Source organism: Schistocerca piceifrons, chromosome 3 (assembly GCF_021461385.2).
Source record: "Schistocerca piceifrons isolate TAMUIC-IGC-003096 chromosome 3, iqSchPice1.1, whole genome shotgun sequence".
Classification (NCBI taxonomy): domain Eukaryota; kingdom Metazoa; phylum Arthropoda; class Insecta; order Orthoptera; family Acrididae; genus Schistocerca; species Schistocerca piceifrons.
The window spans coordinates 682,734,916-682,807,004 of record NC_060140.1 but is presented as its reverse complement, the minus strand read 5'-3'; the positions used below and the strand labels follow the sequence as shown (position 1 = coordinate 682,807,004).

Here is a 72,089-nt window from a genome sequence, read left to right as displayed (position 1 = left end):
CACCCAGAAGTATTGGCATTGGAATGGCCACACCCTTTGAATACTCAGTAATGTGTTTTTAATTTTTTGTTATTTTTTATCATTGTTTTACAATGACAGGTCATTATATTAAATACTTTTTTCAATGGCATGTTTTACAATGCTATTTCAATATAGTTTAATTCAACAATAAAGGAAATAATGCTCACCTGGACATTCAGTTTTCCTTTATAACAACACATTTCATCTTCATATTGCTCCATCCAGGAATCTCCATTATTGTTATACATATCATATTCATATAACCATGCTCACAGTTGGCAGTTTTATTCAAACAAACAGCACAGTTCAAGGTTATCAGATATGTAAAATAGGCGAACACATGCAGACTTCTTAAATATAAATTGACAAGATGGAAAACGAGAAATTCTGTTTGTTGATTATTATTTTGACTCTACATCTACGTCTACATACTCCGCAAGTCACTGTATGATGCATGGCAGAGGATACCCTGTAGCACTAGCAGTTATTTCCTTTCCTTTCCTGCTCCATTCAGAAATAGAGCAAGGGAAAAACTACTGCCTTTATGCTTTCACATGACCTCTCAATTTCTCTTAGATTATCTTCATGGTCCTTACACAAAATGTATATCTGCAGCAGTAGAATTGTTCTGCAGTCAGCTTTACATGCGATTTCTCTAAATTTTTTCAATAGTGTTCCTCAAGAAAAACATTGGCTTCCCTCCAGGGATACCCATTTGAGTTCCCAAAGCATCTCTGTAACACTTGCGAGCTCTTCGAACTTACCGGTAATAAATCCACCAGCCCACCTTTGATGTCTTCTTTCAATCCGATCTGGTATGGATCTCAAACACGAGCAGTGCTCTAGACAGGTTGCACTAGTGTCCTATATGCGGTTTCTTGTAGAGATGAACTACACTTTCCCAAATTTCTCCCAATAAACTGAAGTCGACCACTGACCTTCCCTACCACAATCCTCACATGCTTGTTCCAATTGATATCACTTTGCAGTATTACACCCAGATATTTATATGATGTGACTATGTTAAGCAGGACACTATTGAACTGTATCTGAACATCATGGTTTTGTTTTTCCTACTAATCCATATTAACACTTACCATGCTAAGCCCTTAACTGCATGCCACTCCCTGTGTGCAGGCTGATTTTTTCTATTTTCAACAGACTTTAAATAGATGTAAAGGATGTTTAGTTAGAGATACATAAAAACTACAGGTGTGATTTAAAACTTTAAGGTTTCAACTTTACATGGGTTAACAGTCATGTGTATGGGGCATATACTGTTTCCAAGAAGTGATGTAGATTTCTCCTCGATTTTGCGAAAATAAATTTTTGTCAAAAATTTATTTTTACTACTGTATTCAATTTAAAGAAGAAATAAATTTTGGAAAGTGATCATTTGACACTGAAAGGACATTTGTTATACCATTTGCACATAACGCATAGCTACATACACATAAGCTATTTTGCATAGTGAACAACAGTGTGATAAAGCTTGAAGCACGAGGTGACACACAAACCTACATTACACTCACTGCACTCATAAGAAGTATCTCTCCTCCCAGCTTTCCCAGTAATGTTCTTTTGTTTTCCACTACACACTACACAACGTCTTTGTGCTTTCTTCTTCCTTTCTGCCATTTCCACACGGTTTGGAAAATGTTCCTGCAACAATCGAGCAATCGTTGCAGATCCATGAGAATCCTCAATTCTCTCTCCTCTCTGTAACACTAACACAGTGCAGACCTCCTGTATAAACTTAGGGAGTGCTCAGTTTCTTCTCATTGATGTAATTGTGCAAAATACAACCATTGGAAACTGCCATAATTATACAGTGGAAGGCAAGCTTTCTTCACCACTTCACTGTTTTGTGATCAAGTGCTCCATATGAAAGACCCTGATCAAAAAGGTCTACACCAGCTTTATGTTTGTTGTAATCCAGCACTGCCACTGGTTTCAACTTCTCATTACCTTCTCTTGTAGCAACAGGCAACATTGAGGATGTGTGCCTGGTACTTATCATCCACACATCCCTCTTGTCTTTCCATCGCAATGCTAGCACATCGTACTTGCGGCGAAATATTTGTTCACCCTTTTTGAGTTTACCCTCTTTGAGAGCCTAGGGCAATCCTTTTCTGTTTGGCATTGCAGTCCCTACAAGACCAGTGTTGGCTCTAGCCAGTTCTTCGGCTAGCTGAACACTGGTGTAAAATCTGTCAACATATACAGTGTGGCCCTTACCTTGGAGTGAGCCGAGCAATCGCTTTACCACTGCAGAAGCACTGTTGTTCAGTTTATCGTCCCTTCCGTGATAAACTTCAAAGTTGTATATGTACCCAGTTTTGGATTCTGCAAGAATGTATAGCTTCATGCCATATTTGTTTGGCATATAAACTTTGAAACCTACACGCCCTCTGAAAGGACACATACCTTCATCAATGGTTAGTGCTTCACCTGGCTGATAGCTTTCTTTGAAATTCCTTACCAAATACTCCAGAAGAGGCCTGACCTTATGAAGGGCATCAAAGTCTACTTCACCTTTCTTTTTTTGCTTTGAATTGTCATTTATGTGGAACATAGACAAAATATTCAGAAATCTGTCCCTTGGCATAATACTGAGGCAAAAATTGCAGCTAACCACTGGATCAGTACACCAGTGACTGGCCATACTTGGCCTCTCACTGATTGACATGTGGAGGATAATAGCCAGAAACGTCTTTGTTTCAGCAATTGTTAGCGTCCTCCACTGCTTGAATCTAGAATTGGGCCCTAATTTGTGTTGTGCTCTCAGTGTGGCCAGCTTCTGTCTAGCATATAGATTTGTTTGTTCCTTCATAATTGAAATAACCCTGTCATTTATGAAATGAGAAAACAAATCTAAATATTCACTAGACTGACCGAGTCCTACATTATTTGGCACACAGCACACCATGAGACCCTGTAAATAACAAAATGTTTGGTGTTTGATCCACTATAGTCCAGTCATCCTGTGAAACGTCACTCAATCTTGGCCTCTTTCGATGATGAGTGGGGGGGGGGGGGGGGGAACACAGACGGGGACTCACCTTCATCTGACGACAAATCCCTGTCTGAAATAATACAGAACGTAACAGAACAAATCTCAACATGAACTGTCTTGTTCTGCATCGATTTAGTAAGATGTTAGACTTACCTGGACTATCGTTATTTTCCGGCATTTCGTAATCACTGTCACTATCGAAATCCGAAAAATCATCATCAGGAGGTTCAGCAAGTACTTCTTCAATCATTTTTCGAAGTTTTGCATCCTCATCACTCGCCATTGTGAGTAAAACGATGATAAACAAGCTAAAACCAAAATACTAGCGCCAAAATCAACGGTAAACAAGCGACAGGACACAACAGAACACGTAACATACGCGTGAGAAACACACGTGAATTCGTTCCGAAATATATACGGATATATTCCATTACCTCACTAGGTGCTGCTATCTAGCGCTAATATGATGAACTACAAGCGTTACAGGACCTACAGGTTGTAGCGGGAACGCCAACAATGCGTTTGAAAAACTAAAACAATGTGGAATGCGGCGGGACGTAATATTACGGCGGCCGCATTTTCTTCGTTTCCGCCCGCGACGTAATATTACAGCAGCCGCACGCTAAGTGTTAACTTACGTTTTTCAACATACAGAGCTAGCTGCCATTCAACACACCAACTGCAATTTATGTCAAAGTCATCTTGTATCCTCCTACAGTCATCTAACTTCAACACCTTCCTGTGCACCACAGTATCGTCGGCAAACAACTGTAGATTGCTGTCCACCCTGTCTGCCACATTATTTGTGTATGCTGAAAAAACCGCAATAGTGGCCTTATTACATTTCCAGGGGCACCACTGAATAGACTTATCTCTCATGAACACTTGCCATTGAGGATAACATACTAAATTCTATTACTTGAGTTTTCAAACCACTTATATATCTGGGAACTTACTTGATAAGTTTATATCTTTGTTAACTGTCTGCAGTGGGGTACCATGTCAAATGCTTTCCAGAAATCTAGAAATATGAAATCTGCTAGTTGCCCTCTATCCATAGTTCATAGTATATCATGTTAGAAAAGGGCAAGCTGAGCTTCACACGAGTGATGCTCTCCAAAATTCTGCTGTTTTGTGGACATAAGCTTCTCGGTTTCAAGATAATGTATTGTATTTGAACTGAGAATATGTTCAAGGAATCTGCAGCAAACCAATGTTAGGGATATTAGTCTGTAAACGTGCAAATCTGCTCTTTTAGCATTCTTATATACAGGAGTCACCAGCACTTTTCTCCAGTTGCTTGGGACTTTGCACTAGGTGAGAGATTTGCTAAGTAAGGGGTCAATGCTGTAGAGTACTCTTGGTAAAACCGAACTGGATTCCATCCAGATCTGGTAACTTATCTGTTTTCAGTTGTTTCTCTCTATCAGGGATATCTATTACGATGGCATTCATATAGGAATCTGTTCATGGTCAAATGATGTGTGTGTGTGTGTGTGTGTGTGTGTGTGTGTGTGTGTGTGTGTGTGTGTGTGTGAGTGAGTGAGTGAGAGAGAGAGAGAGAGAGAGAGAGAGAGAGAGAGAGAGAATGATTCTCCTGTGTGAACAATTTATTAAATGTGAAATTTAAAACTTCAGCTTTCATTTTGCTATCTTCAACTGCCACACCAGATTGTTCAATCTGTGACCCAGTGGATGAAAGCCTTAGACCCACTTAGCAATTTTAAAGACAACCATAATTTTCTCAGGTCCTCAGCAAGATCTTTCGCTAAGGCTTGACAGTGGCAGCTGTTGTATGATTCATCCATAGATCTTTTCACAGACGCACAGATCCTAACCAACCTTCAGCTGTCATCTTTTGTGTGTTCTCTTTTGAACCAAGAGCACAATAGCTTTCGCTTCCTCAGCACTTACCAAATTTTATTGGTAAATCATAGTGGGTCTTTTCCGTCTTCAGTCCTTTTACTAGGCACAATGTTCTCCAGACCATGATTTAAAATCTGTTGAAACTTTGCTCCAACTCCTCTATTTCCATCTTACTGGAACTAAGTGACATCACTTCACTGTCTAAGTGAGATGCTAACATCTGCTTATCTGCTCTTTCTAGCAGAAACACTCTCCTAGACTTCTTGACTGATTTACTAATTTTCATGACCGTAGCTGCTATAACGACAATACAGTCACTAATCACGCTGTTGCTAAGGTCCGCCCTGTTTATAACCACAAGGGCTAAGATATTTCTGTTGTGCGTGTGGGCTGCTGAACTAGCTCCCCTGCAGAATCACAGTGTGCGGTCTTCAAATAGATATGTGTAAAGTCTGGGTCCCCTAACAAAATGTTTTGTTGCTCCTTGTGACTTGTCCCATTTCCATATGTATCATCATATGAGGGTCAATTCAGAAAGTAAAGAACATTTTTTACAGAAAATTTTATTTGATAGGGACTGCGAATGATGCTATCCCATTCATTTTGTTTCTGGTATGAAATGTGATACCCAAGTCTCATCACCAGTGACAATGTGATTCGAAAATTCATCACAATATGTGATTCGAAAATTCATCACAATTCTTTTCCTAGAGACTGAGAAATGTCAATGCAGCTGCCATTCGTTTGGTTTTGTGCTCATCTGACGAAATTCAAGTAATCCACCTGCCACACATTTTTTATATTCTAGAACTGCACTAACAGTCTCATAGAACACAATTCTTGAAATTTCTGGACAGAATGAGTGTAGTCCACTAATTGTGAAACACCCATCTTCTTCAATTTTTGTTTCAATCCTTGCTTTGAGCCCATCAACCACCGCTGAGGCCAGTCCCAGCAATCTTCATTGTGAACGTTCTTCGTCCACTATTAAAAATGATACACCAGTTCCAAACTGATGCTTCGTTCATCACAGTACTGTAAACCTGAACTACCTGTCTATAAATTTTGATGGGTTGGACTTTCTATGTATTTGAAAATATGATAACACTGCACAGCTTACTCTTGATGGGATCATCAATTTTGTCACACAGCTAAGCACTAAGCAACCATATTGGATCATAGTTATTGCCAAACTGAAGCAGATGAGTACTAAGGTCAGTGGTCGGTCATCAGTGGTGGTGATGGTGGGTGGATGCTGTCACATGTTAAAATAAAACATTCTTTACTCTCTGAATGACCCTTGTACAACTGGATTTCTGGGATCAGTAAAAATCAAACCAAATTGATAAAAATAACAGAAAGCCCCATTTGTTCAGAAACATTTTTTCCCATTTAAAGCGACTTTTGATACGGAAGGACAGATGTGTCTAAGTGTCATACACACAGTGATTTAGTGAAATAAAAATAAACAAAATTATCAATATAATGGAAGTAGGACAACTTTGTAGAGTTGAGCAACCATGTCTGTGCACTTGTACACAATTTTTTTTTTTTCTGTTTTGGCACTCCGTCACTCTCTGATCTACCGTAAAACAAAAAGTATGAACATCTGATGCACATTTTTTCACATATTACAAGAAAGATTTGTAATAAAAGAAAAAGGGATAAGTATGGGACACCCTTTACTTCGTACGCGGCTCATGGTCTTGCGGTAGCGTTCTCGCTTCCTGCGCACGGGGTCCCGGGTTTGATTCCCGGCGGGGTAAGGGATTTTCTCTACCTCAAGATGATGGGTGTTGTGTGTCTTCCATCATCGTTTCATCCTCATTCACTTGCAAGTCGCCGTAGTGGCGTTAAAGAACTTGTGGAGCGGCGGCCAAACCGCCCCGCGAAGGGTCTCCCGGCCACCAATGCCATACGCTCATTATTATTATTATTACCCTTTTCTTCAAAATGTAACAAGAAATAAGATATGCTCACAAACTGATGGAAGACTTTATATACGGGGCTATTAGAAATGATTGAAGCGATTTCATAAATTCACTGTAGCTCCATTCATTGACATATGGTCACGACACACTACAGATACGCAGAAAAACTCATCAAGTTTTGTTCAGCTGAAGCCGCACTTCAGGTTTCTGCCGCCAGAGCGCTCAAGAGCGCAGTGAGACAAAATGGCGACAGGAGCCGAGAAAGCGTATGTCGTGCTTGAAATGCACTCATCAGTCAGTCATAACAGTGCAACGACACTTCAGGACAAAGTTCAACAAAGATCCACCAACTGCTAACTCCATTCGGCGATGGCATGCACAGTTTAAAGCTTCTGGATGCCTCTGTAAGGGGAAATCAATGGGTCGGCCTGCAGTGAGCGAAGAAACGGTTGAACGCGTGCGGGCAAGTTTCACGCGTAGCCGCGGAAGTCGATGAATAAAGCAAGCAGGGAGCTAAACGTACCACAGCCGACGGTTTGGAAAATCTTACGGAAAAGGCTAAAGCAGAAGCATTTATTAAACAGGAGATTGGAAAACCGATGGATCGGTCGTGGTGGAGATCATGATCAACAATTCATGTCATGGCCTCCACGCTCTGCCGACTTAACCCCATGCGATTTCTTTCTGTGGGGTTATGTGAAAGATTCAGTGTTTAAACCTCCTCTACCAAGAAACGTGCCAGAACTGCGAGCTCGCATCAACGATGCTTTCGAACTCGTTGATGGGGACATGCTGCGCCGAGTGTGGGAGGAACTTGATTATCGGCTTGATGTCTGCCGAGTCACTAAAGGGGCACATATCGAACATTTGTGAATGCCTAAAAAAACTTTTTGAGTTTTTGTATGTGTGTGCAAAGCATTGTGAAAATATCTCAAATAATAAAGTTATTGTAGAGCTGTGAAATCGCTTCAATCATTTGTAATAACCCTGTATATATGGGGTGCAATATAAAGATATAGCCAAACTGTCATGAAACATTCCTCATATGTTCAGGAAGAAAATATGTTATATGGAGATGGGGAGGTAAGAAGGAAATGACAAGTATTTTGGACAGGTCAGGAAAACTGCTGGTGAATCCTGTGGATGCCTTGGGCAGATGGAGGGAATATTTTGAAGAGTTGCTCAATGTAGGTGAAAATACGATCAGTAATGTTTCAGATTTCGAGGTAGAATGGGATAGGAATGATGATGGAAATAGGATCACATTTGAGGAAGTGGAATAAATGGTCAATAGATTGCAGTGCAATAAAGCAGCTGGGGTGGATGAAATTAAGTCGGAACTCATCAAATACAGTGGAACGTCAGGTCTTAAATGGCTACACAGGATAATTGAAATGGCCTGGGAGTCGGGACAGGTTCCATCAGACTGGACAAAAGCAGTAATCACACCAATCTTTAAACATGGAAACAGAAAAGATTGTAACAACTACAGAGGTATCTCTTTAATCAGCGTTGTGGGTAAAATCTTCTCAAGTATTGTTGAAAGGAAAGTGCGAGTATTAGTTGAGGACCAATTGGATGAAAATCAGTGTGGGTTTAGGCCTCTTAGAGGTTGTCAGGACCAGATCTTTAGCTTACGGCAAATAATGGAGAAGTGTTATGAGTGGAACAGGGAATTGTATCTATGCTTTATAGATCTAGAAAAGGCATATGATCGGGTTCCTAGGTGGAAGTTATTGTCTGTTATACAAGATTATGGAATAGGAGGCAAACTTTTGCAAGCAATTAAAGGTCTTTACATGGATAGGCAGGCAGCAGTTAGAGTTGACGGTAAATTGAGTTCATGGTTCAGAGTAGTTTCAGGGTTAAGACAAGGCTGCAACCTGTCTCCACTGTTTTTCATATTATTTATGGATCATATGTTGAAAACAATAGACTGGCTGGGTGAGATTAAGATATGTGAACACAAAATAAGCAGTCTTGCATATGCGGATGACTTAGTTGTGATGTAAGATTCGATTGAGAGTTTGCAAAGTAATATTTCAGAGCGAGATCAGAAAAGTAAGGATTATGGTATGAAGATTAGCATCTCCAAAACGAAAGTAATGTCAGTGGGAAAGAAATATAAACGGATTGAGTGCCAAATAGGAGGAACAAAGTTAGAACAGGTGGACGGTTTCAAGTACTTAGGATCCATATTCTCACAGGATGGCAACATAGTGAAAGAACTGGAAGCGAGGTGTAGCAAAGCTAATGCAGTGAGCACTCAGCTACGATCTACTCTCTTCTGCAAGAAGGAAGTCAGTACCAAGTCTAAGTTATCTGTGCACCTTTCAATCTTTCGACCAACTTTGTTGTATGGGAGTGAAGGCTGGGTGGATTCAGGTTACCTTATCAACAAGGTTGAGGTTACGGATATGAAAGTAGCTAGGATGATTGCAGGTACTAGTAGATGGGAACAATGGCAGGAGGGTGTCCACAATGAGGAAATCAAAGAAAAACTGGGAATGAACTCTACAGATGTAGCAGTCAGGGCGAACAGGCTCAAATGGTGGGGTCATGTTACACGCATGGGAGAAGCAAGGTTACCCAAGAGACTCATGGGTTCAGCAGTAGAGGGTAGGAGGAGTCGGGGCAGACCAAGGAGAAGGTACCTGGATTCGGTTAAGAATGATTTTGAAGTAATAGGCTTAACATCAGAAGAGGCACCAATGTTAGCACTGAATAGGGGATCATGGAGGAATTTTATAAGGGGGGCTATGCTCCAGACTGAATGCTGAAAGGCATAATCAGTCTTAAATGATGATGATGATGATGATGATGATGATGGAGATGGGTCTGGAAACAGTTTATTTCCATGTTAGAGCTCAATTTCTACAACTCTTCAACATGTTAATCATGGGAAACATACAGGAAAAGAATGTTATCAGCACAGTATGAAACACTTTCCTAAATGAAATGTTCCAAATGCCCTCTGTTAACCATGATACATGTATCAACCAGCATTGCCTTGAAACCTTGATATGCCAATTCATTCCTTGGAAAATTGCTTATTGTATCACAGCCCTTCACAATGTAGATACTCTACATCTTGTACCACAATTCTAAACATGAGCTTTCAAATGCTCCCACAAATAAAAGTCTTTTGGGTTTTCAAGGGAACATCGACAACTGAGCATTGCAATAGACATGGAGATCACTACTTCCGTTGTAAGGCTTTTATTTTCATACTCTCGGCCAGTTTTGGGCTAAGAAATGACTATTATCAGGTGCAATTAGCTTTTTTATTTAAGTCATTTTTTTAATATAAACATCTCATTTCCTTATTAATAACAGTTTTCATAAGCTAGTGAATATAACATGGTGAGCTATCACCAATTCTATTGAAAAGTCTCTTGATACAAGTGGGAACTACATTATATGTTAGACATATTTTGCTGAAATTGATGGCTGCTGATTTTAGTAAACGTCTCTTGTGTAAATTCAGAAATTGATAACATTTTCCAGTTTCCCTGTGCAGTAAAACTGGAATACCTTATCAACGTAAAATTTTAGTTTTTGATGTGTAACATGCACAAAAATATCAAAGTTACTGAATGTTTGTAATGACACTACTCTTTCATTTTAACAGTTAAAAAAACTAGCAGCCAGTTTCAAGTAGGGTCATATTTTTCATGAGAATTAGATGAAACATATCTGGACCGCACAAGAAAAGTCATATTTAATGAGAGTAATACACCTGCTCATGAAAGTACTTTGGCAATAATGACAAATTTGAGGGATAAGAAGTAAAAATTATTTGAACATCCACTCTATTCATCAAGTTGCTACCTTATGATTTCAACCTATCCTCACATCACAAAATATATTTATGACTGCAAACTTTGAGTGTTCAGTAAAGATACTGACTCATATTTATACTTCAGTGGTGGGCTCTAATCACAAGAAACTTTTTTTCAACAAAGTGGTTGTCCTAAAAGGAGGAACATGAAAAATATGTGAAATTTTTTTAACTGGAACAAAAAGTCTCAATGCCAGGTTTACATTTTTCACTTTTTCCTCATAAGCAAAGCAACACAGAAATACTGACTATATATTTGAGGATCAGTGCTCTCTTCAAGAGTAAAGCATTGTGACGATAAAATTATTACACAGATAAGAATTGCTTCAACTTCCTTGTATCTCTCCTTGCATTACTGATATTCACTCAGACACATTACAAGACTATAACCTAACACTCTTTACTCCTCTGTGTCATATTTGCTGCACTGGACCTCCAACCTACTCAAGCTATTGTTTGCTAAAACACTTCCTGATGGCATCTTTTTCCTTCAGCTATTCTCCATTACTTATCTGCAAATGTTAGCTGTGACCACTTTATTACTATTCTCTGCTGCCTTTAATATGGTTGAAAATTTTGAATACATCTGCTTGCCTCCTTCCTCTTTTACATTTACATTAAAAGTGTCTCCCAGAAACTGCACTGTAAAAAATTCCTACCAACATGTTTGTTTGTGGTCAACCAGCATTGTTAACAGCTGTTCTGTAGATGTCAATCATCCAATTTTATGCACCACAGTTATCTGTATATGTTGTACTGAAAATTACTATACTTTGCACTGGTACTCTGCAATGACTTTCCTGTCTGTTAATGTATAATGTAACTTGTTTCGCATTTCTGAAGGCTGTCCTTCATAATGAGATTCACAAATGGATGAATGACTGTAAAAGGGATCAAAGCTGTCTATACATTAACTGGTTATAGACTAGAATTGATTCACTGGTGGGGCATTATGAATTCTCATTTAACTGGGACTGGATTCAAGCCTTATTTTCTACATATCTTTTAGAGAGAATTTTGTGATAAGTTGACTAAAATACGAGTGTGCAGAATATGTAAAAGCAGCTTCTTTAATGCTTCTCGTCTTTCTTCAATGAAAGAAAAAAAGTGTATTATTTGTTGGCAGGTCGTTGGTGGGGACCAAAAAACCAAACACCGCTCCTTGCTCTGCATGGGTGGCAAGATAATGCTGGATCGTGGGATACTCTAATTCCTTTACTGGACCCAACAATAAGTGTGCTTGCAATCGATACTCCTGGCCATGGATTATCTTCTCATCTGCCTCCTGGCATTCCGTATTATGGAAATGAATCAGTTTTATTTTTACGAAGAATAATGAAATACTTTGGGTGGGAAACTGTATCACTGCTTGGACATTCTTTTGGAGCAGCTGAAGGATTCATCTTTGCATCTGCATTTCCTGACAAGGTCGACTCTCATATAGCCTTAGATGCTTTGAAGCCATGGTCACTTGACATGAGCACTGAACCTAAAAAATTTGCCAAGAATTTGGACAAATTCTTAGACACAGTTTCTCTTAATGATGCGGAGACTCCTTCCTACACATATGAAGAAATGATTGAAAGGCTGCATGAAGGAATGATTGCAAAATCTGTGACAAAAGAATCATGTGAAGTGTTACTGAAGCGAGGAATAATTCCCGCTTCTGAAGGAAAATACTATTTCAGAAGAGATAAAAGACTTAAGATAGGTAGATTTCTAGGATGGACACATCATCAGTTAATGGAGATGACTGCATCAATTAAGTGTCGTGTCCTTTTTATCAAAGCCATGCCTGGATTAAAACTAGAACCAGAAAATATCATTGAGGAAACTCTAAACATGTTGAAGAAATCGTCAAAAGAATTTGTTTATAAAACTGTAGAAGGAACCCATCATGTTCATCTGAATAATCCAGAAAGGGTAGCGCCAATTATAAATGAGTTTTTGGCACCAAAATGATATCGGAATGTAGGAGTATAAAACTAAATAACTTATTCTTTGACTCAGTATGAACGAACAACTTTTTTATAATATGTATCGTGTACAGTAAAAATAAAACAATCTGTTTCAGTACTGCAAGCCATTTTCTCTGTTCCAAAGATTGTAGTAGATGAACTGATCTCTGTGTCTATTTACTGAAAAGATTGTAATCTGTTGTTGGGTGTATGGTGATTTTTACTTGTTACTTAACTTCACCAGGGACCACAACAATCAGAGTACTGCAACCAACAATATCCCTCACTAACCTAGTCCGCTGACAGATTTTCCCATATCTCGTCACCTATAAATCCATAACATTGGCATTTATCATCCAAGGGGCTTTATTGTAATATTAAATATTTGTACTTCTGATGGAGGCTTTAGTAATTGTAATGAAGTAGTGCCTTATGCATTTGGAAAGTAATATGAACATTTTGAACACTGTCCTTTAAAAAGTTATGTCAGATCTAACACTGGGGGTAAACTATGATCATTATTAGGTAGTGCTCAACCCTGCACCAAGAGAAAAAGAACTGCAGTATGTCAAAAATATCTGTAATTCTGATGTATACAACAAATACAAAATAGTTTTTTTTACATAACAGCACTGAAAGAATATTAAATATCATGAAAATAATGACTTTTTCAAAACATGAGTAATAACTTATATTACAGTCTTTTACCTGTACCTTATCTCAAAAAATACTGAACAAAAATGCGTAAGTAGTCTTATGCCCTTCAGAAGCCACTGGAAACGATGAAAGTTTATGTGCATAACTTTACTTTCTAAAACAATGTCAACTATCTTCTGGTGTCATAACTTAAGGACACAGTTTCAGGCACGAGGGCGACCACCTCTGGCATCTTTCACATCAAAGAGCTTCCGAACAAAGTAAACTTGCAGGGTTGTAGTACATGTTATGAGCAGAATCTGTGCAATTGACCAATTCTGAACATAACTGTTGTTATCCAGGAGAAGATTATAATCACGCGATTCACGACTCCGACTGTGATACTGCAACTGCAGCATCTCATTTATATTATGTTCCACCTTCTTTATAGACATCTGCAAAAAGAAATAAAGTTTCTGAATACCAATACAGTGTGAGTAAGTAATGCTGACAAACATGACTACATTATAAAGGACAGAAGTCAGTAATTCTTGTATTAATTGGCAAGTTGAGCAATTGATGCATCCTGAGACAAGTGGAAATGCTCTTAATAGTTGCTAGAGTACTACTGTTATTATTGTTACCAAACAAACAAACAAACAAACACACACACACACACACACACACACACACACACACACACACACACACACACACACACAAAAAAAAAATTGAGGACGAGGGAGGGATGTGGGCTAATAATAATCTACAGTGGTCTTCTTCCTCTTGATCTTTTTTGCCCTGGAGCCTCAATTCATTCATTTTCCTTGATATTGTATCATACGTCTTTTTTTATATGTCTGTATCACTTAAGCTTTGCTTATTCCATTTGTTCCTTACCGTCTCCCTGATCTTATAATTTCTTATTCTGCCCATCCCAGCTTCAGTGAAATTTCATTTTACATGCCTACCTCTTGCTTAAATCCCTTTCCTCCAGTGTCCAGCTTTCAGAAGCATAGGTCAGGGTAGGCACATAGGAATGATGTAATATTCCCTTGATCTTCATACTAATCCTGACAATTCTCAGAAATGCTACTGCTTGCCTCATTCTCTCATTGACTTCATCATCACTTCTATTACACTTAAAAGATATTCAAAGCTGTCAGTTTTTTTTTCACATATCAGAAAGATTATTCCATTATTCCTCTCTCTCTTTCTCACATCAAATTACATATGATATAAACCAAACACCTCTCCCCGCGTATCTACGGTACTTGCTGGTGAACTTCATCTTTCTTATTCTCCTAAACTGGCTAAGACAAATGCATGTCTTTGTTTTAAACTCATTGTCTGCTTTGTCCAATCTGTTGCCTCATCTCCTGCTTTAACATTGTTTTTATTTCCATGTGAATTTCTTTCATCTTGTCAACTGATTAACAAAATCAATTAAAATGAGAAATTTTTATGCTGTAAGAGTCTTATCTGATCCAATACTGGGAATGAAAGTATCTCTATAGCCAAGTCATCTACAGTTCATTTCCAGAAAAATGAAGAGAGGTGATTCAGAACCATTTACACCATATCACACCTAATACCACACAAGGAGGGAGGAGGAGATTCATGTTTAACATCCTGTTATAACAACACACAATACAGGGTGAACCAGAACTCCGACAATCTTTCAGAGATTGTTCAGGGATACCATCTGAGTATTTTGGTACAAGTAATAGTGTAATTATGATTTATTCAGTTTGTACCACAATCAGCTTTGTTTCTCTGAATATATGTTCTCAAGAGTGACAAAGCCTGTAATATACAATATCCAAAAGGTACAACACGAAGTACTGCAGCAACCCTTCTTCACAAAGGGGCTGTGCTGTGGTTGCTGCCAATGCAGGACCAGCTCTGCGTAGTGTCACAGTGCCACTCTTCTGTTGCATTCCGTGAACCCATAAATAAGGAGCATATCACCCAACTCTTCCATCAGTGAACCTGACCATAATACTACTGTTCATCACTGTTGACACACAACTATCAATGCTGAAAAACAAAAGAAAGAACCAAGCCATACTGAATTCTAACTTGTGGCCAGAATGTTCAAAAGGGGTTACTGTTGTCAAAAAAAAAAAAAAAAAAAAAAAAAGGGTACCATGAGTGAATGGAAACGCACTGCACTGCTGCGCACTATTTTTAGTGCTATACCGATACAAAGCGAATGGGGGAAAAGTTAAATTTATCTGTTGCTGGAGTCTTTCTATCATCTCCAAAATGTAAACTGACTGCATGGCTGCCCTGATCAAGTTCTCAACAGTGTAACTACCTTTTTTTTATATATATTATTTGAGGGCTAGAAAGTTCTTCATGTCATTACAATTAAAAACAACACTAGCTGTTTAAAAACACAATCTGCAGTCGACAAGACAAAGGCTATACATGTTGAAACTTCAATCAATTTTATGTCTGACTTACAAGTGACTGGTCTTCCTGTAACAGTGGCACAATAGCAGATGTAATGCATAATCAAAAAATCCGTTTCCAAAGAGACATAGCTCCAAATAACGAAAACTTTCAGAAAATACAAAATTTACATAATCCAGTAAATTGTCATTCCCAGAGCCATTTTTTTCTGCATGACACTACTTTTATACTCTACACACAGACACAATGGATTTAAAAAAACCTGCTTCTTTTGATGTGGAAGATAATGCTCTTTGGGTTTTAGATTTCAGTCACTTTACAGCAGAACCAGACAATGTCTGTATACTGCTATTAAAAATAAATATACATTTAATATGAAATTCCAATTGCAGTTTACATAACTTGTAATATTGTTTAATTTACTGTACTTAAGAAAATATAATTACATTAGACAGAAAATGCTAAAAAGAAGTGGTTAATTTCATACAATGGGTAAATAACCATTATTTGTTACGAATGGCTCTCATTTGGATTGAAAATAACTTGCAATAAAATGGGTCTGCACACTCTCCACAATTTATTAATTTAGTTAAAAAGTGACTCATAATATCCAGCTTCCAGAAAGTATAAGTATGCTGCAATAACTAGCACAATATACTTTCTAATTAACCCCACCAAGTGTTCACATGAAATATGGCACTGGAAATTATCACCATGATTAGCATTCCCTCTAAATTTTGCGGTTTTCTGTACCAGGATAGTGTTGTTAATAAAAATGTTCGGTTGTGACTTAATGTTTTGTAGTCTTCTCAATGGAATTTCACTGCCTGCCAAGTCAATCATTCTTGCAAGCAATCACATCTCCACCCATTACTCTTCTGTTATTTTGATGGATTATATGGCCTCTTTCTGGTATATTTATAATATTTTCTGTAATTTCTCCCCCAAATGTGACCATATTACAAATAATTCACAAAGTCTGCACAAACTTAACAAATCAACACCAACTGTGCAGCTAATGGTCTCCTATGCACCAACAATGAAGTGTCAAATCTATGATAGACCAAGCATGTGACTTAGAAAAATGTTTCTACTAGCTGCAAGAAATGACACATTTCCAGATACCATTGTAAACAAGAGAAACACCACTATGAAAATAAAAAAAACAAGCAGCGTAACAGAAAAACATCTAATTGGACAGAGAGTCTTTCTTTCTCACCCTGTACGGTAAGTCTCCCCTGACCCATGGTTCTGAGTGACTTTCCCGAAATCTGCTCCTTTTCCTAGACTCTCCAGTGCTTTTCCTTCTCCTTCAATGCTTCCACCTGAAGACGGAGCCACTGGCTCTGAAAGCTTGGCAGTTACAACAGTCTTTTATGTGTGTGTTCTGCTGCCGCTTGGTGAGTAGATTTTTATCTATCCAATTAAATAATTCAGAAAAACATCTAAGCAACATTTGCCAGCACAAACTTAATACTGGTATGAGATGGGATGTGTCTGTTTGGAAATATGCTCTTCAATTATGCACGGAGTTCCACATCACATACTATTGAGGAAAGCAACACCAAAGGTATTAACTTATAAAATATGTTCTGGAACACTGGTACGCCACCACAAAACAGGCTAGTAAACCAGTCAGTTGTATCAAATGAACATTCTAGAAAAATCTAATCAATTATGAGACACAATTGTTGGCAAGTACTCATCTTCAGAGGCAAAATGTGTAGTACTGCCAACAGAAACGCTTTCAGTTTTATGGATGTCTTTCATTAATACTAATAAAATAGCCACTACTATAAAAAATTGAAAAGTAATCCCCCACATGCTCACATACCAGCTGAAATGGAGCTGATTAATTTACTCTGCATTTCACCTGCTAAAATACTACGTATCCAATGTGAAATGTTTTGGAATTTATACATCTCAGAGCAGAATGAAAGTGAAATGGTGTCTACTACTATCCAGAAAACAAGAATATAACGCAAACATGTGATTCATCTTTTAGGTTGGGTGTTATTTAAACAACGATTTATATTCAAACAGTACTGATTGGAGGCAGCTAAAATAATTAACAAGCACCTTTCAATTTTTTTGTGTTATCCAATCAAAATTGGTGGCTCCAACTCAAGCAGATGTAATCCGACAATACTAAAAATGTGTATAAAATGTACCACTGTATTATCTAAACATAACAGTAAGGGAAGTTCTGTCAGAATGTAGATAATATAGGAGCACAGGAGAACACTCACTGAAAGTGTTGAGTCATCAACAGGCACATATAAACGAGAACGAGAACTTCGCTAGGTTTCAGATCGTCAAAGGATTTCTTCTGAATGCTAGTGAAGTTTCCAGTTTCTCGTGTGTGTGCCTGTCAAAGAATAAACAGTTCTGCTACTCAGTAAGTGTTTCCCTTTACTCACAAATTATTACCACTGTACTGTCGCGAAAGATGTGACAAAATCATTATTGTGAAACTTTCTAAAAAGATGATCAAGATAATAAATATAGTTACTCTGTAGAAACTTAGGTAACATTTGATCAAATCATTTTGTGATAAATAGTAGTTACATAAGAAAGCTAATAACCTTGTGGATCACCTCTAACAACACCATAAAGACACCTTCTATTACAGTAGGTTCAGGTAAATAAAATAGTTAAAAATCACAAAGTCAACTGTTCCGAGACTTAAAATAACCTGCTATACATGAGCAACTGAATGTCAACCTGGTTTTGGCTTTTACAGAAATGAGGTTCAGTTTAGTGCTTGAAATAGTAAAAAAAGTTGTTTTTATTAAATTATGAAACTTAAAGTACATTAATGAAAAGCTATGTTGGAGAGAGACCACTCCTGTTACTCTCGCAAATGGAATAATTTGGCTATAGGATGTGCAATACATGTTATATCAGCCCCCTGGACTCAGTCAATCATGGGATCTCAATGCAAGACCATGCAGGCACCGAGCTTTAGACTTGCCACTGTGCCAAGGAGGTACCACATATATGGCAAATTGGGGAAAATCACTGCCACCAGAGTCAATTCTAATGGACAACAGTATTCCCACTACATGAGTTGTTGGCAATTACTGCAAATTGTAAAAGCACACAGACAAGGGACAGTGCTCTAAATCACTTGCCAATACAATGTTTGACAAGATACCACCGCACCAAGCATGTACCTCCACTTTCCATGCATCACAGGACAGAGACCAGCCTGAGCACATGGCTAATAGTCACTTATCATGTAAAAAGGTTTGTTTGCTCTTATAAGTCACAGCACACATTGATACAACAATTGTACTGTAAAACTTCATCAGAAACCATACAAGATGATGCATAACACTTGCCAACAGAGTACCATTCAAGCACATATGAGGGTATACTCGTGTGGAGAAAGTTTACACAAGCAGAAAAAATACAGTGAAAGTAAGACACCCTAGTTCCAATAGGTAAGGGGTGGGTAGCGGCCAACATGCAAAAGTTACTGAATACTGCTTACATTAGTAATGAATTCTATGGATTTATGTGGCTGTTTACCTCAAAACACTTCAATGTGTAGTGAGAGCTTATTTGAATTTCTCCCACAGGTTTGTATTACAACCAAGGCCTTTCAGCAACACATTGGAGACAATATGTATCAAAGGGAAAATTCAATTGAGAAAACTATTTCGAGACAAAACTGCTGGGAAGTTCTTATATTCTGGAGGTGGAATATTTAATACTGCTGATAGACACCTATAAAAGTAAAAGCACACTGCACTACCCTAGTAAAAAAAAAAAAAGGCTCTGAGCACTATGGGACTTAACATCTGTGGTCATCAGTCCCCTAGAACTTAGAACCACTTAAACCTAACTAACCTAAGGACATCACACACATCCATGCCCGTAGCGGTCGTGCGGTTCCAGACTGAAGTGCCCAGAACCGCTTGGCCACACCGGCCGGCCCTAGTTTTCACAACTGTTAGTTCCTTTCTCAAGAAGGAGATAGGAATAGGTTGTGTAAGGTTAAAAAGGATAGGCAGGTCACTCGGACTCCAGGACATAAGTGACCCCCTGTAATGCCGATTACATCTGGTTGCATTCTCATAATTTCATGTTCTTTAGGAGTGACATATTTTGGGCTGTAACATCTCTCAAATAAACTTACCGTGAAATTTTCCACACTTAAGTTCATTTCTTCCATTTCCTTGGTGAACTTATCCCATTGATCATACCTGCAATGAAATGAAACAGTGCAAGAGTGACATTACAATTACATGGAAAATTACAACAAGAAATTTTTTTAAGTTGGTAAAAGTGGTACAGATTCTCCGTGTGCCAGACAGTTACATTTTAAGTCAAACTACCACTGCATTCTGTAAATAGGAGTGAACTTGAAATGGTACGCTGTTACATAAAACTTTGGTGTGCCGAATATACAACATCTGCTGGTGCAACTAATGATATTAGATACTGGAGTACAATTAAGGATAAATGAAGAAGTAGAATGACATCTCATTGTGAAGTGCGTGGTATCTTTTTTTACCCTCAATACAGAAACGCTATATGGATCTCACTTCTGTACTTCGATAAGTATGAGAATAAGAAAACTGGTACCAAATACTGATGAACAAATAACTACAGGGAGAACAACATTGCAATTGGTAGATGGCGAAGAGAAAGCCTTGATTTGTTCTACTTTGTAGTAGAACAACTTCATCTAACTTTTATTGCAACTACCAGCAAATTACATTTCTTCCTATTTTCTCTTCCCCTCTCCTTATTCTTTGCCTCCCCTCCACTCAGACCATTGGATACCCAGACTGTACTTTCCTTATTTATAAAGAAAGTAACACATCAGAGTCCTCCCCTTTTTTCTTGACAAAGCAGGTACTCTAAAAATGCACTTAATGTTTGCCCTACTTCATAGGTTGTGTATTACAGCTATTCCCTAATTTTGAAATAGTACGGCTTTTGATGGATGCTTTATTTGGTAGCTTCCCAGTCAATGAATGTAACCCGCACTCTAAACAAAATTTTTATTTTTTACTTAACTTCATGGCTAAGGACTTAAGTAGAACAAAGTTACTAATACACCGCATATATAATAAATAGGATGACATTGGAAGCAACTTGGGGGAAACCAGCATACCTACCTTCATCATAAAACCATATTCTCATCATTGTCTGCTGTCTCAGACTGACACACAGATCCATTCCACTCTGAACATTATCACTTTGCCCTTTATTGTAAACATTCTCACATGCAAAATTAACTCAAAAACACACATCATCCAAACAGGCCTTGGAGGCCCAATGGTACTGACCAGCTGCCATGTCATCCTGCCCTTACGCATCACTGGATGCAGTTGCAGAGGGAGCCGTGGGCAGCACACTGCTCTCCTGGCCGTTGTCAGTTTGTGACTGGTGTCACTACTTCTCAATTAAGTAGCTCCTCAACTAGCATCACAAGGGTTGAGTGCATCCCGCTTGTCAACAGCACTCAACAGACCCACATGGTGTCCCATACAAGTGCTAGCCAAGCCCAGCAGCGCTTAACTTCGGTGATCTGACGAGAACCCATGTTACCACTGTGGCAAGGCCGTTGGCAATACTGGAGGCAAGTTATTCGAAAAATCTACTCTAAGTACTGACAAATATCCACTTCGCATAAAAACCACTGATACACTGATCACCTTAGTTCATCATCCTCATAAATCTGGCAATTTTTAAATGAACACTCCACCATTTGACTCTATTGTTGTTTATTTAATTACAACCAAGGTTTCGGCCTTTTATGCTATTTTCAAGTGATTGAGTTTATGTCATTAGCCTATATTGCAGGACATCACACTCAAAATTGACCACAAATTAAGAAAAAATATTTTACATTTGTCATTTCATGGCCAATTTTGAGTTTTATGTACTGCAGTATATGTTAGTGACATAAACTCAATCACTTGGAAATGGCATAAAAGGCCAAAGCCTGGGTCATAGTTAAATAAACAACAATACAGTCAAATGGTGGTGTATTCATTTAAAAATTGTTGTAATACTATTGCTCAGCAACATCAATAACCGATCTGATAATGTTAAGCACATCCAAAAACCACATAACCCGCAGAGCTATTTCATTTCTGTTCATCTAAGATAAGTGTCACCACTAAATACACATGGCACAACTAAATAAACCAAACCAACATCTTCCACCTTGTGACTATGCAAAAATGATAGTATATGCAGCGTCCCGGTCTAAAGTGCACTTATGGTATACTAATCTCGTTTGCTATGTGCTGTTGTTGGCATTTGGGTTCCATCGCTCATAGCCAATCAAGTGATACCATATAATGCCCAATGAGAATCACTGACACTAATTGACTCCTTTCAGCTTTATATGCATTGATTTGTTTTCAACATGGAGAGTGGGAAGAAAACTATATGTGCTGATAGACTGTCCTGTAGCAAAACCTGAGGCCTAGGTAAGGTCGGAATGTGACAAACTGATTATGAGTGACAATCGCAATGAATCTCAACACTAAAACACAACTGTCATCATTGACATGTGTCATAGCCCTGAGAGATACATTTATCATTGCAATCACCTTTATTTGCCTGATTTCTGATTTCACTGAGAATTCTGATGATGTGATTAAACTGAGAACAAAATACCTGCTAACTTTAATTATGCACCATAGGAAATTATGAACAAGCATCTGATCTGCTACGGACAACTGACTCACAATTGTTTGTGTTAATTTCCCATTACTCACCACATCAACACTTACAAACAGCTGGAGGCAACAGAAAAGCTGCAGTACACCACAAGTGCTATTTTACCACAACCTTTAATGGAACATACTTTTCAGATTATGTGTGAAACTACATATTAGTAGTGACAAAAAAGACCTGATACATTTAAGAAGAGTGTGTCTGAAAGTAGTTAAATAACTACTCTAGACACAATGTTCTTGAAGTAAAAACACTATCATCATGGTAATACTGCTCCAGATAAGGCATGCAGAAGCATACAACATGCTATGTAACTAATATGCAAGACAGTACTTTCAAGTGTTTCCCATCTTCTTATCAGAGTAACAAAACCAGCACAATGCTAAAAACAGGAGTGTATAACTCCTGCCTGTCTTATCTGAAGATGAGCCTGAAAGGACTCAAAAACTAATTCATGAAGGTAAGGAAAAAATTTCATAAGTAACGGGTCATAATAGCTACCTGTTTCACATAATAATTGTACATATACTGTATTTTACTATTCAGCTTTCATTCCTGATGTTATGACATCTATCAAAATTTCTGCATAGATTATCATAAGAATGTGATGTTTCCCACTATTTGTTGTTTCTTTAGGTATAGTACGTGTACTGCTGGATGTCACAAGGTAAACAGTGCAATTGTTAAGTAAAAGCTAAAAGCAGGCAGTCTTACACTCTTAGAGGAGATGCTACTAATAATGACAGGAGGTTATCGTCACACATCTAATTAAATCTACAAAGAGAAAGTGGAAACAGGCAGAATACCACTTTTAGTTTTAACAAGCACTTGCTCACCTGATAACTGTGATGTACAGGTTGACGAGCTTAGCTGCAAACCTGGAAAACTGATTATCAATGCAGACACTATAGTATCCCCCTGTGGATGTTTGTTCTTGATACTCTGCACTAGGTCTCCATTGATATGGGTGAACTATCTGCCCATTTGGATGCCTCACAGCAAAGCCAGCCATCCCATCACCACCTCGTAGTACCTACACAAAAATCAACAAAAATAATTCTTTACAAGAAATAATATGCACTTAAACAAACATGTGAAACAGCAATAATTCCTGAAAAGACAAACACTGATGTGAAATTCTAATACTCATAATCTTACTATCTTCATTAACATGTTTTATGAAGTAGAGAAAATAATGATGGGTTAATTATTATAAGCTACTTCAAAAAGCTTCAGTAACAATTAATTATAGTTACAGGTATTTTAATGTATTCCTTTTGTGCTCAGAAATATTACAGATGAACACTGAGTGCATTTAGCAGAAAAAGTTCCCCCCCCCCCTCTCTCTCTCTCTTTATGCTGTTCAGCTTCTGTATGTCTACTACCCATTCCTTGACATTTCTGTCAGTACACACAAAATTGCAAAGCATACATCGTTTACTTATAGAGGGTGTTTGAGTATTATAGTCACAAATGAAAGGGGCAAGCAGAGGACAATGAAACAGGCAAATAATCCTAATAAACATGAGTCTGGAAACCACTGGTTTCCCCAATAAGACATATTATGACTGAGTAAATAAACATCTTATAACAGAGAACATGAGGGGCCAAACTGCAGCTATGCACTTGAGAACAAACACATTATAATAAGTGTTGCATGTGGCCACCGTTCATGTGAAGGCAGGCTTCATCACATCCTCTCACAGATGCTCGTACACATTCAAAAATCCCAGGCATGTTCCATATGTGTTGACAACCACTCATAATGCATTTTCACACTTCATTGATACTTTCAACAAGGTTACATTCCACCAAAGATTTTAAGTATCAATCCAATGGATTCAAGTCACGGGCCTAGGACACTATGTTACTGGTGAACCATAACCAACACACTTGTTGTCGAAGATTACATGCTATGTATTAGCAAACAGCCACGTGAAAGCATGCTGGTGCACCACTATGCATGTATCATTTCCTTGGAATCATACAGAACGCCATCCAGACAGACATTAACAGTATTGTAACACTGACATGACTGAATTTGTGTTTGCATCATATTGGGGAACCACTGGTTTCCGTACCTATGTTTACCAGGGATTATTTACTTGTTTTACTGTTCTTTACTCCCCGTTTTGTGTGTACCTACAATAGTCAAACACCTTGTATATATTATTAAATACCAAGTTCCATTTACAATGAGTGTTGATATTAACTGTGCTACTAACTGGAGTATCAGTAATGCTAGATAATCAAATGACTGAGTATAGAACTCGATCATGGACAAAAAAAGAAAAAAAAAAAATCCACAGAGAACTTAGTAAGAAGTTCACACAGTCCTTGGTGTGGCTCAGTGTAAAATAACAATAAAAAGTACAAGGTTCATTCCTATGATGGTCTGTAAGTTTTCTCTGGCAACACTTTGTTAATGTCGAAATTGCTAACTTGCCCTGTGTTTCAGAGTCAATGTTAAACTGTACGTCTCTTCTTACAGATTAGGTTGGTCAGTTCAAACAGAGGAATGCACAGACATATCATTTCCAAGTACATAGTAAGGCACTATTCAAACCAACTTTCAGGATGACATGCTAGTTACCTCAGAAGAGGTCCTGACACTTTTTTTATCATGTGCTTTACATAATGTTCTTATTGCTTGCTTTTGAAAAATAAATAGTTTACTTCCCCCGACTGCCTTGCTCCAGAAGGTGATTTCACAGGAAAGTGTTTCCTCATTATATGACTGCAGAAACAGCCACATGGTGATTTGTCATCCTGCACCAAGTACTTCAAAGCAGGTGAAAAAAGCAATGTGTTCCTAACGCCATGTGCTCCTGAACCTGCCTGTGACTGTGAATTCTGTAAGTCTGTCACAATAAGCGTGCAAATGATACATTGCACAATTTACAGATGCAGGTGAATGCAAACACAAGCAGTGCCTTTCATGTAAACACCCAAATATACATTGTCAAACAACAGAAAATCATCCTTCCTATCCCTTCCATAGCGGTATTCTGCCACCCATTGAACATACACAATATCCTCATCCACTGCTACACAACACCTGCTCCCAACCCCTTGTACAAGACCAATCCAATACATCCTCCCACCACCACTTACTCCAGTCCAGTCACAAGCATTACCTATCCCATCAAAGGACTACCTGTGAAACTGGCCATGTGATCTACAAGCTATGCTGCAACCACTGCGCTGCATTCTGCATGGGCATGATAATCAACAATCCGCCTGTCCCCATAAATGGTCACCGACAAACTGTGGCCAAGAAAGAGCTGAACCATCCCACTGCTGAGCATGCTGCCCAACATGACATTCTTCATTTCAGTGACTACTTCACAGTCTGTGCCATCGGTGTTCTTCCCACCAACACCAGCTTTTCTGAAATGTACAGGTGGGAACTCTCTCTACAATATATCCTACATTCGCATAACTATCCTGGCTTCAATCTTCATTAGTCACTGCCCTTACCCACCTACCCCTTCCCTGTTCCTGTTCCAGCATCACACAGCCCTCTATTCCTGTATTCCACTAAGCCACCCACAGTTTTTTTACTTCTCTCCTTTTCCGTTTTGCCCCCCATCCCTACCGTCTAACCTCCCAACTGCATCTAGGTGCCCTACCCTCTCTCCACCTCATCCCTATATGCTCCCACAAGCAGCACTTTACTGTCCCCCACCCCTACCCTGCTATCCCACACCTTCCCCCCGCCCCAGCCTTCTCCTTACCCCCATTACCCAGTTGCTTCTCTCTCATGCGCTGCTGTTTGCAGTCTGGATTCAGCACCCAGAGACTAGGGGTCATGTGTGTGAATTATGTTGGTGTGTGTGTGTGTGTGTGTGTGTGTGTGTGTGTGTGTGTGTGTGTGTTCGTTCATGCCAAAAGCTCACTTCTTGATAGTCTTTTCATTGTGAAATGATAATTAAATCGACGCCCTAGCTGCATACAGGCGTTGGTATATATCATTGGGGACATGTTGAAAATGTGTGCCCCAACCAGGACTCAAACCCGGGATCTCCTGCGTACATGGTAGACACTCTATCCATCTGAGCCACTGAGGGCACAGAGGATAGTGCGCTTGCAGGGTCTTATCCTTTGTATGCTCCCCGTGAGGCCCATATTCCCAACATGTCCACACCACTACATTTGTAGTGCACCTAACAGATGTTTGCCCATCACACTCATTACTCATGGCAAATTAATCTACCAAGTCCCGTACGAGCTGAGGCATAATGTGTGTATTCGCACAAGGTCAATGGCCGGGTAGCCACATTTTAACTATATATGAAGGTAGTATCTGTTCCCGAAAGAACAGATACTATTGATGACCGTGCAGCTTCTCTAGAATGAAATGATAATTAAATCGACACCCTAGCTGCAAACAGGCTGCCCGGCCATCAACCTTCTTGTGCGAACACACATGCTATGCCCAACTCGTACGGGACTTGGTAGATTAATCTGCCATGAGTACTGAGTGTGATGGGCAAACATCTATTAGGCGCACTATGAATGTAGTGGTGTGGACATGTTAGGAATGTGGGTCTAACGGGGAGCGTGCAAGGGATAAGTCCCTGCAGGTGCACTATCCTCTGTGACCTCGGTAGCTCAGATGGATAGAGCGTCTTCCATGTAAGCAGGAGATCCTGGGTTCAAGTCCCGGTCGGAACACATTTTCAACACGTCCCCAATGATGTACATCAACGCCTCTTTGGAGCTAGGGTGTCGATTTAATTATCATTTCATTCTAGAGAATCTGCACAGTCATCAATGGTATCTGTTCTTTCAGAAACAGATACTAAGATACTACTTTCATATCTTTTTGTTGTGCTTATCTGTGATTCAGCATCTCCATGATATGGTGGGTAGCAACTACCCTCTCAGTAATATTGACACATATATTTTAGTTTATTCTCACCACAGCCAGTCAACAAACTGCATTTCAAATGGACCCTGAAACAACAGCAAAACCCATTTCAGTAGTAAATTATGGGTTCTTAAAATCTGTACACACAGGATAGTTTTCACCACACAAACCACCTCAAGTACATGACACGCACACAAGAAGCTATGACAAACATTGTTATGTTGCATTCGTTTAATGCTTTGGGTTTTCTGTAGTCAATTTGAAGTGACGTGTATCTGAAATTATCCCACTCAACAAACTGAGCAACCTGTAAACAGAATTTCTTTCTTATTTCAGCAGAACCCCTGATGCATAAAAGTTTTCAAAGCAACATTTAAATGACAACTAAATTTCAGTAAGATTATTCCATAGAATGTGCTTCAAGACTGTTCATAAGAGCTCAATTGCCTGGTCAAAGTAAGACTTCTGGGTCATTCCATGTGAAAGGACCCTTCATAATAAAAAATAAAGTTTAAAAGATCTTAAAGTGTGGCATATCTTTCTGTAGCCAAAAGGTCAATGAAGCAGAAACTAATCCCAGTTTTCATTGTATCCTGGCCTGAAAGGTGTAAAACAGTTACAAACTTACCCTTGGTGTTAGAGAAAAAAAATGTAAAATTTAATGTGAAATGTTGGCAGCCCTACAGACTAGTGTCTTTGAAGTTGAATGTCCATGTGTTGTGCATATACACTCTGGATAATTGTGAAGCTGTAACTGTGATTTTACATTTATAATACATGTAAATAAGCTCTGAATCTTAAAAAAACAAAATACGGAATTTCTGTCACACCCGCAATACAGAAATAGACATTTATTTGTTTATCAGTTTAATTTCATGTTATGTAAAGTTGAAAGTTTGTAAAAGTGAGGTTAGTTACATGGGCTAAAACTTTGAATTATAATATTTTTTTTGTAAGAACACTCTATCATGTCAAGAAACGTGTTTCGGGTGTGACATGTCAAAGTGTTATAGCTGTTACCGTGATACCAGAACTTTGTAACAAGGAAATTTGACTGTAACAACAGACACAGTTACTGTTATTGTTGATATTATTGTTGTGATTGTTATTATTATCAACCAGCTGAAAGTAGTATTCTTGTAATTTATTATAGGACAAGCATGTCATCCACTGAAAGGTGCCACAAGTTTAGGGAAAAACTGAAGCAATCTCCAATTCAGTATCAGGCAATGTTAAAAAAGAAACACAAAAGAGATAAGTTACAGAGAGAAAAAAATAAAGCTGCCTTGCAGGATGATCAAAAGAAACATAAACTTAAATGTATGGAAGATAGGGAAAGACAAAGGAGGCATTGAGAAAAGAATAAAATTTCTGCTCAAACTCCCACTTCATCTTGCATTTTGTTGCCCTCTAAATCATATAGTTCCAAAAGATCACTTGGGAAGGTGGTAAACAAGGTGATGAAAAGCTTACCATGCAGCCCAAGGAAACGAAAGAATGTAGTGGCAAAGCTGTTCAACAATGAGCTGCCTGAAGTTGCAAATAAACTTAAAGAAGATATGTTCAAGAAAGGGAGTAAGTTTCTCAGTGCAGATACAGAAAATAAAATTAAGAACTTCTACCTTCGTGACGGCATAAGCTGAAAAGAACCAGGAAGAAAAGGTGTGGTTAGTGTCAAGAACCCTGAAACTGGAGAACGAGAACAGAAAACTGGAGAACGAGAACAGAAACAGAAGTGTTATATGATGATAACAATATCTGAAGCATATGAACAATTTATTCTTGAATATCCAGAGTGTCAGATAAAAAACTCAAAATTCTTCTCTCTTTGTCCACCTTTTGTATACCCTGTATCATTTATGCCACATAATGCGTGTATTTGTCAATACCATGCAAACATACTGTATTTGGTCGACAGTGTTGCAAGAGAAACCAATACATTTCCAAGTAGAGCACAAGATTTAGTTAGCATTCTTGTTTGTGACACAGAAAATTATAAGTGTATGTCCAGTGCCTGTGAAAAGTGTAACACTTTAAATGCGAAGAGCCTTGTTGATGAAGAAGTACTGAACAATGAGCTTGTATGGACTCAATGGAAAGATGTTGAAGGTCGCCCTCAGCGTATAGAAACAGCTGGGACAGTTCTGAATGCCATTAAAGAAATAGAAAAACAGCTTCTGGAATTCAAACTGCACTGTTAGGTTAAGAAGAAGCAATCAAAGTACTCTGAGGATACAAAAGTAACTTTCAGTAATCATGATTTGGTTTTGCAAGTTGACTATAATGAAAATTATATTTCTGTTTGTCAGGATGAGATCCAGAGTGCTCACTGGCAGCAACAGCAGACAACTATATTTACAGCTGCGGCCTGGATTAAAGATGGCACCATACGCAGCTATGCCATTGTTAACGATGACTTGTCCCACAATAAATATTCAGTTTGGACAATGCTTAAGCTGCTTTTTCAGGACCTAAAGAGAGAATTTCGTTATCTTCAAAGAGCCGATGGTTGCGCAGCGCAATTCAAGAATCGCTTCACATTATCAAATGTTACATATTTACAAGCTGACTTTGGCATTACTGGTGACTGGAATTTTTTTGCTAGTTCTCACGGTAAAGGTGCAGTTGATGGCATTGGTGGTACCATGAGAAGAACAGTGTGGAGAACTGTAAAATCACGGAGGGTTACTATTAACACTCCTTATGATTTTTACAAGTGTGTCCAGGAGAAACTGAAAGGGATTACAACCCTCTACTTATCATCTGAAGAAATTAATTCAGCAATGGCTATGTTGGATAATTGTTGGAAAGGCGTACAGCCAGGATTGCACAAACTCCATTGCATTATAGCAGTTAAAGAGGGAGTTATAAGGGTTTCTGCTACATCTGCCCAAGAGATTACAACAGTGATATCACTTCATAACCATGAAAATGCTCACAATTCGATGTGTAGTGTTGATAGTGAAGAATCCTTGAAACTTACTATAGGAGACTTTGTACCGTCAGAGTTGACTGTCACTGGAAAGTCCTGTTTGAAGAAGAAATACTTTGTAGAAGTTCTTCAAGTTAAAGAACAAGCTGAGCAGGTCTTGCTGAAGTATATGCAACCCAGTGGGAAATGCTGGATTTGGCCCACAGAAGAAGACATATCTTGGGAAAATATTTCAGTAATCTCCCAGAAAGTAAATCCACGCAAGCTGTTGAATAACAGGGGACAATTTGTTTTTCAGTAGTATTGAAATAGGCATAGTTCTCTCTTGTTTAAGTTTTTATCATTTTAACATAATAATCAAAGTATTTTCTTGCTGTTTTGTTTTAAATTTCACTCAATAATATTGACGTATGTGTGTGCCACACCCGCAACATGAAGGAAAAAAATATGTTGTCTTTTGGAAGTGTCTGTGAATAAAAGTTATCATATCTTGTATTTTATTAATCCTTTCTTCACTGTGTAAAAAATTATCAACCATCCTGATTCAGAAGTACAAGACACAACAACTAAAGAACACGGCTAATGCAAATGAAGGGTAAAGTTTTGTCACGCCCGCAACACTTCACAATTTTTTTTTAGCAGGTTGAGTGTAAAATTAAGAGCTAAAATTTTTACAGGAACTTAATAACATGCTATTCTATTCACTAAATTAAAGTTAGCCTTACTCTGACACCTGAAGTACAAATAAATATAACTTTACGCGTGAAAAATGTGACAAAATGTCACACCTGCAACAGTGGAATGACCCTTCTGTAACACATTCCATCCAGTATTCTAGTAGGTCCCAGCATTGTTGTCCTTCATCAGAGGGTCACAGCAGCTGTCAGCCTATGGTCTCTCACAGATACATACTCCTTGCCTAAAATGTAAGTCACTGCTCTTCAAGAACTGGTTTAGTGGAAGAGTATTTTCAGTTGGATCTTGCTGTAGCATCACAGAAATTTGGCTTGTGCTGATATTTTAAACTGTATTTCAACACTGCTTCTGGTGCTACAAAGAATGCATGAACTCCCTCAATATTATATTTTCTGGGACAGCTAAGCATAACTCCTAACACATATCCTTGTCTCCAGTTTCGGATATCCTTCTTGGTACAGCAGAGTGGACTAATTTGCAACTTACAGGAATGCCTGTGCTTCCATGTTGTTGATTTAAATGCATTTAATGGCACACTTAGTGCAGTGGGTAGTCATACCGAAGAGTCAAGTACTTCAGGAATATTTTTGGAAAGGAAAGAGTCTAGCCAACAAACTAGCTACCTACTTACAAAGCATTCAACAATTTCTGACAACGTGCAATATTAACTGTATAATAATCAGTACCCAACAAACATTAATTACAATCTATGATTCAATAAATTTGTGTAATTGTAACACTGTTGAACGAACTACAGAATCCATATACCATTTGTCCATATGCCACAATTCAAATACACATTCAATCACAGAAATAGTGCACGGTACCACACACTTTGCACTACACTGTTGTAGTTGTTGTTGTGGTCTTCAGTCCAGACTGGTTTGATGCAGCTCTCCAAGCTACTCTACCCTGTGCAAGCTGCTTCATCTCCCAGTACCTACTGCAACCGACATCATCCTGAGTCTGCTTAGTGTATTCATCTCTTGGTCTCCCTCTACGATTTTTCCCTTGATGCCTCAGAACACGTCCTACCAACCAATCCCTTCTTCTAGTCAAGTCGTGCCACAAATTTCTCTTCTCCCCAGTTCTATTCAATACCTCCTCATTAGTTATGTGATCTACCCATCTAATCTTCAGCATTCTTCTGTAGCACCACATTTCGAAAGCTTCTATTCTCTTCTTGTCTAAGCTATTTATCGTCCATGTTTCACTTCCATACATGGCTACACTCCATACAAATACTTTCAAAAACGACTTCCTGACACTTAAACCTATACTCGATGTTAACAAATTTCTCTTCTTCAGAAACGATTTCCTTGCCATTGCCAGTCTACATTTTATATCCTCTCTACTTTGACCATCATCAGTTATTTTACTCCCTAAATAGCAAAATTCCTTTACTACTTTAAGTGCTCATTTCCTAATCTAATTCCCTCAGCATCACCCGATTTATCTTGTCTACATTCCATTATCCTCATTTTGCTTTTGTTGATGTTCATCTTATATCCTTCTTTCAAGACACTGTCCATTCCGTCCAACTGCTCTTCCAAGTCCTTTGCTGTTTCTGACAGAATTACAATGGCATCGGCTAACCTCAAAGTTTTTATTTCTTCTCCATGGATTTTAATGCCTACTCCAAATTTTTCTTTTGTTTCCTTTACTGCTTGCTCAATATACAGATTGAATAACATTGGGGATATGCTACAACCCTGTCTCACTCCCTTCCCAACCACTGCTTCCCTTTCATGCACCTTGACTCTTATAACTGCCATCTGGTTTCTGCACAAATTGTAAATAGCCTTTCGCTCCATGTATTTTACCCCTGCCACCTTCAGAAATTGAAAGAGAGTATTCCATTCAACATTGTCAAAAGCTTTCTCTAAGTCTACAAATGCTAGAAACGTAGGTTTCCCTTGTAGGGTCAGTATCACCTCACGTGTTCCAACATTTCTACAGAATCCAAACTGATCTTCCCCAAGGTCTGCTTCTACCAGTTTTTCCATTCGTCTGTAAAGAATTCACGTTAGTATTTTGCAGCCATGACTTATTAAACTGATAGTTTGGTAATTTTCACATCTGTCAACACCTGCTTTCTTTGGGATTGGAATTATTATATTCTTCTTGAAGTCTGGGGGTATTTCACCTGTCTCATACATCTTGCTCACCAGATGGTAGAGTTTTGTCAGGGCTGGCTCTCCCAAGGCTGTCAGTAGCTCTAACGGAATGTTGTCTACTCCCAGGGCCTTGTTTCGACTTAGGTCTTTCAGTGCTCTGTCAAACTCTTCACGCAGTATCATATCTCCCATTTTATCTTCAGCTATATACTCTTCCATTTCCATAATATTGTCCTCAAGTACATTGCCCTTGTATAGACCCTCTATATACTCCTTCCACCTTTCTGCTTTCCCTTCTTTGCTTAGAACTTGGTTTCCATCTGTGCTCTTGATATTCATATAAGTGGTTCTCCTTTCTCCAAAGGTCTCTTTAATTTTGCTGTAGGCAGTATCTATCTTATCCCTAGTGAGATATGCCTCTGCATCCTTACATTTGTCGTCTAGCCATACCTGCTTACCCATTTTGCACTTTCTGTAGATCTCATTTTTGAGACGTTTGTATTCCTTTTTGCCTGCTTCATTTACTGCATTTTTATATTTTCTCCTTTCATCAATTAAATCCAATATTTCTTCTGTTACCCAAGGATTTCTATTAGCCCTCGTCTTTTTACCTACTTGATCCTCTTCTGCCTTCACTATTTCATCTCTCAAAGCTACCTATTCTTCTTCTACTGCATTCCTTTCTCCTGTTCTTGTCGATTGTTCCCTAATGCTTTCTCTGAAACTCCCTACAATCCCTAGTTCTTTCTATTTATCCAGGTCCCATCTCCTTACATTCCTACATTTCTGCAGTTTTAATCTACAGTTCATAACCAATACATTGTGGTCAGAATCCACATCTGCCCCTGGAAATGTTTTACAATTTAAAACTTGGTTCCTAAATCTCTGTCTTACCATTATACAATCTATCTGAAACTTTCCAGTATCTCGAGGCCTCTTCTATGTATACAACCTTCTTTCATGATTCTTGAACAAAGTGTTAGCTATGATTTAGTTATGCTCTGTGCAAAATTCTACCAGGCTGCTTCCTCTTCGATTTCTTAGCCCCATTCCATATTCATCTACTACGTTTCATTCTCTTCCTTTTCCTACTATTGAATTCCAGTCACCCATGAACATTAAATTTTCGTCTCCCTTCACTATCTGAATAATTTCTTTTATCTCATCATACATTTCATCAAGCTCTTCGTCATCTGCAGAGCTAGTTGACATATAAACTTGTACTACTGTGGTAGGCGTGGGCTTCGTATCTATCTTGGCCACAATAATGCGTTCACTATGCTGTTTGTAGTAGCTTATCCGCACTCCTATTTTTTTTATTCATTATTAAACCTACTCCAGCATTACCCCTATTTGATTTTGTATTTATAACCCTGTATTCACCTGGCCAGAAGTCTTGTTCCTCCTGCCACCAAACTTCACTAATTCCCACTATATCTAACTTTAACCTATCCATTTCCCTTTTTAAATTTTCTAACCTACTTGCCCAATTAAGGGATCTGACATTCCACGCTCTGATCTGTAGAACGCCAGTGTTCTTTCACCTGATAACGACGTCCTCCTGAGTAGTCCCCACCCGGAGACCCAAATGGGGGACTACTTTACCTCCATAATATTTTACCTAAGAGCACGCCATCTTCATTTAAACATACAGTAAAGCTGCATGCCCTCGGGAAAAATTTTGGCTGTAGTTTCCCCTTGCTTTCAGCTGTTCACAGTACCAGCACAGGAAGGCCGGTTTGGTTAGTGTTACAAGGCCAAGATCAGTCAGTCATCCAGACTGCTGCCCCTGCAACTACTGAAAAGGCTGCTGCCCCTCTTCAGGAACCACACGTTTGTCTGGCCTCTCAACAGATACCCCTCTGTTGTGGTTGCACCTACGGTACGACTATCTGTATCGTTGAGGCAAGCAAGCCTCCCCACCAACGGCAAGGTGCATGGTTCAGGTGGGGGAGGGGGGGGGGGCGGGGGGGAGGGGAGCACGGCACTACACTAGCTACTAATTTTTGAAAGAGATGCTTCTGAATACTGCCTTAGTGTGGTGCCTCTACATCATGACCAAATGTATTTTAATAACATACTCAGAGTTACAGAAATAATGTTTCTAGCCATTATCTTTTCAATCCAGAAAAAGAATTCAGAAGTTTCTTGACTATAGCATTAAGTTCCATTCAAAATAGCTGTGAACAACAAGATGCTCCCAACGATTTTTCAGTCTCACAGCAGTCTCCTTGGGGGTGTAAAACTGTTTAGACCACAGGAGCTGGCATTAATCAACTACAAATGGAGCACTGTGTTTCATTCGGCATTCTGCATCCTTATAATGCCCAATGACAAATATTTGGACATCTAGCTAGAATTCTGTTGTCAGGTAGGTGATCTGCCTCTTGTGGAACTCACAAACCTACAATTACATGCTCAACGCATCACAAACACAATAATAGAGTACCAAAGCCTGTGGCATGTTAACACAAGATATATGACATTCTAGCTACTGCTCACAACAATCAGACATTTCGGATTTATTTCTCCTTCATGATTTCCTAAGTTTCAGTCAAGGTATTCCTCTCTCCTCCAATAAATAAGATAAAGTTGTCACACCTGCAACATATCAATTTAAGATCATGGCTCTCATTCATAAAGCACAGTGGAGAGTCGATCATACTGAACAACTTGCAAGGGGAGCCTACTCACTGAAGGGTGTTTAAAGGATAACCAACCGATAAGCATTCTGCAGCATCTTCCTAACCAATGCTGCATCAGGATTTCATACCATGATAATGATAGAGCTCCTGAGACCATGTCAATGTGGATATTCACAGCCTATTTCTCTATTGCATGTGCCCACTGGTCTTGGATAGGTCACTGCTTGCACTTTGAGCATGTACATGTTCTTCAAGGCAGTAGACACCACAACAAAGGCTTTCCAAAGGATTATCATGAGTCTTCCATAACGAACCTCAATTATGGGTTTCACCTCTCCATACCAATTATGACATTTCTTTTCTTTCTTATTCATCATATAATTGCATAACTGAATAATACTTCTAAAGATTCAGTGCAGAGATGATAAAAGACATTCAGGTGGTGGACTGCAAATCAGAACACAGCCTTATGAGTACTCTCTGCACAGTGCATATCAACAGGAAGAAACCACTGTAAATTCCACATAGGTGTCAGCCGGACCTGCAGTGCAACAAAAGTCTGGGACTGCATTGAGCATTGGGTTATCTCTGCCAGTGTCGGTGATGAAAAGTGGGTCAAGTGTAGGAAGTATATGGAACCACACAGATTATAAGGTTGGGTCTTTACTTTTTTCGTCCAATGAGTAATATTACAAAACTAATTCTCGTTGATATTTCAGTTCGTCCTTGGCCTGCTCTAATATTTCTGCAACAAATTTGTATTACTATTCTCGACGACACACTCATGCCAGTACACCAATTTTTGCCACCTCCCTCTGTTGGGTTGAAGATATCAAATACTACGTTGTTTTCGCTAGGATGGAAACTTAAATCAATAACTCGAAAGAATACACCAAAATATTTTTCTTATTTTGCATAACTTCATGGGCAACATCCGCCAACATGTTTTAGAACTATCCATATGGTACCCATTTATTTTATAAAATTTAAGTATAAATAACGATCAAATTAGAAAATTTAATGTTAAAGAATTAGGTTGAATCGATAATTAACGTTCCTCTCAAGAAAAATGGCACACTCACCTGAAAACTAACATAAAATGTTGCACCGGGATTCACATACTGGAAATAACAGTCTTCCTTACCAGCGTCTATGTGGACTTTGTAGTCCATCGCTACTGCCGGTAATGATTCGTACCATGGTACGGTGCTTTCTGCGTGACACTTCTCTCTTACGTTGATAACATCAAACACAAAAACAAGTAGCGTATAGTATACCAGGCGCATGTTTACGCACAGATGTTTACGTCAACAACTGAAGCTGGTTGACACTTACAAAGATATTCCGTGTAGAAAGTAGATACGACACGACTGCTACCTGTATTTACCGCTACGCTGTAAATTGTCGTCTTCTGACATAATAAAGTATTAGGATTTCATCGCTTTCATTAGTTGCCCACTCGTGGTTCACTTATAACAGTTTATATCAATATTCGAACTTTTTGGAGTACCCGGATGAAACAAAACTTCCAAATTAAATTAATTTTCACGCAGATATTTTTTTGCAGCAGTTCCTCTATTTTTCCCCTGAAATGATCTAATAACTTACTTTAATGACATTAACTCAACTTTTTGTACTTGTTACATTGTTCTTCCTTGGAAGGTCGATTCACATTTGGCGGAACGAAACGAGAAAGAAATTGTAATTGAGCTACTTGTAAACGTCTATAATGTTAGTACATACATAATCATACGTATGGTTAACATATACAGTTACCACCCCTCCAATTTTCGTTGGTTGTCCTAGGATTTAAAGTACTGTCTAGGCGTAGGATCCTGGATAAAGGGACTCGGACAACTTTTATCCCGTCTTGTGCAAATTTTCAAACGAAGAGAAAAAAATGATGTGTGAATTTCCTTTCCCAGTCGCCAAATATGATTCAATATGCACATTGGCCTGTTGAATGAGGGATTATTGGGTAGTTAAGTTACGAGCGCGTTTAAAGTACACTTTCAGGATTTTTGAATCAGAAAGGATTGGCGTTCGGAAAAGATGTTTCGTCATTCCCAAAGGAGCCCATTCCCGGTTTTAAGGGAGAGAGAGCGCCCCCTCTCCGCTTAAAAAAAAAAAAAAAAAAAAAAAAAAAAAAAAAAAAAAAAAAAAGAGTGTGTAGTCAGCAGAAGAGCTTCTGTGAAGTTTGGAAAGTAGGAGACGAGGTGCTGTCAGAACTGAAGCTGTGAGGACGGGTTGTGAGTCGTGCTTGGGTAGCTCAGATGCGGCAGCAGGCACGGTAGCTCAGCGTGTTCGATCAGAGTGCTAAGTGCTCTCTGCAATTAAAAAACTGAGTCAAGAAATCAACGATCAACCTCAACGAATGTCTTGTGACGTCCGCCCAGACCAAATGAAACGAACTCTATTGAAAAAAAAGATGGTAGAGCACTTGCCCACGAAAGGCAAAGATCCCGAGTTCGAGTCTCAGTCCAGCAAACAGTTTTAATCTGCCAGAAAGTTTTATAGTCAGGTGTTTTCTTTCAAGAAAATCGTTTAAAAGACAGTGTTATGTAAATTTTTAACTGGTGAGGAACTGGAAAAATTTCATGATTACTTACTCGTCGTCCTTCATACTCCAAAATATTAAAAATTTACCATATCCCCAAGTCTAGCCCTTCCCCCTCCCCCCCCCCTCTCCCCACAGCAAACTATAGTATGAGCGCCATTGGTCCTTCCTCTAATGAAGAGCATATTTGGCACACACATAAGAATCATATCATTTTTGTGTCTACGGAACGAAAACTGAATCTAATCTAATCTAACGTTTCGTCTGTTCCAAAGAAGAAAGTGTTCAACAAAGACTGGTTAGAAGACAAAGAAATTTCCCCATTTTTGATGAAAGAAAGCGACTTCACAACTACGTGTATTATTTGCCCCTCGCGTTTTTTATAAAATTTGAAGGACGTAATGCTATAGTGGATCACCAGAAGACACAAAAACACATTCTGCGAAAACAGCAGTGTCTTAAAAATAAAAAATTACAATTTTCTTTGTGAAGGAACATATGTCTGAATAAGATTCCGTGATCCACGTGGTGATGTTGCATTTGTTACACTACTGGCCATTAAAATTGCTACACCAAGAAGAAATGTAGATGATAAATGGGTATTCATTGGACAAATATATTATACTAGAACTGACATGTGATTACAATTTCACACAATTTGGGTGCATAGATCCTGAGAAATCAGGACCCAGAATAACCACCTCTGGCCGTAATAACGGCCTTGATACGCCTGGGCATTGAATCAAACAGAGCTTGGATGGCGTGTACAGGTACAGCTACCCATGCAGCTTCAACACGATACCACAGTTCATCAAGAGTAGTGACTGGCGTATTGTGACGAGCCAGTTGCTCAGCCATCATTGACCAGACGTTTTCAATTGGTGAGAGATCTGGAGAATGTGCTGGCCAGGGCAGCAGTCGAACATTTTCTGTATCCAGAAAAGCCCGTACAGGAAATGCAACATGCGGTCGTGCATTATCTTGCTGAAATGTAGGGTTTTGCAGGGATTGAATGAAGGGTAGAGCAATGGGTCGTAATACATCTGAAATGTAACGTCCACTGTTCAAAGTGCCGTCAATGCGAACAAGAGGTGACCGAGATGTGTAACCAATGGCACCCCATACCATCACGCCGGATGATATGCCAGTATGGCGATGACTTATACACGATTCCAATGTGCATTCACCGTGATGTTGCCAAACACAGATGTGACCATCATGATGCTGTAAACAGAACCTGGATTCATCCGAAAAAATGACGTTTTGCCATTCGTTCACCCAGGTTCGTCATTGAGTACACCATCACAGACGCTGCTGTTGTGATGCAGCGTCAAGTGTAACCGCAGCCATGGTCTCCCAACTGATAGTCCATGCTGCTGCAAACGTCGTTGAACTGTTCGTGCAGATGGTTGGTGTCTTGCAAACGTCCCCATCTGTTGACTCAGAGATCGAGATGTGGCTGCACGATTAATTACAGCTATCCAGATAAGATGCCTGTTTTCTCGACTGTTAATGATCTGAGGCCGTTGGGATCCAGCATGGCGTTCCGTATTACCCTTCTGCTCCCACCGATTCCACATTCTGCTAACAGTTATTGGATCTCGACCAACGCGAGCACCAATGTCACGATACGATAAACCGCAATTGCGATAGGCTACAATCCGACCTTTATCGAAGTCGGAAACGTGATAGTACGCATTTCTCTTCCTTACACAAGGCATCACAACAACGTTTCACCAGGCAAAGCCGGTCATCTGCTGTTTGTGTATGAGAAATCAGTTGGAAACTTTCCTCATGTCAGCACGTTGTAGGTGTCGCCACCGGCGCCAACCTTGTGTGAATGCTCTGGGAAGCTAATGATTTGCATATCACAGTGTTGTGTACATAGTTCAGCGTAGTCAGTGCATACATAACTTTCCCACTAGAGTGCGCCCCGCTAAGCACAACAGCGCAGGCACAGCGCTCGTCCATCTCCACACTACGAGATGGCGCTGCCACAGAGACGGACCAAATTCTGCTTCCGCCGATCCGCGTATTAATATGTAACGCAGCCAATGAGATTGCTGCTTACATAGAACCTTTTCTCCTTGTGGATCACACTCGCGCAGTGATACATTAACGTGCGAGGTATTATAATGAGTGTACAGACCTCCGATTAGTCAGTCTGCAATTGTCTGCACCAGTCTGTATCAGTCTGCATTTGTCTGCACCAGTCTGTACGGGTTCTAGATTTGTCTGTACCAGTCTATAGTCAAGTTTCAGTCTGCGCCTAATAAGATTACCATATTCCTGTACATAGCCATGAAGATAAATGTATAGACATTTTTGTCAAGTATCAGAGATATATGTGAGAATAAGATTAACGTATCAATACCAAAGGAACTTCAGATCGTCAATTGTAAATAGCATCCAGAACCAAGTTAAGTAATTTTTATGCTTGTTATTATTTTAATAAATGTGTGTGAAAATTAATCAAGTCTGTTTAAAGTTGGTCACCATCAATCTGCTACTCTAAGCGCGCAAGTGGCATTTCTATCGTCTGACCTAACGGCAGAAGATAAACACGCCACGATAAGACCACAAGACATATTGCTGACACTCGCCTACTTCGTTAGAGCAATAAGTCAAATAATCTGATGGTGTGTGTACGGAAGGTCTTACACTACGCACACCACACACAGCATCTTCTTCCTGTCAGTTAAATTTCGTGTCTGTAGCACATCAACTTTGTGGTGTAGCAATTTTAGTGGCCAGTAGTGTAATTACAGTGTAAAACACGGCCTTGGCTACAAGTAATTCGATTGGCAAATGAAGTTGCATCATACCTTGTTTACAGACAGTAGTATTGCATCTAAAATTTCGTGTGTAAGAACTAAGGCAATGCCTGTCTTGGAAAATGTTCTTGGTCCACACAGTCAAGATGCAGTCATAGGCTAGCTTCACAAAGCTTTTGATTTTTTTGTGTCCTCAGATATTTCAAACTGAGGAAATATAAAAGCTTTTCCTTATGTAGTTTAGTACTTTGATGTTAGCCATGGAGTACATCAGAGATTTCTAGATTTTTATGAAGACTTAAATGATGCATACAAAGACATTTCCCATGCAATAAAGAACATTACAGAATCTGTCGGCTTTTATCCGAATCAAGCAAGTGTATACAATGCTGGCAATGCTCCAATGAACTACTGCAAAAACATTTCAGTTTCTGTCTGACTGAAAAACGAATATCTATCCATTTTGAGAGCAATTACCATGTTGTAAATAATACTGTAAAATATAGTCTTAAAACATTTCATTATGATGTAGAGACAATAGTTCTCAAAATCTACAGTGATTATGGTTCCTCTGTATCAAATAACCAGTCACTGAGAGAATTTTCAGAGTTTGTGGAGATATAGTTTCAGGAAATATTACAACATGTCCATACAAGATGGCTCTCGCTTCTTCCAGCAATTGACAGAATTGTACACTGCTGACCTGTCATCAACTCGTATTTTATTTCAGAAATGAGGAAGACTGTTCACAATCGATCTGGAAGTTTATGACACCAAATCTAGAGCATGGCGCTAAAGAAACTGAACATTCACTTCCTGAACGCTACCTACGTTTTCTGCGGCTTAAATTAACATTGATGAAAAGAGAAAAACATAAAACTATGTGTTCCACAAAGTTTTCGTCTAATTACAAGTTACTGTAGAACCAATGAAAGTTATGCGGGTTCGTCCATATACAGGATGATTTTTTCCACTATGTACAAACTCTAGGGCTTGATTGATGAGAGTATATAGAAAAAAAGGTCTAAAAAACGTATGTCCGGAAATGCATGGTTTCCATGCTAGAGACTATTGATTCTGTCTCACATTGCTACAGAAACTGCAGTCTAATACACACCGTGCCATGCAGCCACACTTACAGTATGTGTTGAAAATGGTTTCCATGTGCCTCATGTAGCTTGTTCCGTCTCACAAGATCACATCGACCAGGCTACATCTGAACAGTGTCAAAGGCAGCATGAATACACTGCTCCAGTGTCTCCGCATCTGCAATGGACTCTGCATGCACGATACTTTTGAGATGGCCTCATAAGCAGAAATTGCACGGTCTGAGACCCATTGAATGAGCAAGCCATACAACTGGACACCCTCGACTGATCCATCGACCAGGGAAGACATGACTGAGATGCATCCTGAAGCTAGTGGTGAAGTGGACTGGAGCACCATCATGTAGCAGCCACATAATACTTCAAACCATCAATGGCACTTCTTCTAGCAGGGGAGGCAAAGTCACTCACAAGAAACGCCTACAATTCCAACCTGTTAAGGGATGTGGAAGGAAGACTGATCCCAAAATATGGTCGCCAATTATGCCAGCCCACACATTCCAGCTGCACCTTTGGTGATGATTCGCTGTCACCGTACCATGGGGGTTCTGCATACTATCCCCCAGATGACTGTTGTGAATGTTGAAGATACAACTCTTCTTAAAGGTAGCCTCATCTGTGAATAGAATAGGTGACAAACACCAGAATCATGGTTGTCTGGTGAAGAAACCAGTGACATAACTGCTCCTGATGTGGAAAGTCTGTACTGCACACACTGTAAGTGAAAATGATGGTAACAATTGTGATGAAGAATGTTTCACACGGTCTTCTGGCTTTCCCTGTACTGATGGGCCAGCTGACTGGTACTGACACAGCGGTCACCTTCCACAGTGTTAATTCCTCCAAGTCTGATGTTCAAACATTTTGGGTAAACCCTTCATGGTTTCCTGCTTCCTGAAACGATCCTTTCTCAGACAAACAGCGAAACACTGTTGCAAACAATGAATGCTGTGGGTGTTGTTGGCGAGAATAGATCACCTGATATTACTTTACTGCCTACTGCCTGTTGCTATTTGCCTTTCCCCAAGTAAACACCATGTCGGCAAGCTCTTGATTCGAATAAGGGACAATTGTGTTCACTGCTATATCACATCCACTACAAGGTGAGTCAGCAAGAGAAATTAATTGAACACAACATCACCAACGACTATGGCAGGAGAGGGCACTAGTGCATGACATATGAGAAACAGTACCACCCTCTAGGAGGAAACCATGCATACTGTAACTGTGGCTGCATGGTGCAGCGTGTATTAGACAGCAGCCTGTAACAAAGTATGATTAAATAAATGGTCTCTAGCATGGAAACCGTGCACTTCTGGATATAAGTTTATTAGACATTTTTGTTTTGTATCCTCTCATCAATCAATCCCCAGATTTTGTAATCGTGGAAAAAATCACCCAGTATATAAGTAATGATTTAGACCTGAAATGTACAGTTCTAGATGTTAACGATGTGTGTATTAAAACTGTTTTTAAAAGCAGCTGTTAAGCTTCTAACAACAGTAAGGCTTACAACTGTTTCTGTAAATCACTCCCTTGAAAGTAATGAAGAGAAATTTACTCAGTGCTTACAAAAGCTTATTGTCTGTGTGCAGAAATATACCAAATACAATATACTAATTTTTGGAGACTTGAACACTGATGCTAGAAAAAATACAGCTAAAAATATTGACTTAGTAAATATGTTAAGATCATATAATCTTTTCTTTACAAATGGAAGTCCTACCTGTCTTCAATCGTGCTTTGATAGCTTCACAACAAATGTACATAAAAGTGAGTTTGAACTAAGATTACTTGATGTTGATCGCCTGTCAGACCATAAAGGTATATGGGTGAAATTAATTGCTGAGAAATTTAATGTAGATCAAGAACAAATTCAGTAATTGGATGTTAGTTTATTAACTGATAAGAATATTAACACCTGTAGGGAGTAACTAAAACTAGTAGACAGGAATACTGTCTTACTTTCTTCCAACAATGTAGAGGAAGGCTTCAACAGATTCATGAACATTATTTCTAAAAGTTTTAATATCTGTTACCCAAAGATCAAAGAAGAATATAGTAATAAAGTCAGAAGACCCAGGCATCCAACAGAAATCAAATGGTTTATCCTCACTTACAAAAACTAATGCTTTTGGCAATTATTTTCAATGAAAAAGCAAAAAATGGTAATGTGGACAATGACAAATATAACAGCCTCAAAAGACATTATATATCACAAATTACAATAGCCATACCCAGGGAAAATGAACATTACACTGAAAACGCAAATAATAGATGTATGAGTAAGACAGCATGGAGGATTATAAAAGCACACATGGTTAAATCAGTAACAAAACTATGAAATTCAAACTCTGAGGAATTTATGGCTAATCAGATTTTGTGGTTTGTACACTAATAAAGGGGATGTCTAAAAAGAAGAGTTATCACCCTTATTCATAAAGAGGGTAACAAGTTATGCACAAATAATTATTGTCCAATGTCACTGGTAGTTGTTCTCTCAAAAATAATAGAATTCTGCTTACAACAGGATATGTGCACAATCTCAATATGGTTTTAGATCCAAATTATCAACAGTGAAAAGCAGTAGAAGACATTATTTCTTTTATACAAAACTCATTGGGATCAAAGTTATCAGATGAAATCATTCTAGTCGATCTAAGCAAGGCATTTGATTCTGTCAGGGATATATGAATTATAATTTAGTATGTAGAAGTGGATGTGGCAAATTGTAGTGCACAGAGCATAATAAACCTCTACAACTTCTTTGTACACTTTGTGTTATTACCTTAATTACCGACTGTAAGTGCGCTGTTCCATGTAATGGATGTTAAAATATGGCTTGCCTTATTCCTGCATTTTTGTGTTGAGAACTGCTTATTTTGCTGCGCTAGTTCCAACAGGTTAAGGACGAGTCACCAGTGAATGCGTTCGCAGTAAGCATTCTGACATACAGAAGTAAAATCGTGGGAATAGTCATGGAAGTGTGTAGTGAAAGCTATCAGGACGAGCCGATTGTGGTGTTGTTTAATAATGTCTTTACTACTAGTAAAAGCAATTGTGAAATTGAGTGCAGCACAAATACCGCAAAGTAGAGAAACTTGTAGGTAGAGAGAACTACGATACATGGAAATTTTCTGTGGAAGCATACTTACATCTGGAGGACTTATGGGACATAGTAAATGGTACACTGTAGTCCACTGGGCAAAATCACGCAAATAAGGACTGGAAGGCAAGATCGAAGCTTATATTATTGATTGATCCAGTGAACTATGTACACATAGAGAAAGCTGTAATGACAAAAGAAGTTTGGGCAACTTACAGAGCACATTTGAAGACAGTGGCCTTACAAAGAAAGTGGGATCAGTATGTGAACTTATAACTGCAAAAACGTGGATGGATAAGTCAACAAGACAATATCCACATCGAATCGATTAAAAACATTGAGTTCGAGTTTGCCAATGAATGGGTAGGCACGTTATTGTTAGCAGGACTGCCCGAAAAATATGCAAGCATGATTATGAGATCAGAAAGTTTAGGCATACTGATTATGAGAGACAGCATAGAACTGAAGATCCTGCAGGATGTGAAAATTATGTCAGTTTCTCTTGCTTCAGAGAAGAAAACAGCTACAGAACTTTATTCTAACAAGGGAACCTCCCCATCGCACCCCCCTCAGATTTAGTTATAAGTTAGCACAGTGGATAGGCCATGAAAAACTGAACACAGATCAATCGAGAAAACAGGAAGAAGTTGTGTGGAACTATGGGAAAAAATAAGCAAAATATACAAACTGAGTAGTCCATGCGCAAGATAGGCAACATCAAGGAGAATGTAAGCTCAGGAGCGTTGTGGTCCCGTGGTTAGCGTGAGGAGCTGCAGAACGAGAGGTCCTTGGTTCTAGTTTTCACTCGAGCGAAAAATTTATTTTTTTTATTTTCGCAAAGGTATGATCTGTCCGTTCGTTCATTGACGTCTCTGTTCACTGTAATAAGTTTAGTGTCTGTGTTTTGCGACCGCACCGCAAAACCGTGCGATTAGCAGCAATACTCTCTCTTCCGTGCGCTATAGTCGACTGACGTGTGTTTCGATGTTTGTTTAGGTGTAGCTTCCTCACACTACGGCGCAGTTACCTCACATCGGCCGGACAGATCATAACTGTCTGAAAATAAAAAATATTAATTCTTCACTCGAGGGAAGACTTAAACCAACGACCTCTCGTTCCGTAGCTGCTCACGCTAACCACGGGACCACGGCACTCTACAGCTCAAATAATCCTTGATGTTGTCTATCTTGCACATGGACTACTCAGTTTGCATATTTTGCTTATTTTTTTCATAGTTCCACACAACTTCTTCCTGTTTTCTCGATTGATCTGTGTTCAATTTTTCAAGGCCTATCCACTGTGCCAACTTATAACTAAATCTAAGGGGGGTGCGATGGGGAGGTTCCCTTGTAAGAAGAAAAAGAAGAAATCTGTCAAACGCTACAACTGCCAGAAGATGGGTCACATTGCATCCCAATGTCGCCAAAGGCAAAGTACAAAGAAAATAAGGTATGACGCAAATAATCCAGTAGAGAGAACTCCTGATCAAAATAAGGCACTCTGCATTTATTACTCTTTCTGAGTAACAAGTTATAGAAAACCAGAACGGTTATTAGATTCAGGAGCATTGGTGTATATCATTAGAGCCAAAACAGCTCTTTATGACATTACTATAAAACGCATATGGGTATATCCACAGTGCATGGTTCCAAATTACAGTGTGAGCTTGCTGTGAAAGTTTATCTTAAGGTAACTGTAAATGATGAACAAGAAAATAATACAGCAGATGATGCTTACTATGTAAAATATATTGGAACTAACTTGTTATCTGTAAGTGAAATAGTCAAGAAGAGAAACAGAGTAACCTTCTATATAAATGGAGCAAAAATAGTCAACCAATATGGGGAACTTGTAGCTACAGCGACAAATGAAAAGGGAATTTTCAAGTTAGATGCCGCTAAAGATGTAGATGAAGTTGTAACCCATTCTACGTACTCTGCTAAAGGTTTCTTGTGGCATAGAAGACTTCAACACCTAAACAGAAAGGGCTTGTTATTATTGAAGGAAATGGTGACAGGAATGGAAGAGTGCGGTAAATGTATAGATATCTGTGAAATATGTGTACAAGGGACAGTTAATATAAAGAGACGTTCATGGACTGATAAGTGCGACCCTATAGGAGGAAGCCATTATTTTGTTACGTTTATAAATGACTACTCATGGTATAACCATATTTTTTAAGTTCTAAAGATCAAGTGCGTAATATTTTTAAGAACTTTCGCAATGCGGTAGAAAGAGAAATGGGGAAGAAGGTAACAATTCTCAAATCTGATAACTGGACAGAGTATACCAACCAAAAATTCAAGAAATGTTTGGAAGAAGTAGGAACTAGATACTGTCAGGTGGTGGATTTATAATAATAAAAACTATTTCATAATTAGTAGGAAATACTAGAATTATTGTTCGCTGTCTTTTACGAGAGCCTGGAAACTATTTCTGTGGTCAGCCAGAAAGTGATGGAGAACATATTGGCCATAGTTCCCAGTCTGCAAGTCCACATTCTTGTCCAGCCCACTGAAAGAAGCGCTTCTACTCTCTATTTGCTCAACGGGATCGAGACTATGATTATAAATGAAGACTTTGAGTTCTAATTGATAGATATATTTGGTAAAGTTTCAAAAGCACAACATTGTAATATTCATTATGTTAATACTGATAATTAATCTCTCTATCCAAAACAGCACTATGAGCAGTTCAGAGGTGATCTCTACGAAAAGTTTTGATTAAATTGTCTTTCACCCTGACTTCCAATAATCAAATTAACTGCTCGCCACAAAAGTGGAAAATAATTGTCATCACTTGCCAAGCAGATTTGTTAACCTTACAGACGGCACACTGACAGTTACTACCACGAATTCTAAACAATCCAGGATGGTGTACAGTCTCTGCCCTTTCGCTTTTTATTGTTAGTGAAAATATACGTTTAGGTTCAGCCTGTCTCTGATGTTATCCAAGGCAGTGTGCACTCCAGCGTTTGACTGACACGGACCATACTGTAGCTAGGTGCGAAGAGAAGACTCACCTTGCCTCTTGGGCTATATTTATATACTGGCTCAATGGATGGCAAGGTAACACCTGCTTTTATCTGCTCTATGCCCACAGTAGCAGCCTCTGAACGGCCGCTTTCTCACACCCATTATATTTTATAACATTGTCATGAATCAAATTAAAATCTTCATAATCTTTGTGTGAATGTAGTCAAGTTGGTTAAAATCACAAAAAAAGTTTTAGCTCGTCTACATATAAACTTTGCCATCTAGAATTTTTAGAATGGAACTGACAGTAGAACAAGACCTCTGAACTAACTTTAAGAGACCTTGCATTTGTTATTATTTACATCCGGGCCTTGAAACTTGTTATAGCTCTATTATTTAATAGGTCTCACCACATGTTGTAACCAAAAGTTTCTAGGATTAACATAACAAATACTTAATCTACTACAAGTAAGGATGTTTTTGTTCCAAATTTAGTTTTCAGCAAATTACTTGAAAACTATTAGAAGTAGCTCAATGGAGTTACATAATTAATATTTTTATACTAAACTGAAGCTTCAAACAAATTTTGATATTTCTAAGTCTAATATTAAGTGCTTTCAATTTTTCTCGAAAATGTGGATTCTGACCAAAATATTGCTTTAATCAAATTGAGACTTGTACAGTTAATGTTGACATATATCTGCATATTATGACTAATTTTTTAACTTTGTAGATTTATTATTTAGTGTGACTTATTTTTTTCTTAAAACACTGTATTTAGGGAAAATTATTCATCTGATCAATCTGAGATGTGACAAGTTAAACGTTAATGTACTAAAGCAATTGCTGAAAAAGTTTGGAAAAGCAACTTTACGTTTTAATTCTATTCTTAAAGTTAGGTGCAATACTTGTATGCTATGCACAAACACTTTGTGGAGACATGGGGCTACTAGCAGTGAACTGGGGTAAGTCCTGGCACAATCGCTCGCCTCTGTATCTCGCAAATCATACAGTGCTTGTTTCGCCACGACACCAAACCACCATGAGATACAGTCCAGCTCAGAATGAAATTGCAGAGGGAGCAAATAGGACTAGTGTTGAAAAAAACAAGAAGTATGTTAACTGATGATGGGTTATGTTTTTGGGTAGAGGGGTGTCGACAATCGATCGCCTACAAAAATGGTAAAAAATAGAATGCCCTAAGAAGTTTGGATAGGGTAAAAGCCAAATCTAAGCAACTTGAAAGTTTTTTGATACGAGGCTATGATACAGATCCTGAAACAATTGAGGGGAAAATGGGACCCAAAGTCTAATAAATATATTTTTGTAGGCTATTATGAAGACTAAAAGGGTTACCAATTGATGAATCCCATGAATAAGAAGATACTGACTAGTAGAGATGTTGTATCCCATGAGAATAATAAAAATGAAATATAAAAGGATCAGCAAGAGAATACAACACTTCATTAACGTCGTCAAATCCAAGAAATACTAATTCTGGAAAAAAACAGAAAGTGAAGAATAGGAAGAAGAAGAAGAAGATAGCAACAAAAACGTAGATACAGCCTATGAAGATGAAGTTCTAGAGGATGAAGAAGAGGAAGAAAATGTTTTGTCATTTACCTGAACCTAAAGAATGCCCTGATTGAGAAATCTACGTAGCCTTATCTTTTAATGTTGAAGGTACAGCAGTTCAAGAGGCTATGGGTGGCCTGAATTGCCAAAAATGGAGAGAAGCTATGGAAAGAGAATTAGAGTCATTTTATCAAAATGAAATTTTCGAATGAGCTGAAATATCACAAAGGAAATAGCTGTTACAATCACGATGGGTGTTTAGCTTAAAAAATATGGAGAGTACAACACCAAAATATAAAGCACGGTTTGTAATTAAGGGATATTCACAAAAAGGAGGGATAGATTACAGAGATACGTTTTCTCCAGTGGTAAAACATGAACCACTTAGTTACCTTTTAGCCCTGGCAATAAAATAAGACTTACTAACTGACCAAATGGACGTGAAGACAGCTTACATAAATGGGAAAAATAGATGAAGAAAGGTATGTAATCCTATTAGAAAAACTTGTCTAGAAAGAGGGAAGATTTGGAGATTGAAGAAAAGTATTTACAGAATGAAACAGAGTGGCAATTGCTGGAACAGATGTCTACATTACATCTTGCTAAAGATGGGTGTGATACAATCTAAGGCAGATCCTGTTCTCTGTTGTTTAATAATTAATGAAGAGGTCACAATAATGGCTATAGGGGTGGATGGTTTCTCCATTCTAACTAAAGGTGAAGAACACATGAATAATTTTAAAAGACAATTAGAAACCAAGTTTAACATGCAGAACTTGGGAGGGGTAAAACAATACTTGGGTATGAAGATGTTTAAAAAGAAGAAGACAGAAGAGTTATGCATAAACTAATCGTCATACAAGAAGAACATTTTGGAGAAGTTTGGCATGAGTGAGTGTAAACTCATTTCTGCACCACTGGAACCATGAGCCAAGTTAACGACCAATGAAGAAGATATAGAGTGCATTGAAAATGTACTGTATTTAGAGGCAATAGGGAGCCTTTAGTATTTGTCACAATATCAAGACCTGATTTTACTTTCACCACAAATGTTGTAATCAGATTCTGCAACGACCCAAGAGAGAATCACTGGTGAGCCATTAAAAGGCTATTTAGATATCTAAAGGGACAACAGACTATAAATTAAAGTACTGTAAATGCGATGTAGCGATGGAGTGGCGGTGTTGAGGTTACAGGCATATTCCAATGAAAAAATTTTCATGCTTTTATTACACACAAATAATTAAACACTAATTCTTTCAAGAGATGAACTCCCAGTTTACCTCACGAGAGAAAAGATAAAACAATTTCATCAGACAATTTTTTTAAATACAACTTTTAAGATCAAGGAATAGGGAAGTTTTCAATTTAAATTTCCATTTATCTTTTACCTTCAAGAGCTAACGAGCCAGCATGACGTAAGTGTACTTGAAATCAAGCAAAACAACTTTCAAACTATGTACTGGGTTCACCTTCCTGCATTTAGAACAAACAGTTTTAAAAGGGCGCACAGACAATCTTTACATAAAAAACAAATCCCATCAACTAACATGACAGATAGAAATCACACAGATCTTACCAGCAATTAACAAGAACAAATTCAGATTTATGCACTGAGTTCACCATCCTGCATTTCAGAATAAATAATATTAAAATGGCCACAGGTAATCCTTACACAATAGACAAGTCCATTACTACAACGAACATTGAACTGATAGCACAGTCATTGATATTATCCATATACAGCCCTCTTTTCAAACTGTAAATGACCCCTTTTGCAACAATAATCAAATGAATAACAAGATACACAGTACCCAACTGAACAGCACATAATGTAATAAAGATGATTCTTGTCAAGGCAAGCACAGCCATTGAAAACCACGAGAACACAATACAATAACCACAATGCACACCAATAATGTACTTCATTAACACCAACTAAGTCATACAATCGTCTGAGCAGTAAATACGCCTTTACAAGCTGTAATGGCAACTCGAATCCACATAGGGTAAACAGCTACAAATGGCCATCTCAATCAACATGATCTTTTTTATGTGGTTGTTTAACGTCACTCAGAGTCTACTGTTCAGCGAATGGCGGTATGCAGCAGTTTAGATGACCCCTTCATAAAACTCTTCATGCCCACTCGATCCCACAACGGCTTGGAACTTCTGGTTGACCAAACATGTACCCCAACCAGTGCAACAGAACACAACGGCAAAGACTGCGGCCACTCTTCATCAGCCCTCATTGTCACAGTGAGAAGTTTACGTTGTCCACCTCCAGAAAGTTCTGCCCACACACTCCAGCAGCACGGGTGCGATCGATCCCGGAGCGCCCTCTCACAACCAGTCATTGCAGCCATCAGAGCAGCCACTCAGCGAGAATACAGAGTGGCAGCTGCTGGCGCCAGACTCGAACTGTCACAGTAAAAAGCGAAACGTTAAACTCGTTGGCTATAGTGAGATAGATTGGGGAAGTGAGTTGGAAAGCAGACATTCTATTATTGAATGTTTTTTAGATTAATGAGTGGACTTATATCCTTGTCCTGTAAAACACAGGAGACAGTAGCCTTGAGTACTGTAGAAGCTGAGTATTTGGGTCTGTCACACACAATTCAAGAAGCATTGTGGATCAGGACTCTAATGAGTGATATAGAGCCTAATATCAGTATGCAGCCACCAACATATTCTGTGACGACAAGGGAGCTATATATTTAGCCAAAGCGCCAGAACCAACCATATTGATATAAAGCTCCATTTTATAAGTGATCACGTAGAGCAAGGCAACATGGAAGTAGATGTTGGCTGTACTACTAACTGGACCATTGAACAAGGAGAAATTTCAGAAGGTAGTGAGTCAATAAGGTTCGACCTGTGGAAGTGACTCCAAAATATCTCTTCAGAGGTGGTGTTGGGGATATATGAACAATAATTTCGTGTATGAATGTGTATGCTGCAAAGTGTAGTGCACGGAGTGTAATAGACATGTGATCTGAAGCTTTCCAGGCGAATGTGCTGTATCCAAGGTTCTCGGGTGTCCAGCCGGATCCGATCGTCGAAGTTCCACGATATTTCGGCCGATAAACGTTAGGCCATCATCAGGTGGTGCTGATGGAATGATCTGTCTGCGCTGTGTCCGTGGTATTTGTGCCCGCAGGGCGGCCGGTCGGTGGGGCGCCGCGTGGTGGGAGGGGTGGGGGTAGCTGCAGCCACGCCCGGTGGTAAGCGCAGTCCATCTCCGTCCGCCGTGGCTGAAGGATCTCGCGTCCGCTCGCGCCGTTGCTCTTTGATGGCGTTTAATAATGGTTTCCAGGCCTTGCTAAGTTGAAACCCGGTGTCCCTGTTGATGAGGTTATCTGTTACTCGAATTTCTATGGCCTCCTTGTAGATACTGTCCAAGTAGGCACTTGTGGCAGTCAGGATTTTTGTCTCTTCGAATTTCTCTGTGTGTCCGGTTTCAATGCAGTGTTCTGCTAGGGCCGAATGGCTGGGTTGGCGTAAGCGGGTGTGACGTTCTTGTTCTTTGCATCGGTCCTCGACCGTGCGAACTGTTTGGCCGATATAGGATTTGCCACAGCCGCACGGGATTTTGTATACGCCCGCTTTCTTAAGCCCTACGTCATCTTTTGTCGTTCCTAGTAGGTCACGAATCTTTGCTGGTGGACCGAAGACTGTGACAATCTTGTGTCGCCTTAACAGTCTCCCTATTTTTGACGAGACGTTGCCAGCAAACGGCAGAAAGGCCAGGGCTTGCTTCTCTTCTTCGGGTTGTTCTTCATCTCGGTCCTGGCTGCACTTCTGTTGTCGGAAGGCCCTTTGGATTTGGCGGTTGCCATACCCATTCTTGCGGAACACGGTCTCCATGTGTTTGAGCTCTATTGTCAAGTTCTGTTTATCAGAGATCGAGTGTGCTCTATGTACCAAGGTATTGAGCATTCCATTAAGCTGCGCCGGATGGTGGCAGCTGGACGCATGTAGGTACAGGTCAGTGTGTGTGGGCTTTCGGTACACACTGTGACCCAGTGAGCCATCAGACCTACGTTCCACTGGGACATCAAGAAAGCGTAGTTTTCCATCTTTCTCAGTCTCCGTGGTGAACTGAATGTTACTGTGGACCGAATTTAGATGTTGCAGAAAAATCTGTAGCTGTTCCTATCCATGTGGCCAGATGACGAACGTGTCGTCCACGTAGCGAAAGAAGCAAACAGGTTTCAGTTTGGCGGCTTCCAGTGCTTCCTCTTCGAAACTCTCCATGAACAGGTTGGCCACCACGGGGAGAGCGGGCTCCCCATGGCTACTCCGTCGGTCTGCTCATAATATTGACCGTTGAAGACGAAGTACGTCGATGTTAACACGTGCCTGAACAGTTGTGTCAGTTCAGGCGCGAATTTCTCGCCGATTAAGTGGAGAGAATCTTCCAGCGGGACACGTGTGAATAATGAGACGACATCGAAGCTGACCATGATGTCGGATTCTTGTACTGGCATCTCCTTCAGGCGGCCAATGAAGTCCGTTGAGTACCGGATATGGTGCGCACATTTCCCCACATAAGGTCTTAGCATGCCCGCTAAGTGCTCCGCCTAAAGATACGTCGGTGCCCCTATGTTGCTGACTATGGGTCGCATCCCTTTTTTGTGCGTTTTTGGGAGACCATATATCCTCGGAGCTACCGCCGAACGTTGCCGAAGTCTTTTGATGTCCTTGTACTCGAGCGCGCCATTTTTCAGCAAGGCTTTACCGTTTATAATATTTGTACACGATCCTCCCAGTAACATATTCCTTAAAACTTCACTTTATGCTGATGACACAACATTCATTAGCTCTGGGAAAGGCGTAAACAAATTGAAACTGGAGAACAAAGATACCTCAAGCTGTTTAATACATGGTTCAAAGACAATGAGTTGTCCATGAACTACGACAGTGTATCAAGCAGTGAAACTGAGTGCTCAACGATTAAGCTGTTTGGTATAACCTTTTTCCCAAATTAACTTCAAACACAGAGACCATTGAGCCTCGTCAGCTCATATCGATTTCTCTTCCGGGTGACGTCCTCTGTTTGGTTTCTCTTCTGGTCGTCTGGTGGCGCTGCCGCCATGCCGTAGTCAATGGACAAAATTTTCGTGGCGTGAGAGACTCGTTTGGACAGCACTGGGAGGAAGTTGGGGCTCCGAGCTGTATCGGTTGGCGCGACAGTTGGCTTATTGTGCAGCAAATGATCAAAGGCTCTGTTCCGCAAGAGACTGATGGCTACTGGTTTTTCTTTGAAAGTGTGTTGCTGCTGTCAGTCATTGTGCTGCTGTCCTTCGAAATGACCTCTTGGTAACAAGCTGTCAGTTGGCGATTCACTGCAAAGTTTTCCCTTCCCCGTGATTTCATCGGATACGACTATTGGTTGGTTGGTCACTCATCTAAGCTACAATGTGTACTTAGTCTTTTGGCCATGTTTGTGTTCGGTGTGCCACTGATTACTTGCAATTCGTCCCAATTTCTGCATAACGACTGGTTTTAGTTTTGTTTGAATTGTTTGTGGTATTGTCTTTTGGTGAGTCTGTGATGGGGTCCAACTACGAGGAGTGCTACTGGGATAGACAGGGCAATTGTTAAACTGAGTTGCTAAACTCTTTTTTTTAATTGTGATTTAGAATTACATTGGCCATCCAAGGGGGTGTCCATTGGCCCTAGCCACACACACAAATGGCTGTCATATAGCAGACAATGTTGACTATCAATGAATCATATTGGTAGGTGCAGTATTTGTATCTAGTGAAAGTTTCGAATGATCAGTCAGCCTTATATATATATATATATATATATATATATATATATATATATATATATATATATATACACTCCTGGAAATGGAAAAAAGGACACATTGACACCGGTGTGTGTCAGACCCACCATACTTGCTCCGGACACTGCGAGAGGGCTGTACAAGCAATGATCACACGCACGGCACAGCGGACACACCAGGAACCACGGTGTTGGCCGTCGAATGGCGCTAGCTGCGCAGCATTTGTGCAACGCCGCCGTCAGTGTCAGCCAGTTTGCCGTGGCATACGGAGCTCCATCGCAGTCTTTAACACTGGTAGCATGCCGCGACAGCGTGGACGTGAACCGTATGTGCAGTTGACGGACTTTGAGCGAGGGCGTATAGTGGGCATGCGGGAGGCCGGGTGGACGTACCGCCGAATTGCTCAACACGTGGGGCGTGAGGTCTCCACAGTACATCGATGTTGTCGCCAGTGGTCGGCGGAAGGTGCACGTGCCCGTCGACCTCGGACCGGACCGCAGCGACGCACGGATGCACGCCAAGACCGTAGGATCCTACGCAGTGCCGTAGGGGACCGCACCGCCACTTCCCAGCAAATTAGGGACACTGTTGCTCCTGGGGTATCGGCGAGGACCATTCGCAACCGTCTCCATGAAGCTGGGCTATGGTCCCGCACACCGTTAGGCCGTCTTCCGCTCACGCCCCAACATCGTGCAGCCCACCTCCAGTGGTGTCGCGACAGGCGTGAATGGAGGGACGAATGGAGACGTGTCGTCTTCAGCGATGAGAGTCGCTTCTGCCAATGATGGTCGTATGCGTGTTTGGCGCCGTGCAGGTGAGCGCCACAATCAGGACTGCATACGACCGAGGCACACAGGGCCAACACCCGGCATCATGGTGTGGGGAGCGATCTCCTACACTGGCCGTACACCACTGGTGATCGTCGAGGGGACACTGAATAGTGCACGGTACATCCAAACCGTCATCGAACCCATCGTTCTACCATTCCTAGACCGGCAAGGGAACTTGCTGTTCCAACAGGACAATGCACGTCCGCATGTATCCCGTGCCACCCAACGTGCTCTAGAAGGTGTAAGTCAACTACCCTGGCCAGCAAGATCTCCGGATCTGTCCCCCATTGAGCATGTTTGGGACTGGATGAAGCGTCGTCTCACGCGGTCTGCACGTCCAGCACGAATGCTGGTCCAACTGAGGCGCCAGGTGGAAATGGCATGGTAAGCCGTTCCACAGGACTACATCCAGCATCTCTACGATCGTCTCCATGGGAGAATAGCAGCCTGCATTGCTGCGAAAGGTGGATATACACTGTACTAGTGCCGACATTGTGCATGCTCTGTTGCCTGTGTCTATGTGCCTGTGGTTCTGTCAGTGTGATCATGTGATGTATCTGACCCCAGGAATGTGTCAATAAAGTTTCCCCTTCCTGGGACAATGAATTCACGGTGTTCTTATTTCAATTTCCAGATATATATATATATATATATATATATATATATATATATATATATATATATATATATAACACAAGAATAATTCACCACTTGAACCTTCTGCAGATGTGTTCCCAGAACTCTCTCTCTCTCTCTCTCTCTCTCTATATATATATATATATATATATATATATATATATATATATATATATATATATATATATAGACAGAGAGAGAGAGAGAGAGAGGAGAGAGAGAGAGAGAGAGACAGAGAGAGAGAGAGAGAGAGAGATAGAGAGAGAGTTCGAGAGTTCTGGAAACACATCTGCAGAAGGTTCAAGTGGTGAATTATTCTTGTGTTTTACAAGGCTACTGCCTAAGTTGATCTAACACTAATATCAGGTTATCGGTTTTGCAGTCTGGGCTAGTTACCTGTGTTGTATTCTGACCCAGCTCCTGGTTATCGGACTAGCCAACAAATTGTTCTGGCGTGCCTCATCAGCCAGCTGACTTGATGATAGGGGAGAAAGTGGGCGCAGCTCTGGTTGGAGGCTGGTACTAGGACCTCACTATGATCGCTGTTCCACACCAAGTTGTGATTGTGAGTCGTTGGTCACTTAAGTTCTTATGCTTATTGCGGCACTGTGTCCTGGGGATCTTCTTAATTTTCCATTTTTCGTTAAATTTGCCCTTGCCTGCCTTCCCATCCCGCAATTAAGCCTAAAAATTGTGCAAATAGGAGGGTTCCGAGCCATCAGGCAGTTACTAAATTTCACCAAATTAAATTCTATTGTGAATCACAAACATATAAATATACATATTTGGAATTATTGCCAATTTATCAGACGTTTAAGCGCCTGTAGGCCTGCTTGCTGTCACTGTTCTTACTTTTGTTGTATTCCTGGTAGCCATCACTGTGGCCTAGTTGTTTTGAAGTGGGACCTTCAATCTCTTAAATTGTTATGGAAGAATTGTAAAATGCCTTGATCTATTTCTTTTAAAGTGTTTTTTAATTGATTTAAGAGGGGATATTTCTAAGCTTTCTGGGGCTCTGTATTGATCTTCACCTTATTGTAATACTTAAAAATTTCAAGGCAATTTCTAAGCCTTCAGGCACTTGATGATCATTGATTTTGATCCAGTAAATTTTTTAAGAGAGAATGTTAAAGTAAATTCTAAGCCTTGTGGTGCCCTGCGACTATTGATTTGATCTTCTTGTAATTTTTTAAAATAGGGGTTAATATCAAAACAAATTTTTAAGCCCTTCTGGCGCTCTATGATTATTGGTTATTTTGAACTGACTTTTCGCTTCAGTCCATTGTAAAGGAAAATTTTACATGGATTTCACAAAATAAATCTAGATATTGTCAACTACAAGTGATGTTGAACCTGGATCATGGCTCTTCCATGATTTCCTGTTGCCACCAATGAAAGAACATTTCAACAGTGTATGCAGAAAGCACTGATGCGTTACCTCTTGACTAAACTACAGGTGTATGTAACAGCACCACCGTTACTTAACTCCTACTATTCTTTCTTTCACTGCCGCCTACAATATAATATCCTTTTATGGGGTAATTCCACAGAGACAAAAAAATTGTTCATATGGGAAAAAGGCTATCTGGTCTATTTATGGAGTTAAAAACTCTAAAACCTCCTGCAGACCACTTTTTAAAGACTTAAAAGTATTGACAGTGCCACCACTTTTTGTATGCTGTTGCCTACTATACATTAAACAAAACTTAAAACAACTACACCTTAAGGTAAGCTGTACATCAACATAAAACGAAGCAAATGAAACAGATCGATATGCCCACAGGTATATTAAAGAAAACACAGTCTAATTATGAATACCTTGCATAAAATTATTTAATACTTTACCTTTACATGACCTGAGATGCTAAATTATTTCTCTCTGTAAACTATTTTGTATTTAATTGGTATGTCTGTAGTTTATTTGATACTTCTGTATATTATTTTCTATGTACTGTAAAATTAAGAAATTGTTATCCACTGTATGTGTTTTGTATTATTATTAGAATGTATAATGAAAGTATATCAATGCAATGTAATTGTACAACACATGTAAAACTCCCTATGATGACATCGATTGCATAAAATGCTCAAATGTCAATCAAAATATATAAATTAATTAATTAATAAGACTGCTTAGGCTTGAATCATAATATTTTCAGTTCCAATCAGTAACGTATTTTCTGAAAGAATCGTCAGTATGATGAGGAACTAGTGGTCAGAAGAAAGAAATCGGTGCTCCATAGTCTTAGTGAAAAGATAACTTCCTATAAAACTGAAGTGTTTGGAATACTGTGGCAAAATCTTGAATTTTCTGAAAGAAAGGGAAACAGTGAAAGATTACTGAAAACAGCAAAAAGCAATACATGCATCTGAAAATACAAAACAGTGGTCCTGTACTGTTGGACACATTGAACTTCTTACAGTGTACATAAAAGTTCATTTAAAAATTCGTTTTATATTTAAATAGCAAAACCATACTTCACAAATAAGAATCAAAAAGAAAAGACTTTTTTATTTTTGTGTCAACACAATATTACAATATATATAATATACACTCCTGGAAATTGAAATAAGAACACTGTGAATTCATTGTCCCAGGAAGGGGAAACTTTATTGACACATTCCTGGGGTCAGATACATCACATGATCACACTGACAGAACCACAGGCACATAGACATAGGCAACAGAGTATGCACAATGTCGGCACTAGTACAGTGTATATCCACCTTTCGCAGCAATGCAGGCTGCTATTCTCCCATGGAGACGATCGTAGAGATGCTGGATGTAGTCCTGTGGAACGGCTTGCCATGCCATTTCCACCTGGCGCCTCAGTTGGACCAGCGTTCGTGCTGGACGTGCAGACCGCGTGAGACGACGCTTCGTCCAGTCCCAAACATGCTCAATGAGGGACGGATCCGGAGATCTCGCTGGCCAGGGTAGTTGACTTACACCTTCTAGAGCACGTTGGGTGGCACGGGATACATACGGACGTGCATTGTCCTGTTGGAACAGCAAGTTCCCTTGCCGGTCTAGGAATAGTAGAACGATGGGTTCGATGACGGTTTGGATGTACCGTGCACTATTCAGTGTCCCCTCGACGATCACCAGTGGTGTACGGCCAGTGTAGGAGATCGCTCCCCACACCATGATGCCGGGTGTTGGCCTTGTGTGCCTCGGTCGTATGCAGTCCTGATTGTGGCGCTCACCTGCACGGCGCCAAACACGCATACGACCATCATTGGCACCAAGGCAGAAGCGACTCTCATCGCTGAAGACGACACGTCTCCATTCGTCCCTCCATTCACGCCTGTCGCGACACCACTGGAGGCGGGCTGCACGATGTTGGGGCGTGAGCGGAAGACGGCCTAACGGTGTGCGGGACCGTAGCCCAGCTTCATGGAGACGGTTGCGAATGGTCCTCGCCGATACCCCAGGAGCAACAGTGTCCCTAATTTGCTGGGAAGTGGCGGTGCGGTCCCCTACGGCACTGCGTAGGATCCTACGGTCTTGGCGTGCATCCGTGCGTCGCTGCGGTCCGGTCCCAGGTCGACGGGCACGTGCACCTTCCGCCGACCACTGGCGACAACATCGATGTACTGTGGAGACCTCACGCCCCACGTGTTGAGCAATTCGGCGGTACGTCCACCCGGCCTCCCGCATGCCCACTATACGCCCTCGCTCAAAGTCCGTCAACTGCACATACGGTTCACGTCCACGCTGTCGCGGCATGCTACCAGTGTTAAAGACTGCGATGGAGCTCCGTATGCCGTGGCAAACTGGCTGACACTGACGGCGGCGGTGCACAAATGCTGCGCAGCTAGCGCCATTCGACGGCCAACACCGCGGTTCCTGGTGTGTCCGCTGTGCCGTGCGTGTGATCATTGCTTGTACAGCCCTCTCGCAGTGTCCGGAGCAAGTATGGTGGGTCTGACACACTGGTGTCAATGTGTTCTTTTTTCCATTTCCAGGAGTGTAATATATATTATATTACTATATTACAACAGTATATTACACTACATATATTTTAAAATTATAGGTCCACCAATTTGGTTGTATTGCTTATGACATTTATAGTAAACTATCAGCATTTTCTTCATTCTGTGTGATCGAGAAGTTATCCAGCCCAGGGTTTCTTGAAAGGTGGCATCCCTGTTAACATATATAGTTAATAACGTAAATACTTAAATAAATAAAATAATATATATAAATTGTGGTGACACAGCTAATCGAATCCTAAAAACAATCGTTGAATGTAAAAAGCATTTTGCACTGACGGCTTTGTCATTCTGCCTTCTTGTGTTGTATACTTCTGCATGTGCACAGTAATTAACTGCAGTATTTCAACTGTAGGAGTTAGATAATGTTTTTATTATGGATAATGTTCCCACACGTGGTGACAAGCAAAAAGCTATTCATAACAGAAACGTACCACTGTGAATTTCTAACGCTGTTTACAACAGACGTCGCCCTACTGGATCAGTTGTTGAACGAATCCGACAGAATTACTACCAATCCTCGTTTGCAAATGCTTCCAACCGAGAGATATTTATTAGAATTTACAGGTTTCGTTGCAGCCACCAAACGTTTTACGAGCTGGCTGCACTACGTCTTCCGATCCAGGTAGCAAAGTCGTATTCTGCTGTATATGCCACAACAGCTGGACCTGTGGGACCACCTTGCTGGAACTTTTCTTTGTTGTCTATGGTAAGTGTGATGAAAATTCACAGTTTATACTTATCATTGACACTTTGGACGCTTAAACCCCTGTATTACACTGAAGCTCCAAAAATACTGGTATAGGCATGCATATTCAAATACAGAGATATGCAAACAGGCAGAATACGGCGCTGTGGTCGACAACGTCAATATAAGACAACAAATGTCTGGCGCAGTTGTTAGATGAGTTACTGTTGCTACATTGGCAGGTTATCAAGGTTTGAGTGAGTTTGAACGTGGTGTTATAGTCGGCGCCCGATCGATGGGACACTGCTTCTCCAAGGTAGCGATAAGGTGGGGATTTTCCTGTTCCATCGTTTCACGAGTGTACTGTGAATATCAGGAATCCGGGAAAACATCAAATCTCCGACACTGATGCGGCCGGAAAAATATCCTGCTAGAACGGGACCAACGACGACGGAAGAGAATCGTTCAACGTGACATAAGTGCTACCCTTCTGCAAATTGCTGCACATTTCAATGCTGAGCCTTCAACAAGTGTCAGCGTGCGAACCATTCAACGAAACATCATCGATTTGGGCTTTCGGAGTCGAAGGCCCATTCGTGTACCCTTGATGCCTTCACGACTCAAAGCTTTACGCCTCGCCTGGGCGCATCAACACCAGCATTGGACTGTTAATGACTGGAAAAATGTTGCCTGGTCGGAGGAGTCTCATTTCAAATTGTATCGAGCGGAATGATGTATATGGGTATGGAGCCAACCTCATGAAACCATGGACCTGCGTGTCAGCAGGGAACTTTTCTAGCTGATGGAGGCTCTGTAATGGTGTGGGGCGTTTGTAGTTGGAGTGATATGAGACCCCTGATACGTACAGACATGTCTGTGACAGGTGACAAGTACGTAAGCATCCTGTCTGATCACCTGCAACCATTCATGCCCATTGTGCATTCTGCAGGTCAATGCGACACCCCACATGTCCAGAATTACTACAGAGTGGCTCCAGCAACACTCTTCGGAATTTAAATATTTCCACTGGCCACCAAACTCCCCAGACATGAACATTATTGAGCATATCTGGGATGCCTTGCAACAAGCTGTTCAGAAAAGATCTCCATCCTTTGTACTCTTACTGATTTATGGACAATCCTGCAGCACTACTTCAGACTTTAGTTGAGTCCTTGCCACGTCGTGTTGCGGCACTCCTGCATGCTCGCAGGGGCTCTACACGATATTAGTCAGGTGTACCAGTTTCTTTGACTCTTCAGTGTATTATCTGACATTATTCATGCAACCACTGTAATTGGTTAACAAGAGCGTTCGATACCCGTCTGTCAGCTCTGACTGGTGGCATCAAGTGAAGTCCTCAAAACAATAAACATCGAACGCAGGACCTTATAAATCCTTCACAATAAATGTTGAAGGTAACTGAAAAGGGGGTTTTGGGAGGAATCGAGGTAAAAATCAGGAGTAACAATCGGAAAATCATGGTACTATTAAAATATACAAAATAAAACGATATAAGCACGTATAACATTAGTTACAAAAATTTAAAACAAACACAGTTAAAGCGAACAAACTCTGGTACTGAAAACATTAGTTGGATTGTGTAGCTCAACATAAAAAGTCTGATACTGACTAAAAACACAAAAATCGACGGCGATACAAAAAGACAAAAAGTGATACAAATATATGTAGTGAAAAATCGTGAAAACTGATGGAAGGCATTATTGGAAGCAACAGCTGACTGATATAGCTCAAATATGATGTCTTCACGGGTTGTCACCCGAATAGAGTCGTCGTCTCTTTGCAACGTTTCGTCTCCATCATCTTCAGGTGAAGTGTTGGGATATCCTGCTGCTCTCATCTTTTACTTTCCCCTCTTTGGGGAAGTGTGATGGGGAGTTTGTAGCCTTTCCGCTTTTACTCCCCTGTGTACGTGTGTGTGTGATTATTTCTGTAGTTTTTTGGTGTCTGTGACATGTGATGACTGTTCTGTATGTGTCTGGTATTTGCCTGAGGTTGGCAAGATGTTTGGTGTTATATGGGAAGGAGTAGGATTTGGGATTGCGTATTGGGACATGTCATACCGACCTAGGGAGTGGATGAGGGTGTTTCCTGATCTGGAAGAACCCTCATAGAAGGCACTTGCCAGATCTTGGAAACGCTCTCTCAGGAGTGGGATTTCAGCTGCGGCGTGCAGATCATCAATGGGGAATCCAAGGGGTAAATGCAATGCCCTCCTGAGGGCGCGGTTCTGCAGCCTCTGGAGCAGTGTGCGATTTGCAGTGGGGATGGGGGGGATTCCCCCCCTCTGGATCAGACCATCCCCTCCTCTGGTTTTAGTTTATGCATCCCAACCTGGGATGTTTATTTCCCACTTACTGGAGTAAAACTTTACACATAATTTAAATTTGTGGAGCCGAACACTGAAAGTTTTCAATACAGTCTTACTATTATTACTATTAATATGTTTGCTTATTAATTTTGAAAAAGTGTTATGTAGTAGTTAGGCATTTCAAAACATTTAGAACTAAATCATCATTATCATGTTGTCGCTGTTGCTTTCGTCTAAGGTGTGTCATCTGTTGACATGCGAGCTTGCGAGGGAAGTAGTGTGGCAGTCATACCACAGCAGTCGTACCGCAGAGTTGGGTGAGCTGGGGGCTGAAATTCCCACCCGGGCCCTGACACAGGGTGGTGACCCGGTACCTGTGCGAACATTTACTGGTAGGCCACATTTCGACAACGGCATGGCGCAGACTAACGCGCCTGGGACGAAAGCACAAAGTAGTGCGAAGTGAGCAACGGTACTGGTCAGACGGAATCGGACAGTCTGACTTCGCTAGCCGCGAGCCATGTGGGTGGAGCCTAACACAGGCTCCCCAGCATCGCGTACTCCAAATTAATTGGTGCCGTGTGTTCGTTGCCTCGCGCCTGCCAAACACACGGCGATCTTCACACGTTCCCGATTCAGTAGCTTCATTAGTGAGTTGAGTGCGTCCGGGCCTGTAAGAACTACGGAATTTCAGGATGTCATTCAAACAAAGCAAAATTTCTGATTTCCTTAAGAGCAGTGCAATACCTGATACGTGTACAAACTCTGACAGTCAGGATACTAACAGTGGTGCTAAAAGAGTTAAAATAGACAGTGAATGCAAAAAATAAAACGGTAATGATTGTGCTGATACAGGGGAAGACACTGAATCTCTGGTGACTAAAAACTGTGACACTTCTCAAGGTAGGAATGGGAGTAACAGTATTCTTGAGATTACAGTAGGAAATTGTGTGGCCTTATTACGTTTTCAAAACTGGCAAAAGACTAAGCCGTGGCTGTCAGTAAGTGACAAAAACTTAGTAATATGCACAGTGTGTTCACAAGTTCGTGAACTTAAGGTGGAAATCAGTAAACGTGTGCGTATCGATAACGCGCTTATAGCTAGTGTTCCTGCTAATAATGCCAAAAGACTAAATGATAAAATCGGGGATCATGCAAAGTGCAAATCACACATGAAGTGCGTAGAAATCACGAGTATAAAAGAAAAGAAAAGTTTAAAACAATGGGTGAGTGAAAGTAAAAAGTTGTGGGGAAAGAAGCATCAAGAAAAAGTAATCGCAACTGCTTCGTTGCTCAGATCTGCATATGTAATAGCTAAACAGAAGTTATCATTATCACAGAAATTTAACTCTTTTTAGCGCCACTGTTAGTATCCTGACTGTCAGAGTTTGTACACGTATCAGGTAATGCACTGCTCTTAAGGAAATCAGAAATTTTGCTTTGTTTGAATGAGATCCTGAAATTCTATAGTTCTTACAGGCCCGGACGCACTCAACTCAATCCTCATCCTGCAGTAATCTAACTACAAAAGCTTAATGGTTTATGAGTCGGTAATATGATTCATTCTGACCATGCATGCCGAAATATCATTATATTTGTAGGAGAAGAAATGAAAAAGAATCTTGCTCACTTCCTTGCAGAATCGGGTACAAACTTTAGTATCATGATGGACGACAGTACAACGGTTTCCAATAAAACTTGTTTAATAATATATTTACGTTTGTACTTTGAGGGAGTTGCTTGCAATTATTTTTTTGACATTGTTGAATTAGAAAGTGGGACAGGAGAATGCATTTTCAGCACACTGTTAGTAGCTCTTGAAAAGTATGACATTACATATGACGTTTTAGTACACCTTGTAGGTATCACAACAGATGGTGCCTCAACAATGCTTGCATCTTACAAAGGCGTAGCCGCTCTACTGCATAGTCATCTACATTAGGATTTAACTGTCGTTCATTGTATGAACCACAAAATGGAATTAGCTGTCCACAATGTTACGAATGATGTACCAGATGTATACCATATACAGGTTTTTTTTAGATTCTTTATATTCTGTGTTTTCTCGTTCGCGTACGTTGGGTTGCTTCCTCATTTAGTGCTGTTCGAGCTTTTCTTGAAAGCCACAGTCCTTTTGTCCATCTTTTTGAAAAACTGAGACATGATGGTTCCTGATCAACTCAGGAGAGATCTAAATTTGAAGGTTTACTAAAACATCTCACAAAGTGGTTGCTTGTAATGGAATTAGTTATGCTTTTTGAGGCCCTAGAAGTTCTGCAAGTATTATCATTCTTTATGCAGAACAGAAATTTTTCAGTCCTTAAAGCAAAACAGGAAATTGATGTGGCTATAAGAACTCTTGAAACATTGAAAACAAATGACTCGCCACGAATTAGGATGGTAGTACAAGAGTTGGAGGAAAAGCGCTCATTCAAAGGGGTATTAATTAAAGAACCATCTTGTGATGAATATAACAGATTTCAGACATTTCGGAAGAAATTTTTTGAGTCTTTAGTAGACAATATAAAAAACCGTTTTGAGGACCTGGATTTCTTTTCGGGTGTAGCCGTATTAAATTCAGATACATGGCCTTCGGTTGCTTATGAAGGTGTATTTTATGGTGACATGTCAATTTCGCGCTTGTGTAATAAGGTTGATTTTAAATTACGTGAAAGCACGTGTGCATCACTAGTTAAAGATCTTCGAATCTATAGAGAACATCTTCAACACATGCCCAATTCTGCGAAGGAACTTGTGAAAGCAGTCGAAGTTATACCTATATATACGGCTGAACGTGAACGCGGATTTAGTGCCATTAATTTAACACTGACTGATCAGAGAAAACACTTACAAATTCCGACACTTTCAAATCTACTTTTCATTTCAATAAATTGACCTCCACTGCATTGCTTCGATGCAGAAAAATCTGCAGCAAGGTGAATCAAGTCTCAGCACCATAGCACCCTTGACAAACCAACAGGCAAACCCTCAAATCTTCAGGAGCAGTCTCATTCATCTCGTCTCTTCAACTAAACTCTGTAAGTTAAAATGACAATTATATGCTGTTAGTACTAGCTGAACCGGCCACACTTTGCTGTAGCTTTGTCATAATACGATGATTTAACAAATTGACATTCACTTGTAAATTCAGAGTGTTAAAATTAAGCACAAAACAAAACAAAAATTTTAATTTTACATTTTATTCATCTCATATTTTAGTATAGTTTGAGTATCGTATATTACATGAATCATTCATAAAGTTGTAAATTAACAACATATGAAGTATTATTAATTTTATAAATGAGGTAAATAAACTCGGCATTGCCCGGATGTCTCTACCTTCCCCTTATGTCCATATCCTTCTTTTCCCACTCCCCATTTCTTCCTGCCCTTCTCTCTGTCCATCTGCTTTTCTCCTCTATCACCTCCTACCCCCTCTGTCACTCTCCCCTTCGCTAAGGTCAATTTCTCTCCCCCTCTAAGTCGATCTCCTCCTCCACTCTCTTTCTGTCCCTGTGACATCCAACATTTACATATTGAAAGCAGTAATTTGCGTCTACAATTGCCATAAGGACAAAGATGAATGTTTTTTTGTAGTTGATGTATTCACTTCCAGTATTCGGAGGACACATAATTTGCACATGTTTGCCATACATGGGTCCTATGCAGTGAGGGAAATTCCACTTCACTTCAAAATTTCCTGCTACCTTCTGCTATTCTTCAGTATCCTTTGGAATCTGAAAAGTAAAACATACTCATTACTTTCACTATTTTTTCAGACTGATGACACAGAGGACACAGTATCAAAAGATGACGGCGAAGTAGCTCTCGAAGAACATGTACATCCCACATATGTCAAGCACATATTTTCAAATGTTCTTTTTAAAGCGGCTTTGGGGGAGTATGAAGAGCAAACTCCGAGCATCGAAACATTGGTTGAAAAACCTAGCTGTGAAATTGTATATGTGGACAATAATAATTGTGACGAATTTGTTCAAACAGAAACAGAAGAGCTCGAATTAATTCGATTTTAGAAATAAGTATTTTTAACAGTTTTTTAATATCCATTTTAATTTGCTTAAAAATGCCAATTAAACATTACTTAAATGAAATCAGTATTGAATGTTGCGTGCTTACCTTTATGTAATTCTTCAACACCAATGAAACAGCTTCACATACTTCTGGCACTATGAGGGAAATAGCAGAATATGGTACTTTAAATAAGTACATTAGTGAATTGTATGAATCGCCAGTGGCTAAAAACCGTAATGTGATGGCCCATCGAATTCTTGGTGAAAACTGTCTTGGCAGTTGTTATCTTTCTTTACAATAAGAGGTGTAGTTAACTGCAGTAAGTAATTAAAGTCTTCAGTCGACATTCTCGTAAAATTACTAAATAACACATCATCGTCTGCTTCTAGTTCCTAGGATACTATTTCGTGGACTTTCTTTAAATACTCTTCTCTTCCACCATCGTTTTCTTTTCCGTTGTTAGCTACCTGTGCAAGTACCAAGCAGGCCGCCGCTGTGATCACTTCATCATCCATTATACTGCAAGACCGACACACGTGTGGCACAAATTCTGTTGCTTTGGTACAAATTAACCTGCCGCATGCAACATACGCCGTAAGATGTTGCCTGTTGTAGCATGCTACAAGACGACGCACGCAACATTTCCGTAGCATGCCACAATGTTGGAAGACGTCGACCCAGCGTAAACGAGGCTTTAGAGCCAGGTCTGTATTGTATGGTGGATGTGATGTGTTGCGTACGAAACTAAAACCTGCAATCAGATCCAAACGTCGTGGAAAACTGTGAAGAGGTGTCATCCTGCAGCAAGATAACGCTCGCCCACATTCTGCCAAACGGACAGCCGACGCAATTAAGGAGTTGAGATTCGAGGAGCTGGAACATCCACCATACAGTCCAGACCTGGTTCCAAGCAATTTTCAACATGTTTGGACCCTTAATGGAAGCACTGCAGGGAAAAAGATTTTAAAGTGATGAAGACGTCATTGCTGCCGTGCAAGAATGGTTACAAATGTGTCTTTACTTTTTGAATTCCCCTCGTATACTTGTATGTAGATGATTTTGTAAATAAGCTTTACCTATAATGTACTTTTAAAGATATAACAAAGTATGGCTTTTCTGATAGTGCATACGCGTGAATAGTGAGTTTCGGCTTTAACATCTATTTATAAACAACTGTTTAACCATGGGTAACGCCGCGGTCCAAGCTAGTAAGATATATAATTATACTAACCCACTAAGACATCCTCCCCACTGGTAAAAGCACAAATCGCACACTGCTCTGGAGTTTGTCCAGATGCTGCTTCACTGCGTATCCCCAGACAGGACACGCATATTCCATAACTGGCCGGATCAGGGCCTGGTACACATTTACTGCTACTGGGCAGGGAAGGGAGCTGGTTGATTTCAGGATTGGGTATAGGATGGACATTCTGGCGCAGGCCTTCCTGTGGACCACGTCTGTGTGGGGTTTCCACATAAGACGAGAGTCCAAGGTTACGCCAAGGTACTTGGCGGCCATTTAAGTGAAGGTGGAGCGGGGGGGGGGGGGGGGGGGGGCGTTGAGGAGGTTCGCGCCTTCCGAGCTTCCGAGCCTGTGGGTAATCAGCATAGCTTGCGTCTTTTCAGAGTTGATGGTGGTGCGCCAGCGATGGACCCAGGTTTTGGTGTCGTCTAAAACCCTTTGTAGCCTACGAATGACCAGGTCCTTGTTCGCATTTCTCGTGTAGAAGACTGTGTCGTCCGCGTATTGTGTAGTGTGCACCAGAGGGGCCGTTGGAGTGTCTGCAGTGTACAGACTGTACAAAACGGGCCCCAGGACCGATACCTGTGGCACCCCAGCACAAATACGCTTTGGGTGGAGGTGGCAGTTTCTACTTTGACGGAGAAAGTTCTATTCGTGATATCGTCGGTCGCAGGCTGATATCTCTGCTGGACTGCTCTCCGCTTCCCGCCGCCGGCCAATCACGCGCCGGCAGAATCGTCCGATGCGCCTGGAGCGACCGGTAGGGGAGGGGGGGGAAGCGTGTGCGGGGTTCGTGTCCCGGCGTCCGTCTCTGTCTGATCCGTCCGTGGCCCTTGGTGGAACGGAACATTCTTCTCTGATTTTCCTGATTGCAGGCTCCCAGGCTGTGGTGAGATGGTATTCATTGTCGTGGTTGATTAGGTTGTCATGTAACCATATTTCTATGGACTCCTTGATTACTGAGTACCAAAATCCGTTTGTACTGCATATTTTCTTTGTATCCTCGAAATAGAAGGTGTGCTTCTCGTCAATACTATCTTCCGCCACAACAGATTTGTTGGTCTGACCCAAGTGTACATGCCTGATGTGTTCACTGCAGCGGTGTGAGATGCAATGCTGTGTCTGTCCTATATATTGCATCCCACATTTGCATCCGATCTTGTACACACCAGATGCCGTCAGCCCTAGTGGATCCTTGGTTGAACCGAGAAGGTCTTTGATTTTTCCCGCTGCGCGGAAAATGGTCTTCACTTTATGTTTCCTGAGAATCTCGCTATCTTGGCCGTTGGAGGACCCGCGTATAGCAAGAAAGCACAGCCCATTGTTTCACCTTCATCCGGTCTCTCAAGGTGTCCTTGAGGTGTTGCAATTCTCCTGGCAAACTTGCCTTATCGCAGATGGACCTGGCCCTGTGCACTAAGGTGTTGAGTACAGAATTGCATTGCACAGGGTGGTGGCAGCTGTTGGCATTAAGATAGATGTCCCTGTGTGTTTTCTTTCTGTACACTATGTGTCCCAGCGTGGCGTCCATGTTTCTTGTAATCAGGATGTCCAGAAAGGGTAAGCTTCTGTTCTCTCCTATCTCCATGGAAAAATGTGATATTTCCATGTATACCATGGAGATGTTGATGGAACTCTAGCAGTTTGTCCCTGTCATATGGCCAAACGTACCTGTAGAAGGCTTTTGGCTTGTGTTTAGCAGTGTCCAGTGCTAGCTTTTCGAAGTGCTCCATGTATAGGTCGGCTATGCCTGGTGCTAGGGGGGAACCCATTGTTACACCCTCTATCTGTTCGTAGAACTTCCAACCACTTTTGAAATAGTTGGTGGTTAGCACATGGCGAAAGAGCATGATGATATTCTCCTCGAAGTGTTCTTCGAGTAAAGCCAGGGAGTCTTCTATTGGTACTTGTGTCAATACGAATGTCACATCGAAGCTCACTAGTAGGTCTTCATTTTCCAGCTTCATGCCCTGTAGTACCTTGACAAACTCAACCGTGTTTTTCACATGGTGTGGACCATAACCCACCAAGGGTTTTAGCATCTGTGATAAATGCTTAGCAATACCGTATGTCAGCGAGTTAATAGTGTTCAAAATAGGTCGTAAAGGGATGCCTTCCTTGTGGACCTTTGAGAGGCCTTAGAGACGTGATGGTGCCATTGCCCTCGGGTACAGCTTCCTGATGATATTCTTCTCTAGTCCCGAGTTGTTGAGCATCTCAACGTTCTTGCGAGTCACTGTTGTGGTGGGGTACTTCCCTAGTCGTTTGTAGGCAGGATCCTGCAGAAGGGCGTCGATTTTTGCCAATAGTCTTCTGATTTAAGCAGCACCGTCGCATTCCCTTTCTCTGCTGCCAAGACCACTGGGTCCTGGTCCTCCCTGAGTGCCCGCAGTGCTTTGTGTTCTGCCATCCAAATGTTATCCTTCAGCATCTTCGCTTTGTCTAGTACTTTGCAAACGTCTCTTCTTACTTCTTCTGCAGCCTCTTCAGGTAGTCTCCTTATGGCTTGCTCTACTCCACTTATGATGTCCCGCTTCAGCAGGGTCCTCGGAACCGGGGTGAAGTTTATCCCCTTGGACAGCACCTCTTTTGTTGGCCCATCCAGTTCCTTGTTTGTTAGATTAATGACCACCTTGTTGGGAGATGGTTTTTCTTTCTGTTGTCTCACTACCGGAAGTCGAAGTAATTTCTTGTGCTGCCTTTTGGTGGCTTTCTTCCTGGACCTTTCGCCATTGGCAAAGGTATTGCCTTCTATCCAGTCCAAGGTGTGTTCCGCGCTGCGTCGCCAAG

General features: G+C 40.2%; 1 protein-coding gene across 1 annotated transcript; it reads right to left on the bottom strand.

Annotated features, from left to right (window-relative positions):
* Positions 1 to 13,197: 13,197 nt before the first annotated feature.
* On the bottom strand, positions 13,198 to 36,995 carry LOC124787611 (transmembrane emp24 domain-containing protein 5). Its single transcript, XM_047254367.1, has 4 exons — positions 36,738 to 36,995; positions 23,229 to 23,425; positions 19,832 to 19,898; positions 13,198 to 13,724 (listed from the first exon to the last, which is right to left on the bottom strand). The coding sequence occupies exons 1-4, from the start codon at positions 36,939 to 36,941 to the stop codon at positions 13,494 to 13,496; spliced, it is 699 nt and encodes a 232-aa protein (XP_047110323.1). The 5' UTR covers positions 36,942 to 36,995; the 3' UTR covers positions 13,198 to 13,493.
* Between the last annotated feature and the right edge of the window lie 35,094 nt (positions 36,996 to 72,089).

What these genes read in the sequence shown, in the direction of transcription:
- LOC124787611 (XM_047254367.1), bottom strand. Translation starts at nt 36,941, where the DNA reads ATGCGCCTGGTATACTATACGCTACTTGTTTTTGTGTTTGATGTTATC. An exon ending in CATTTTATGTTAGTTTTCAG is followed by an intron (nt 23,426 to 36,737) that starts GTGAGTGTGCCA and finishes ATTTTTGTGTAG; the next exon opens with GTACTACGAGGTGGTGATGG. An exon ending in CTGTACATCACAGTTATCAG is followed by an intron (nt 19,899 to 23,228) that starts GTGAGCAAGTGC and finishes ATTTCATTGCAG; the next exon opens with GTATGATCAATGGGATAAGT.